The sequence below is a fragment of the Salvia splendens genome, chromosome 12 (genome assembly GCF_004379255.2).
Source record: "Salvia splendens isolate huo1 chromosome 12, SspV2, whole genome shotgun sequence".
NCBI classification, from domain to species: domain Eukaryota; kingdom Viridiplantae; phylum Streptophyta; class Magnoliopsida; order Lamiales; family Lamiaceae; genus Salvia; species Salvia splendens.
In genome coordinates this window covers 14218427-14290515 of record NC_056043.1, presented here as the reverse complement: position 1 = coordinate 14290515, position 72089 = coordinate 14218427, and the positions used below count along the sequence as shown (strand labels likewise).

At 41.5% G+C, this 72089-nt stretch overlaps 1 protein-coding gene and 1 pseudogene across 5 annotated transcripts; one reads left to right on the top strand and one right to left on the bottom strand.

Moving 5' to 3' along the window:
- Positions 1–47889: 47889 nt before the first annotated feature.
- Positions 47890–51620, bottom strand: LOC121758047 (PGR5-like protein 1A, chloroplastic). Of its 5 annotated transcripts, none has more exons than XM_042153483.1 (11): positions 51326–51620; positions 51020–51135; positions 50817–50913; positions 50592–50692; positions 50328–50384; positions 48905–48981; positions 48748–48799; positions 48549–48659; positions 48377–48474; positions 48203–48281; positions 47890–48114 (listed from the first exon to the last, which is right to left on the bottom strand). In XM_042153483.1, exons 1-10 carry the CDS (start codon positions 51483–51485, stop codon positions 48212–48214), a joined length of 939 nt encoding a protein of 312 aa, XP_042009417.1. In that variant the 5' UTR covers positions 51486–51620; the 3' UTR covers positions 47890–48114; positions 48203–48211. The 5 variants fall into 5 exon arrangements, with proteins under 5 accessions (XP_042009417.1, XP_042009415.1, XP_042009418.1 ...); XM_042153481.1 differs by having other exon boundaries at positions 47890–48038; positions 51326–51619; XM_042153484.1 differs by having other exon boundaries at positions 47890–48038; positions 51020–51219; positions 51326–51464.
- A 3025-nt stretch (positions 51621–54645) lies between these two features.
- On the top strand, positions 54646–58708 carry LOC121757588 (annotated as a pseudogene).
- The last annotated feature ends 13381 nt before the right edge of the window (positions 58709–72089 follow it).

Here is a 72089-nt window from a genome sequence, read left to right as displayed (position 1 = left end):
TACACTTGCAATATACACTTTGAGAGTGTGACATAAATCACTTCCCATCTTTGGAAGTTTTCTACATGTGAGTATATGATTTCAAGGTGTTCTACGAGTTAGTAATGAAAGTGCACTAAAAAGCCTTGCTTGATTTGATTGCGTTAATTCATGCTTGATCTATCTATTCCATACTTTGAGGCAATTATGACGTCTAGTCCTTATGCAATTTGTGCGTCTATTTTGTGTCTTTATTGTTTTGTTTGAGGACAAACAAAAATGTAAGTTTGGGTGAGTTGATACGCTCGGATTTTGCACTATTTTAAGGCTCTTATTTGGTCTGTTTTTAATGTCAAAATCACAATTCATGTCCATATTTTGCAATTTTGTCTATTTTGGTATTTTTACGTGTTTTGTGAAAAATGTGCATATTTAAGCCTACAAAGACAACAAAAAGTCAAAGATGGAAATCTGGAGCATTCGAGACGCCCAACGGACTGCTGCAACCCATACAGCGGCCGCTGGGGCCCATCGACCGCTGAGACAGTAGCGGTCCGCTCTGGAGGAAGTTGTGCTAAAACGAAGAACACGCCCAGTGACCGCTGGGAAGTGCGCAGCGACCACTCCAAATGATCCAGAAGCTACGGGACAATTTCCAGCGACCACTGGGATAAATTGAGCGACCGCTATTCGAGAGGCAGAGACTACTGATCAACATTCAGCGACCGCTGGCCAAGGTGCAGCGGCCCGCTGGGAAAACGCAGCGCACGTAATTGATCTACTTTCTCCCTAATATTTACCAAACTTAGCCATTTTTTACCTTATTTGCTGGAGCTTGAAATTTCCTCTGTAAATACCCCCTCGAACCTCTTCATTTAGGATCTTCTTTTTGCCTTATAATTCTAGAGCATAAATTTGAGAGTTGTTCATTATGCAAGAGGTTGAAGAAGGAATCAAGAGAAGATCAAGGCTACAAGGATTCAACCTTTGGGTTTTATTACTTTAGTTCTTATGTTCACTTTGTTTTCCCTTCATTCTATGTTTTTAGCTTATTCAATTATGTGTAACTAAATCCATAAGATTCTAGGGATGTGTTAGTAACGACTTTGGTTATACAATTCCGTTTTCTATTTAATATCCATTTTGTTTTTACTTCGTTTCTTCCCTAAGTTGTTCTATAATACTTCACGTTTGAGTGACAGATTCGGTGATGATTTAATATAACTTGCTACATAGTTGTGAGAGGAGGCTGGCGAGTTAGATCCACTTAGTAGACACTACAATTCGCTTCCCTTAAAACGACACTGTTAATTGAGAGTGAGGACTTTATAAGGGTCTTAGGAGCTTTTAGGAGTTACGGGTCTAGGATTGACAATCCTAGTGTTAGTAATCTACGTTTGTGCCGCATGGGCAAAACTTATGTGACTCGTTCTATCGAAGTATAAAGTGTGCAAGGGTATTGTAGTTGGAATTTGTATAACCATAACTGTGAACGCACATCCCCGGAATTCTCTTATCTCTCATATTTTACCTCTTTAATTATTTGCAATTAGCTGTGTTCTTGCTTTCAAATTGTTTTTAGTTTTCAAAATTCTCAAAACTTTCGATTTTCCGAATAGTGAACGAAGCTTAGTAGAAGGTAGACAGTCTGTGATTGTTTTCCATGTGATCGATATCCGATACTGACCTTTAGCTATACTATTCCTACTCTGTATACTTGCAGGTATTTACAGTGCTAATAAAAAGTGCATCAGTCGGACTGTGTAAATTTTTCATCCGACCCTACCCAATAGAATTCCAGCAAAAACTTATCCTACATGGCACGCCAGAGGCATGACTTGGAAAAACGTCGGCATTTCATAAAACAATGTCGTTTTATGTGTCTTGAATCAAAATGAAAATTAGGCATTACAGTGAATTTCACATTCTTACGCGATTTCAATGCAATTTCACTCTCATCTTTGTGCGATTTCACTCTCATCTGAGGTGGAGAAGTTTCTCAACAATAATCCAGACAATTCGACCTCGTTCTAGTTCTTCCTCGTCGCGATTTCGACATCAATAAAAAATGAAGTTAGATTTTTTGAAAGACATTGTCGAATTATGGGTTGAATTCGGTTTAGGGTTCAATTCAGATTGGGTTGATGCAACTTGATTGTAATTGATTTAGGGTTCAATTCCAATGTGGGATCAAATTGATTTTGGATTCAATTCCAATGTGGGATCAAATTGATTTTGGATTCAATTCGATTGGTGAGTGTAATGCTACTTTTATGTTTAACTTGATTTGTCGAATTGGAATTGTATGTCTATTCAAACCTTGGAATTTGATTTGATTTAGAATGTAATGCTGAATTATGGGTGTAATGCTGAATTAGAGGAATTCGAATCAGAATTGTATGCCTATTCTGTTTGCATATTTGTTGATTTGATTGAGTTTGCATTAATTTTCAGAAACAAGTTGAATAAGTTGAATTTAGGCATGAACACAGATAGATTGCAGATTTCAGCAAAACTTTGTTGAACAAGTTGAATTCGGCATTGAACTTGAATTGATTTGCGTTCGAGTTGAAATGTTTTGCACTAGCCATAAATTTGTTGAGCACAAATAAGTTTACAGATTTGTTGAGTTGAATTGATCTGTTGTCTGCCACTGTCCAACAACTATAATTTGAGCATAAATTTGATTTGATTTGATTTAGGATGTCCACATCATCGTGTACTATTGATGCACTTTTTATTAGCACTAGAAATACCCAATAATATATAGCTATAAATAGTATAGCTAATGGTTAGTACTGATATCGAATACTGGGAAAACAATCACAAATTGTCTACCTTCTACTAAGCTTCTTCTACTCTTTGGAAAACCGAAAGGGTTTTGAAATTTTGAAATTAAAAACTTTTAAAAACAGAATTAAACAACTAATGCGAATAAAACACAGAGATAAACAGATGAGATAAGGGAATTCCAGGGATGTGCTTTCACAGTTATGGTTATACAAATTCCAACTACAACACCCCAGCACAGTTCTTACTTCACTAGAACGAGTCACCTAAGTTTTGCCGGTGCGGTACAAACGTGGATTACTAACACTATGGGCATCAAACGTAGATCCGTAACTCCCTAAAGCTCCTAAGACCCTTGAAAAGTCCCCACTCTCAATTAACAGTGGCGTTTTAAGGGATGCTAATTGTAGTGTCAACTAAGCCTATCTAACTCGCCAACCTCCTCTCACGATTATGTAGCAAGTCTATTAAATCATCACAGAATGTGTCACTCTAACGTGAAGCAATTATCCAGAACTTAGAATAAAAACAAATTAAGAACAAAACGGATATTAAGTAGAAAGGAATTGTATAACCAAAGTCGTTACTAACACATCCCTAGAATTCTATGAATTTAGTTACACATGATAGAATAATCTAAAGACATAGTTTTTAGGGAAATAAAAAAGAACATAAGAACTAAAGCAAATAAAACCCAAAGGTTGAATCGTTGTAGCTTTGATCTTCTCTTGAATCCTTCTTCAAACCCTTAAACTTTGATGTACAAAGAAGAACTCTCAAATATTATGCTCTGGAATTATGTAGCAAAAGAAGATTGTTGTCGAAGAGGTTTGAGTGGGTATATATAACTGTAAATTTCTTCAGCCTTAATTAAGGCAAAAAGTAGCAAAGTATGGTAAATCTTGAGGAGAAAGTAGGTCAAATCTGTGCGCCGCGTTTTCCCAACGGTCGATGTGGGTTGATCTGTAGCCTCTGCCTCTTGAACAGCGGTCGCTGCCCTTGTTTCAGCGGTCGTTGGCAATCATCCTGTAGCTTCTAGATCTCTTGGAGCGGTCGCTACGCACACCTCAGCGGTCGCTGGGTGTGTTCCTCTTTTCAGCACAACTTTCCCGGAGAGGACCGCTACTGGCTCAGCAATCTATGGCCGCCAGCGGTCGCTGGCTATGTTGCAGCGGACCGCTGGATGTCTCGAAAGCTCCAGATTTCTAACTTCGACTTTTAGCTATCTTTTTAGGCTCAAATATCTACATTTCTCACAAAACATGTCCAAGTACCAAAATAGATAAAATATGCAATTAATGGACGTGTAGTGCAACTTTGACACTCAAAATGGACCAAACAAAGGCTTTAAAAAGTGCAAAATCTGAGTGTATCAACTATGAGCCATAGGAGTTGGCCAAGGCTAGAAGTCGTAGTTTGTAATCACGGAATTGAAGCTAAAGTTGTAACAGCGAAGGCGGATGCCAATCTTCAAGGTGGATGCCAATCTTCAACGGCGTTTCTATCGGTGCCATATTTGGAAGGAGGATGAATGCAAGTTCTTCCCCTGTATTGTCATCGAATCAAGAAAACTATATACAAAAATTGAAGATGGAAAGAGACAACATGGATAAATCATTGCAAGTGAGAGTTGCTACGTTCAAAAGAAGTTGAATTTGAATCACCCCAAATGATGGCTGAAAATTTGCGTTGACAAAACCAGAACTTGAAGTATGTCATTTTTTGTTTATGTGTCGCGGTCGGGCTTCTTATCTAGATTATAATAATCTTGAAGTAAGGAACTATAACTGGACTGATACTTATGCAATTTTTTAGTGTAGCCTGAAAATGTAATGTACTGTAATTATGGCTGAAAATTATGCCATGCTATGTCTAGGATATTAAATTGAAGTTCTCATGTATCCTCAAAACATGATTTATTCTGTTGTTTTGGTGTTCACACTCATGGTATTGCAAGCATTGGTTGGTTTTTGCCTTTTTTGCTACATGTTGATTTGGAGTGAAGAAGTTAATTTTGTAATTTGGATTAATTGATTTTAATTACTAATTCACAATATATCAAACAAAAAGATAGCTCTCACTCAAGCATGACTAAACTAAAAACTGTCTTATTCAAAAACCGACATATTATTGAGCATAAATTGGACAGGGCATAGAAACATCATTGTGTTATACCTAAAGAAATGACATTCCCTCACACAAAACCAAACCATCATGAACTACTCATGAAGAAGCATGGAATGATGCAACTCGATTCCAAACACTTCCCACAACTCAATTTAGATTATACCTTTTGCTTATCACTTATGATAATAATTCCAACTCCTTCACCCAAGTTCATCTCTTCTACTATAATGTTAATGAACCAAGTCCAACAAATCTCGTTCTCAACTTTAATTACTATCCAAGCTATATGATATATTAGATTCTTCCCATCAGTTCCCAATGCATAAACCAATATGCCACCTAGGTATATCTTCAAGAAAGCCCCATCCAGTCTAATCAGCCTCCTACATCCCTCCTTGAAACTCTTTCTCAAACCACTAAATCCAATGTACATTGCCTTGAACACAACACCTACCACATATAGCTCAAACCTACCTTCTTTGTCAACTCTACTCAACTCAAGTACATACAGATCAATAGCTTTTCTCTTTAAATGGAATAGCTTCATCTTGTGGCCTCAACAGCATACCTCTGCATTAAATCTCTACCCGAATCTTTACAACTCATATTTGGTTTAAGCTTAAAGTCTTGAAAGTATTTTCTTGCAATCTAGTTGGATGCAACAATTTCATTCCTCATAGCCCTGGGACAAGTGTGAACCCCTTCCTGATTTTTTTTTATTTTAAACCATTCGTCCTCACTCGACTCCCAAATATCCTCCATTCACAAGTACTCTGGCTACCTGCTTCAACTTCCTTCTTACTTGCTTTTAAAATGAATCTGGTATCCATTCAACACTGCATTATTTGTCAGTGCGTCTCTAGCCTGTTGACCATTAATAAATCCCATACCAACACTGAATGTGTAAAAGCTTATGATCCCATTTTGGATAATACATCACTTTACCTTTTTGTTGTCTAGATCGTCTCCCTTCATCTTCAAAATCAGTAAAGTTAGAGCAAATATCACCCACTTCAAAATTTTCATACTCAGACGCATAGTCACTCTTCTTGCCTCCCCACTGACTATCCCCTGGAACATCTCATCAGTTATTACAAAGGGCTTCTTTCTCTCTTTCATCTTCTATTTGCATTGTGTATATTCTTCATCCTCAGACACTAGCTCCTCGGCTTCCATTTCATCATCGGTCTCCTCATCACATGATGGTATATAACTCCCATCACTTTCACTGGCATACTCACCATCTCCCAAAACCTCATTAGCTGATCCAACTTCCTAATGTACATAACCACTAAAATTCATTCTCCACAAAAGCACTCATATTATTATTCTCCACAGAAGCACTAATATTCTCCTCCACATCATCACTCAAACTCTTACTCCCAGCTTCACCTACATTATTATCCACAGAACGAGCCACTGTCTTACTCAGAGCTTCACTTACATTCTTACTAAATGTTTCACTCCCATGCTTCTCTGTAGACATAACCACCCTATTACAGTGGAGGCAACAATGTAGCTTTATCCTCCTCTGCCTTCTTTTGGACTTGATTCATTTGTATCTTAATGATGGACACAGTGGAGGCAACATTGTTTAACCTAATTTCGAGCTTGGTCAGTCTTTCCTCTACAACTCCAATCTTGGCCTCATTGTTCTTTCTATCCTCAAGCAATACCTCCAAGATCTTTTGGATGCCAATCTCATATTTTTCTTCTTTGGTATGCAGCTCCACTCCTCCTTCGTTGTTGATTTTGAATCCTGCCGGAGATTGGACAAAATTGTGATTATTAACATGAGATACATTTGGATATGGGTGATTTCCATAAGAATTATTAAAACTACCACCCCCTGATTAGGGCTATAATTATTATTATAAAGCTTGTTGGGATCACCCCCATTTTGGACATTTTTGACATCTTTGATGTCATTCCCCTCTTTGCTTCTAGCTTCTATTTTTTCAAGTCTTGCTCTGATGAATGTCAATTCGTGAGATGTTTCATTCCCACATGGTCTCTTCATTGCATCTACCTTCTCAGCTTTATGCTTTTAATTGGACCAACCCGACTATTGGTGGCTAATTCTTCTATCACCTCCATAGCGGCAGCGACCGCTGGACATGCAGAACAACTCCAAATGTTCAACTTCGCGTTTTGACTCCCTTTTTAGGCTCAAATATGCACATTTCTCACAATACATGTCAAAATACCAAAATAGATAAAAATATGCAAATAATGGACATGTAATGCAACTTTGACATTCAAAACGGACAAAATAATGGCATTAAAACCGTGCAAAATTCGAGCGTATCAACTTCCCCAAACTTACATTTTTGTTTGTCCTCGAACAAAACATAAAAGACACAAGAATATACGCACAGAATGCACAAGGACTAGACGTCATAATTGCCTCAAAGTATGGAAAAGATAGATCAAGCATGAATTAACACAATCAAATCAAGCAAGAGTTATTAGTGCACTTTCATTACTAACTCGTAGAACACCTTGAAATCATATACTCACATGTGGCAAACTTCCAAAGATGGGAAGTGATTTATCTCTCAGTCTCAAAATGTATATGGCAAAATGTATAAGCACTCAAATTATGCATCATGCAAAGTTTACCATAGGCTTGCTCAAAGTCTAATCTCTCATCTACTAGATGTGATTAAGCATCAAAAGTCCGAAAGGTCTTGATTTTTTGTTATAATATAGGCTCTTTGGTAGGTGATGAATATTTGGCTAAAAACTGACTCAAAATAAAAATATCCCAAGTAGAGTTAAAATGACTCCACTTTTCTAAAAATCTAAAAAACTTTCAACACTTATTTTCTCCTTCAACTCACTTTCCAATCCTTCGATTTTTTTTCTTTCTTTTCTTCACAACCTTTCTTTCTTTTTCTTTTTCCTTTTTTTTCTTTTTTTTTTCTTTTTTTTCATAAGCATCTTTCTAAGATCAAGCACACATTTTGAATCTTTTCTATTTCACAACTTGCATTTTTCTACATTTAAGCACACTACGTTTTACAACTTTATTCCTTATCTCTCCAATTCCTTACAAAAGATAATAAAAACTATACTAACCCAAGGAAGTGTCCCTATTTATTTGGCTTCCAAAGAATAGGCTTAAAGGCTCAAAATTGACTCCAAATGGATAAAATTGAGAGGGTCAAAAATTTTGGGTATAAAAGTAGCTAAGAAAAGATGGCCTAATATCCTCCTAAATCAACTTAAACACTATGTAAACTTAGGCAGACTAGGAGCAAGCTCTAGAAACATATACATGAATGCAGATAAATCACACATGAAAGAAATTAGGCTCAAATCTCACAAGATATAAGCATGATTTAAGGCGAACAAACAATTCACTAATTATGCATCTTTTCACCAAACCATCAAATCAAAATGTCAAGCCATACTTAATCCAAGATAAAAATAACTTAATAGCATTGGCAACTTGGTCTAATGTGTCCCTAAGCATGAGTGTTTCAAAGTTCTTCATGTTAAGTTCATGACATGGATTCACCTTCGGGATTTTAAAACAAAAACTTAAACTGCAATTGGGCAGCGGTCGCTGGGAGTCCTCCAGCTGTCGCTGCGACGAGTCAGAACGATTCCAGAGGGTGGCCAGCGGTGTGCTGCGGACTCTGCAGCGGTTGTTGGCGAGAGTCCAAAACCTGTGAAAATTTTCAATTGACACAAAAATGAAATTAAGCTAAAAAAGTACTTAAAAACCTAAACAAAAATTTAAAAGAAATGGCTGGGTTTCCTCCCAACAAGTACATTCACATTGTGGCCACTTCCTCTTCCAACACCTTGTCCGAGCTATAGTATTTCTTCACATTGTGGCCATTGGCTTGTCCGGAGCTAGCAACTCAACCGTCCCGCTATCATAGATTTTCTTGATCATGTAAGGGCTGGTCCATTTGGACTTCAACTTCCTGGGGAAAAGAGAGAGTCTTGAATTGTGCAACAATACTACATCCCCCAAGGTGAGCTCTCGTGGGCTAATCATCCTATCGTGGTAGGATTTCATCCTTTCCTTGTAAATAGACGAGCTATCATATGCTTCCATTCTAAACTCGTCCATCTCATTGAGGAAGATGCGCCTCTCTTCGCCGGCCTTTTGGAAGTCTTGATTCAACTTCTTTACCGCCCAAAAGGACCTATACTCCAACTCAAAAAGGCAAATGGCATGATTTCTCAAAAACTAATTGATAAGGAGACATACCTATAGAAGATTTGTATGCGGTACGATATACCCACAACGCATCATCCAAACGGAGTGCCCAGTCCTTTCTATTAGTGCTCACTGTTTTCTGTAGAACGGACTTGACCTCCCTATTCGAAAACTCGGTCTGCCCATTGGCTTGGGGGTGATATGGCGAGGTGACCATATGCTTGACTCCATACTTGTCCAATACGTTGTCTAGCCACCTATTGTTCAAGTGAGATCCTACATCGCTTATGAGAGCACGGGCTGTACCAAACCTACTAAAAAAGTTTTTCCTCATAAATACAGTTACAACTTTAGAATCATTAGTTTTGGTATGAATTGCTTCCACCCATCTAGACACATATTCTACTGCAAGTAAAATGTATTGGTACTCCCCTGATTTTGGGAATGGTCCCATAAAATCTATCCCCCATACATCAAATAATTCTACCTCAATCACGGTGTTCATAGGCATCTCCTTCTTCTTGGATATTCCTCCTGTGCGCTGGCATTCGTTGCATTGGAGCACAAAACTGGCGGAGTCACGGTAGATGGTTGGCTAATAGAACCCGTTTTATAGGATTTTGATGGCGGTCCTTTGCACACGAAAGTGTCCTCCAGTTGGCGACGAGTGGCATCTTTCAACTATGGCTGCCCAATCTTCTTGCGGTACACACCTCCTAAGTATAGTATGTATCTGCACATCTTTTGAACAAGTAGGGATCATCCCAAAAATAAGATCTAAAATCTATATAAAATATCTTCCTTTGGTAAAGAGTAAGATCGGGAGGGTGTGCCTTGGCTGCTAAATAATTAACAATGTCGGCATACCATAGGAAAGTGGCCTGAGTGAAGAATAGATGCTCGTCGGGGCAGTCCTCATTGACTTCTCGTGATAGATCTTCTCCCTCTACCAGGTGCTCCAATCTGGATAAGTGATCCTCTACTACATTCTCACACCATTTCCTATCTCTTATCTCCACATCAAATTCTTAAAGCAGCAGGATCCACCGAATGGGTCTTGGTTTTGTTTCTTTCTTTGCAAACAAGTGCCTAATAGTTGTATGGTCAGTGTAAAAAATGGTCTTAGTCCCAATAAGATAAGATCGAAATTTATCAAAAGAATAAACTATAGCACGCATCATCCTTTCTATAGTCGTATAATTAGCTTTTGTAGAATCTAAAGTTCTACTAGCATAATAAATGACTTTAAAATTTTATCTCTCTTTTGCCCTAAGGTGGAACCAACCGCAATGTCGCTTGCATCACACATAATTTCAAATGGTTGGCTCCAATTGGGGGTAATGAGGATGAGAGCACTCACTAATGCCTTCTTCAAATTAAATTTCACATCTTTTTCAAGTAATTTACAAAGAGGCTTAGAGATTTTTGAGAAATCCTTTATGAATCTTCTATAGAACCCTGCATGCCCCAAGAAGCTTCTCACGGCCTTCTCGTTGGATGGGGGCGGTAGTCTCTCAATGGCTGCAATTTTGGCTCTATCAACTTCTATCCCTGCAGAAGACACTTTGTGTCATGACCGCACTTCCTAAGGATAGAAAGCACGGTGGGTCGCGACTAATGGGGAAATTAAGAAACGGGGAAGAAAGGGGAAACAATCAAGGGGTACGATATGTAGATCAAGAGATGAAACTTTATTACCAAATTATAGTCTGAAATAACGAAGCAACAAAGTTCGTAGGAAAAATTGTCCAACAGAATAAAGATAACATCAGAGTTCTAAAACTTGACGTAGCGGAAGCATTTGAGAGTTAGCTACTACTATGTATGAAGACACAATAGCAACCGGAACGTTTATTGAATATGGTCTCCGTCCAATGCTCAACATCCTCCGTCTCCCGTCCACGCTCAACCTGCACATAGGGAAAACATATGCAGGGGCTGAGTACTTGATGCACTCAGTGAACTCATGCCCAAAAATACATTTCATCAATAAAGTTATGTCAAGCCATCATTGAGTGAAACTCGGGTTTTACTTTAAAAAAAATGCCGAGAAACACTAAAATCATTTCCATCGTAAAACATGGCTGCGCAGCCCATCATCATCATCCTCCATCATTATACCATATCTGAACCATCATGTGAAACGAGAATGTGGCTACAAACTCGATCACTGGACCGGCCGACCACAAAGGACGGCTCACGATCCCCATCAGTGCACTAGTCCGAGTAGGGACTCACTCCCTAGTCAGACCCGAATTCGTTAACCATCAAAGTCTAGTAGGACATTATCCTAGTAGACAATCAGATAGGCAATTCAAAACATAAAATACGGCATGACATAACAGTTAAACCACTCTTATCTCACCATTTACATATCATTGCAAATAAAGGAGTTTAAGTAATAAAGCCCACATCAAAAGCTTAGTAATTTCCTTAACAAACTTCTCGATCCTACTTTAACGAGCGTGCGAACCACCTTTTTGAGAAAAAAAAATTAAAGTACACATCAATCTCAAGAAAGAAACCATTTAGAATGCATGCACTCTAATTAAAGTCTTTTATCTCGTTTCTCGGTTTTTATGCATTTTCGATTATTCGGCGGCCGCCCAAGGCGTCGCCGGTCGGCCGCTTACACCAATACTTCCTCCGTTGGCACCTCGTATTTTCCACCACGGTTCGAATTAAATTCCCGAAATTAAACAAGCGCATAATTAAATTATCGCAATTATTTCCATTCGAAATTATATTTATTTCGGACTTGAGATATATTATTCATCCTTGACATTAATCAAGAATTATTTAAGTAATTCCCCACAATTAATTATTGGCCCAAAGATTTATTTAAAAGCCTCAAAGCTTAATTATTTCCCCACCTTATTCCTCCAATTTAATTTAAAAGCCCCAAACAACATAGAGAGGCCCAACTTAAAATAACCTCCAAATAAAAAAATAAAAGGCCCAATCAAAAGTGGCCCAATCCCTTCTCTTTCCCCCATTCTTCACGCCATTTCTTCTTCACTCTACTCATCTCTCTCTCTCTCTCGACAGAAATTGCAGAAACTCCCAAATTCCGTCGCCTTCAACAATCGGTTCCGATTTTCCCCAAATCCCGTCGCCTTCCGTCGCGTCGCTGCTGCTCCAGGCTGCTGTTCGCCGCTGACGTCTCCGCCGCTGTGTCGTCGCTGCTTCTGTCGCGGGGAAGGCGTCGCTGCTGCTGTCGCGGGGAGGCGCCGCTGCTGTCGCCGGACAGAACCGCTGCTGTTGCCTTCCTCCAGCTCCGCCAGCGCCGCCGCCGCAGGGTCCGCCGGCGACTCCGCCTTCCGCCAGCCGCCTCTACCGACCGCCTCCTTCCCCGAAAACACTCCGAACAAGCCCAAAATCACCCCGAAACGTCCCGTAAGATACGTTCTTATTACAAAGTTAAGTTCTTTCGCGTGTTCGATTAAGTTCGGCAAGTGTTCGATTACGTTCGATTGCTATTTGATTAACTTGGTTGAGTTGGTTATGGAAGAATGATGAAATGATGTAGGCAATATATACATGTGCAACAATTCATGCTTTGTGGATAGAAGAGAGATTGTACCTCAAAAACAAAAAGTTGAGCTTGGTGGTGAATGGACAAAAATGGTGAAAAGAAATCCTCCTCTTGTTCTCGGCTTCTCTTTCTCGGCTCTTTCTCACTCTCTCTCTTCCTTTATTTTCTTTTGTGTAGTGTAATGTGAGGGGTTTAGAGAAGAGGTTAAATGAGAAGTGGTGGGTGACTCTTGGTTTGTAGGCATTGATGGTGGAAGGAGGTGAAAGAGTTGGAGGTGGAGAGTTCTTTTCTTGTGGAAACCGTCGGTCACTTTGGTGAAGGAGAGAAGAAGAATTGGGGGGGGGGGTCTTTGGGCTTCTAAATTAATTTAATTCCATGTTGTTGGGCTCAAGTTATGGTAAGCCCATGTTAGGATTATTATTTGGTTGGATTCTAAAATAGTTAAGCCCTTTTTGTAACTAGTTATTTGGACTCTAATTAAATTTGCAAAGTCCAAAACAAAATCATACTTTATATTTTCGTACTTTCCTTCGATAATTAAAATTCACGGGTCTTTATTAAATTTTGTTATCTCGTTCTTCACAACCAAAAGTTAAAGCCCGTTTAACGGCACAACTCATATTTGGTGTTGTTCCAAATATAGTTCCTTCAACCATTCCTCGATTCATGCACGTCGTCTTCCATAAGAAAAAAAATATATATTCATCTCCACGTATTTCATTCGTCTTGCTAAATATAGCAACATCGTCGTCATTCTTTCAACGATACCTTCAACAAATCTCCCAAGGTTCAATAATTAAATAAGTAAGTACGTTCCTTTTCACCTTAAACACATAAAAACATACTATTTCCCAAATCACATTTATCGAGAAGCATAGTATTTGAAATAATTTTTACTAATCACTTCGTGATATATATTAGATGCGTACTTAAAAGTACGGGTGTTACACTTTGTGACCTAGAACTATACATTCCTGCACCAGGAAGTGACATTTCTCCCAATTAAGAATAATGTTAGTTTCTACACATCTCTGCAAAACCTTAGCCAAATTGTCAAGACAATGATCATAAGACTTTCCAAAAATAGAAAAGTCATCCATAAAGACCTCCATCACATTCTCAATCAAATCATGAAAAATGGCCATCATGCATCTTTGGAAAGTACCAGGAGCATTACATAAGTCAAAAGACATTTTCCTATAAACATATATCCCATAAGGGCAAGTAAAGGCAGACTTATGTTGATCCTCAGGAGCAATTGCAATTTGATTATAACTAGAAACAGTAGTAATCATATCTCCCTAATCTATCAAGCATTTGATCAATAAAAGACAGAGGGAAGTGATCTTTCCTAGTGGCTGCATTTAACATCCTATAATCAATGCAAACTCTCCAACTCGTGGCTACTCTCGTAGAAATCATCCCACCATCCTTCCCTGGTACTAGAGTCATCCCCCTTTCTTGGCTACCACTTGTGTAGGACTCACCCATTTACTATCCGATATGGCATAAATAATCCCTGCATCTAGCAACTTGATTACTTCTTTTCTCACTACATCTTGCATGATAGGATTAAGTCTACGTTGGTTTTGCACACGAGGCTTATGCCCTTCCTCAAGTAAAATCCTATGCATGCATGTGGTAAGGCTAATCCTTTTCAAATCACCAATAGACAATCCTATAGCAGACCTATACTTGTTTAGCACAGACAACAACTTTTCACATTCTTTTTCACTCAAGGCAGCTAACACGACAATAGGGTAAATGTTATCTTGTCCTAGAAATGCGTACCTGAGGTGTTCCGGGAGTGGCTTCAATACTACCTGAAGCGCGCGGAAGCTGATAGACATGTGTTCGTGTTCTATTGTTCTAGGTCGAGCCACTAAATCCAATGAATCCACTAGATCACTTGGTCTAGGAACTCAAGAGAATAAGAAGGCTCAGTCATTGGACACACACTTCTCGCGTTCAAAGATCCTTCAACCCGTTATACTATAGACTAGTGTAGAGAAGTAGGGGTCGATCCCATGAAGATGGATACGTAGGAGAGCATCTAAGGAACTTTGGATTAGAAAACGGCTGCTGCCACGCAAATTTGGGCTGAGGTTTAACTACCACTAGACTTAGGCACGAAATTAACCTCTAGACCTAGGAAACTGTAAACATCATGCTGACATCGAACAACCTTGTGGCAACAAAATAACTAACTAGCTTACTAGACCGAGCAAACGACTTCCTAATATCTCTAAACAGAAAGCAGGTAAACAGTGGGGACCATATTCCAGAAACAGAACGTACGAAATTAAAGCTGCAACTAACTAACAAAGCATTTAACTAACAGCGACATGTATCTTAGGAGATGAATCAAACTCGAACATGAAGAAAACAGAGCACATATCTAGATTCAAACAGAATATAGAAATTCAGACGTTTTGCAAACAACCGGAAATAAAACAGATCTACAAATACTAGACGGAATGAAATGAAAGCACGAAAGCTAGGCATAAATCTCGATCACTCTGTTTCAGATCCAACGTCGGATGCTCAATCCACTCCGGATCCAAGCAGTCCGAACCCAACAACAACCAAAATCAGCTTCCATAGTTCCCGATTCAACAAGATCTACTCCGATCAACACCAGATTCCAACAATTTCACCCAAACTCAGCAACCAATACGAAGTTCAAACATCCAACTCAGCAATCAAAACAAACTCTGAATAATAAACATCCATAATCGAAATCGACATAAGCAGAGAAATTACGGAAAACGGAAATTTAATAACCAATAGCAATTCAATCGCAAACAGGGCCGAACTTCGAACGGCGAATCTCGGCGAAATCCATGACAGGAAACTAAAAATGAAAGCATTTAAATTGTATCTTCGCCCTCCTTGAGGACGGTGTTACCTGTCTAGCAAACTATAACCCAGAACTACCCTACGATTCCCTCATGAATACCCAAGTGTGTAGAAGTGAGTGAGCTATGAGCTACGATCTGTTAATGAGTTCTCCACCCAGCCCATTCTCCAGATTGCATGTTTTCTCCCTTATATAGGTGCGGACATAATCTTCTAGAAGCCTTCGTAGAAATCTCCATTCTACCCTTCAGCATCTTGATTTCCTCCATCTTGCAATTTTTCTTCAAATTGCTCACTTATTTGCCAGTTCCTTGGACCATGCAAATGTCCTTCTCTTTTCCTGGATCTGGCGAAAACCTTCTACATACCTGGCTTAAAACATGTGTTAGACCCCACAAACGTGTGAATTTAACCCCTTAACCAATGCATGAAATTAGCCTTATCAAACTGCTCACACTTAATCCATACTTGTCCTCAAGTATGAAAACAAAAAAAAAGAAATAAGGCGAATTTTAATTCATGGTCATCCTTGACTGACTCTATAGACACAAACAAAACAAAACTCCTAGACCTAGAAACACTAACACACTCAAAAAGAGAAAACAAACTCTTAAAGAAAACATAGAGAAAACACAAAGGCATGAACTAGCTTCAACTTTTAAGCAGCCGTCCCCACAAACTTAAGGCCTATCCGATTTGTCTACAATCTCCAAATCCTCCCTTTTCCTTCTTCTACCTAATCGGTCTGTCAGTTCGTCAAGATAGCCTATTGATTTCCCATTTGTTAGATTCACTCGATCACTCATTCCTCACCAGGGATGTGTTAGGATCGAATCACTCTTAAGTCAATGTTACACCACTGATGCGTCGGGTTATGAGAGTTTCTCCTTCTTATAACTCTCCTTTCTTTTTAACTTCCTGGGTCAGGTTACTGTTGCTTCCTGCCCTTAGGTAATTTTTCTCCTTTTTCTATTCCCCCTTTTTATATTTTCCCCTGGACTTTGTCCACTTATACCTCCAAATTCTGTTTATTTTATTCCTCCTTTGGACTTCGTCCAGCTTATACCTCCTTTTCCTAGACTTCATCCAGCTTATACCTCCAGAACCCTTTTTTTTTATCACTCTTCTCCCTAAGCATCAAGTGGTGGCCCATTTTATACAAGTTAGCTCACAATGTATAGGCTTATAACTCACATTTATGGTGCGGCTTCACAACTAGGTCATCTAAGGCATCCTCTATCGTCCTTACTTCATTCAAACCGAATTCAGCTTATTAAGGAAAAAGGCCTCAAAGTTGATATGTATCCTATCTTCAATTGCTCTCACTAAGGGGATTTTGCCTTATTATATTCACTAGCTTATGCGACACACATAAAGAAACTAAACCTAAATCTAAAGACACCTAATCTCATAAGAACACAACTGACTCTCTCCCCCTCCCACTTCACTCAAGCTTGTCCCCAAGCAATCCCAGTGAAGAGGGGAAACAGGGAAGTACAAACAAAACTCAACAAAACATTAAAAAAACTTCAGGAACAACAATCCTGAAAAAGTAAACAAACTTCTCACACTTAGACCGAGCAACGGGCTAAGTGGGAGAAGACACAACAGAAGAACAACAAAAACAAGCCAGAAAAAACACAAACTTCTCACACTTAGACCAAAAATTGGGCTAAGTGGGAGAAGACATAATCACAGGCAAATATATACAGAATACGGCATGCTGGGAAAAAAAACACAGACACAAACAACAAATATATAAACACAAAGCGAAAGAAAGAGAAAAACTAAAAGTAAAGTTACTTGGTCAAGGGGGCTTTATTTCGGGGTTTGGCTCCCACGGGAGCCAACCTGCGGTGGAACGTATGGGCGGGTTACTTTTGCTTTCTTTCTTGCCGGCGAATCCGGCTTCTCCTTCACTTCCTCACTCGGTTGCTTGGTCAATGTCTTCTTCACAGTCAGGGTCTTTGAAGCCGACGGGGCTAGCAGAGGTTTAGACGCGGGTGGGGGATACTTTGGAGATGAACTTCCTGGCCCTGGCTCTGAAAATTTCTCAAAGACTTTGAAAGAAATTACGGGTTAGGGTTTGTGAGGGCTGGCTATCGCGAGAGAAGATTTGGGGATTTTTATGAGAGATGATTTGTTTGTTTTGAAAAAATAAAGCGTAACGGATGAAAGAAGTAAAAATGGGTAAGGGCGCGTACGGTTGTGCAGGCGGTTACAGGCATGATGTAAGCAACCGTTCGCCTTCCCATAAAGTAATATTTGTATTTCGAAACTGTACCACTTCCCTCTCAAACAAAAATCTCTCTGCCCCATGTAAACGATACTCTCTGCGACACCATACTTATGCAAAAACAAAAGAAAATGAAATGCCAGACTCCCAGGTCGAGGATTCAAAAAGTGACAAAACATTTTCCCTGAAAAGTCTGGTGTTTCGAAAATATTTTTGGAAGATTAAAAATTTTTCATTTGTTTGGGATTTTCAATTAGAAAAAAAAATGATTAAACTATTTACACATTTAATTTAGCACTCTCGAGATTCCCTGGTTCAGTGAATAGATATAAAAAAACATCCCAATTTACCTGACCCAGGAATTCATCGAGAGCACTGATTGCTAAACTGATTAGGCGATAATGGAGAGTGCGCGTAGTGGCATTTCCTCCACTACACACAACTCAGAATTATCCCTAAAAACCTTCACCCGTGACCATTAACAAGAAAGGGAATAGAGTTTGAGGCACCCCCCTGGATCTCCACTGCTCCATTCGCTCGGAGGCCAACAATAGTGTACAGCCCAATCCATTTTGATTTTAGCTTTCCTGGTAGCAGCTTGAGTCTGGATTGGAAAAGGAGAACTTTCTGACCAACGTGAAGTTCCTTGACCCGGAGGTTTTTGTCATGCCATAGCTTCGTCTTCTCTTTGTACCACATCGCAGACTCATAAGACTCAAGCCTTAATTCCTCCAGTTCTTGAAGATGCAGTTTCCTCTCTTCTTCAAACGCCTGAGGGTTCATGTTAATTTCCTTGACCGCCCAATATGCCCTGTGTTCCACACCTACAGGCAAATGGCGCATCTTGCCAAACACTAGCCTGTAGGGTGACATCCCAATAGGCGTTTTATAGGCTGTCCTGTAGGCCCATAGTGCGTCGTCAAGCCTCTTACTCCAGTCTTTCCTTGACGGATTCACCGTCTTCTCTAGTATTGCCTTGATCTCTCTATTTGATATTTCCGCCTGCCCATTTGACTGAGGATGATAAGGTGTAGACAGCCTGTGATGGACCCCATATTTTTTCATTAGAGCTTCTATCATTCGGTTTCGGAAGTGTGTTCCTTGATCTGAAATAACATCCCTAGGCACACCATACCTGTTAAAAATGTTAGACTTAAGAAATTTTGCCACCTCACCAGCTTCACAAGAGGTGGTAGCCTTGGCCTCTATCCATTTCGACACGTAATCTACCGCCACAAGGATATACGTGTTCCCATATGAGGATGGAAATGGTCCCATGAAATCCATTCCCCAGACGTCGAAGATTTCGCAGACGATTACTGGGACCTGTGGCATTTCGTCTCTTTTGGAAATTCCCCCTGTCTGCTGACATCTCTCACAATTCTGGCAGAATTCCAAGGCATCCTTGTGTAATGTAGGCCAATAAAGACCACTATCTAACACCTTCCTCGCTGTCTTCCTTGGTCCAAAGTGACCTCCACAAGCTAGGGCATGGCAATGATTAAGCACATCCCTCTGTTCCCATTCTGGAATACACCTCCTAATTAATTGGTCGACTCCCATTCTCCATAAATATGGGTCGTCCCAAAAATAATACTTGGCTTCGCTTTTCAGTTTCATCTTCTGGGCACAAGTGATTGATTGAGAACTTGGTACCTCTCCCGTGACCAAGTAGTTTGCTAGGTCTGCGAACCACGGCTCAGCGCTCAATTGACACTTCCCTTTTTCAGAATCTCCTGGACCTGTTAACGCCATTACCATTTCCCAACAGATGGGTTTAGGAAATGTTCCTATACAGTACAGATGCTCCTCCGGGAATGCATCAGGTATAGCTTCACCCGTCTCTCCTTGGAAAATCCTGCTCAAGTGATCAGCCACTTTGTTTTATGTCCCCTTTTTGTCTCGAACATCCCAATCAGATTCCTGCAAAAGTAACACCCAACGGAATAATCTTGGCTTGGATTCTTTCTTCGCCAACAAGTACTTGATAGCCGCGTGGTCAGTGAAGACTATCACCCTCGACCCCAGCAAGTACGGGCGAAACTTCTCAAGCGAGTATACCACCGCCAGCATTTCCTTTTCCGTGATGTCATAGTTCTTCTGGGCTTAATTAAGTGTTTTCGATGCATAAAATATCACATAGCTTTTCTCATCGATTCTTTGACCTAGTACTGCCCCCACTGCATAATCACTTGCGTCGCACATTATTTCAAACGGTAAATATTGCTTTCCCGCCAGCCTTTCTAACATCTGATCAATGAATGGGAGCGGGAAATGATCTTTCCTAGTTGCTTCATTCAGCTTTCTATAATCGATGCACATCCTCCACCCAGTAACAAGTCGAGTGGGAACCAATTCATTCTTATCGTTCTTGACTACCTGAATCCCTGATTTTTTTGGTACCACGTGAACTGGGCTGACCCACTCACTATCGGGTATGGAATAGATGATGTCTAAGGAAAGCAGCTTCAAAACTTCCTTCAGAACTTCCTCTATCATGTTTGGATTAAGCTTACGCTATAGGTCCCTGTAGGCTTCGCTCCCTCTTCCAATCGGATATGATGCATACAAAGATCCGGACTAATTCCTACCAGATCGGAGAGAGTCCATCCTATGGCTTTCTTGTTTCTTCTGATCACATTCAGCAATTCTTCCTCCTGTTTCTTGGTCAAGTTGTTGTTGATGATAATGGGAAAAGTCTCATTCTCTTCTAGATAAGCATACTTGAGGCCTGGTGGGAGCACCTTCAGTTCTTTCTTCAGGGTATTCGCCTCCTGGGGCAAAGGATTTTTCTCTATTCCATCAGATATCATTTATTTCCTTGACCTAGAAGGAGCCTCCATGCTCGCCACATGGGGTGTCTTCCTTGACTTAGCTACTCCTGGATTTGTACAGAATTCCAAGATTGCTTTAGCTAGCTCCTCATCTGATAATTCACTTGTGTTCATTGCTTCACACCATCCAGCCACTTCTCTGTCGATAGAGTAACTCATCTCTGAATTTTCAATATGTTCCTGCATTAATTCTGTCTCAAGATATTTCTGGACCAGGGGGTTAATAACATCGATAGCATGCAAATTTTCTACATCAAGAGGCTTCTTCATTGCTTCATCGATGCTAAAGGTATATTTTTCCCCATTGTAGTCAAGGCATATAGTTCCATCAAAAACATCAATTGCGGTCTTGGCTGTACGGAGAAAATGTCTCCCTAGAAGTACAACACTAGACTCAGCCGACTCATTGTCACTCATACTAATAACATGGAAATCGGCAGGATACAGAAAATTATGCATCTTGACGATAACATTTTCTAAGACTCCCTCTGGACAGATACACGACCTATCTGCCAATTGAATTACCACTTTTGTATCTACCATCCCTACTCCTACCAGCTTCTTGTAAATGGAACGCGGTAAAACATTTATCGATGCCCCTAAATCACACATGGCATGCTCAATTCTGACATCACCGATTGAAATAGGCAAGGTAAACATACCTGGGTCAGTGCACTTGGAGGGCATTCTCCGCTTCTGAATCACTGTTGATACATTTTCTCCAATCAGAATCTTCCCGCTGGGCGTCTTTCCAGCTATAAACTCCTTAATGAATTTGCTGAAGATAGGTAGCTTTAAAGCTTGTAAGAATGGTAAGTTGATCTCCAATTTTCCGAAGATATCCATAAAATCCACCGGTTCATCCTTCTTCCTCTTAACTTCTCCTCGGTGTGGAAACGGTTTCACTTGTTTCTCTGCACTTGTTGATCCTCTAGCTGCAGGTCTGTCTGACTCCTTCCTCACTACTTCATTTTCCATTTCCGGCTCTGGGTCTAGGAAAAATGGTTCTTCCTTACTTGGTAATGGCCTCCCCAAATCTCCTTCCTGAAGGTCATCTTTTCTCCCGGAACTGCTTCCCTTTAAGTGCCCGAGTCTAGAGGTTGTACCCTTTCCTTCCTTGCTTCCTGCGGGGCTTGTCTCCTCATTCGTCATCATCTCTGGACCTTCACACCCCTTCCTGGATCATAAAGTAATTAGACTGATGTTAGCTCTATCAGGCATCCTTACTGAGGCAGGAATCTAGCCTTCATTCCCTCGCATCTCGCTCAAGGAAGTTGCTATCTGAGACAGTTGCTTTGCCAACATATCCATTGCCACCTTTTGCTCCTGCTGAGCATCCTGAAGCTTGTGGACTACGTCATTGTTCGATTGCAAGTTGTTTTGCATATGCTGTTGAGAACTGACGAGGTCATGCACCATTTCATCCAGATTCCTTGGTGTTTTTGAATTTGGCTGACTGGGCCCTGGGCCTGCACTTGGATTCGAACCACTCGCTTGATTCTGGCGAAGGTTTTCTTGACCTCCTGAACTATTGTTGTACTGATTTCCTGGCCCTTGGTAGTTGGTTTGGAAATTCCTTTGGTGCGGTGGTACATAAGAGTTCCCTTGATGGTTTTGGTTCCTGTTCCCCCAATTCGGATGATCTCCCTGGTTCCGATTATTCCAGTTGCCCTTCCCCTCTTGACTCCTTCCAGACCAGTTACCCTGCCTCTCGGGCAGAGGTGCAAACTGGATACTCTGTTGTGGTGCTGGTTGGCTCTGTTCGTTGCCCGACCATCTAAAATTGGAATGGTTCCTCCAGGGTGCATCTCTTTGTCTCCCTGGATTCCAACTTCCATCGGGATTCCAACTCCCCATCGCATTAGCTTGGGCCTGGTACTCTCCTTCCTGAGGTCCATAATATTGCTGAAGTTGACTATCTCCTAGACCCGGAGGTTTTTCCTTCACTTGTGAGGTTGGTAGTTTGGTCTTCTCGATTGCGTTCAACAGTGCTTTCTCAAGCCTGTCGATCCTTGCCTCTACCTTCTCATCATTTTGCTCCCTCATCACATTCACTGATCCTCTCTTCACAAAATTCCTTGGGTTATCGTATGCCTTCTTGGCATCTAACAATTTCCCCAGGATCTCTCTTGCTTCACTTCCCTTCCTCCTTGTAAAATTTCCCTCGGTCAAGGAGTTCATTAAATCCTTTGACTCAGGTTTTGCTCCTTCATAGAATAGATAATAGGTCTCTGCCTCTATCATCCTGCGATTTGGGCACGCGTCCAACAACCCTTTGAACCTCGACCAATATTGACTCAACGACTCATCGTAGTCCTGCTTGCACTCCACTATTTCTTTCTTCAGAGCATTTGTTTTGTTGGAAGGGAAAAAGTAATCAAGGACCTCCAGTTTGAAATCCCTCCATGTGCAGATACAATCCGGGGGTAACCTTAATAATCACGTGTTGGCTTCCCCCTTCAAGGCAAAAGGAACCGCACGCAGGCGATAGTCCTCCTCTGTTGCATCATTTGGCCTCTTCTGAATGCTACACAATATGCAAAATTCGTTCAAGAACTCGTACGGGCACTCATTCCTACGTCCAGAGAATGTGGGTAGGATACCGAGCACGTTCGTCTTGATCTCAATGGACCTCTGTCGCGGATTCATCACTATGGCTTGAGCTGGCTCTCCATCTAGATGGGCAGTGAGCGAACCGATTTCCGGATCTGGATCGACTATGTTTGCCATGTCCCCTATTTCTTCCTCCTCTGTACTTGTTTCTGAAGACGATTTAGGATCCTCCCTTCCTGACGAGTTCCAATACTCTTCACTTTCCGAACCGAACGGAAACGGATCTCCCGTAGATAATCCCGATCTGGTGGTGACCGTAGATACTGTGTCCTTGACCTGCCAAATAAACTGATCGTAACTATGTCCAAACCGTGAGCCTCTGCTCATAAACTGAAAATAAAGGAAAAGAAAGAAAAATATAAACTATGTACGCCAAAATCCTCTAAACACAATAACAAATTACGCCATCCATCCCCGGCAATGCCGCCATTTGAAGCGCACGAAAGCTGATAGACATGTGTTCGTGTTCTATTGTTCTAGGTAGAGCCACTAAATCCAATAAATCCACTAGATTACTTGGTCTAGGAACTCAAGAGAATATAGAAGGCTCAGTCGTTGGACACACACTTCTCGCGTTCAAAGATCCCTCAACCCGTTATACTATAGACTAGTATAGAGAAGTAGGGGTCGATCCCACGAATATGGATACGTAGGAGAGCATCTAAGAAACTTTGGATTAGAAAACGGCTGCTGCCACGCAAATTTAGGTTGAGGTTTAACTACCACTAGACTTAGGCACGAAATTAACCTCTAGACCTAGGAAACTGTAAACATCATGCTGACATCGAACAACCTTGTGGCAACAAAATAACTAACTAGCTTACTAGACCGAGCAAACGACTTCCTAATATCTCTAAACAGAAAGCAGGTAAACAGTGGAAACCATATTCCAGAAACAGAACGTACGAAATTAAAGCTGCAACTAACTAACAAAGCATTTAACTAACAGCGACATGTATCTTAGGAGCTGAATCAAACTCGAACATGAAGAAAACAGATCACATATCTAGATTCAAACAGAATATAGAAATTCAGACGTTGGAAACTTGCAAACAACCGGAAATAAAACAGATCTACAAATACTAGACGGAATGAAATGAAAGCACGAAAGCTAGGCATAAATCTCGATCACTCTGTTTCAGATCCAACGTCGGATGCTCAATCCACTCCGGATCCAAGCAGTCCGAACCCAACAACAACCAAAATCATCTTCCATAGTTCCCGATTCAACAAGATCTACTCCGATCAACACCAGATTCCAACGATTTCACCCAAACTCAGCAACCAATACGAAGTTCAAACATCCAACTCAGCAATCACGACAAACTCTGAATAATAAACATCCATAATCGAAATTGACATAAGCAGAGAAATTACGGAAAACATAAATTTAATAACCAAAAGCAATCCAATTGCAAACAGGGCCGAACTTTGAATGGCAAAGCTCGGTGAAATCCACGACAGGAAACTAAAAATGAAAGCGTTTAAATGGTATCTTCGCCCTTCTTGAGGACGGTGTTACCCAACTACTGTCTAGCAAACTATAACCCAGAACTACCCTACGATTCCCTCATGAATACCCAAGTTTGTAGAAGTGAGTGAGCTATGAGCTACGATCTGTTAATGAGGTCTCCACCCAGCCCATTCTCCAGATTGCATGTTTTCTCCCTTATATAGGTGCGGACATAATCTTCTAGAAACCTTCGTAGAAATCTCCATTCTACCCTTCAGCATCTTGATTTCCTCCATCTTGCAATTTTTCTTCAAATTGCTCACTTATCTGCCAGTTCTTTGGACCATGCAAAAGTCCTTCTCTTTTCCTGGATCTGGCGAAAACCTTCTACATACATGGCTTAAAACATGTGTTAGACCCCACAAACGTGTGAATTTAACCCCTTAACCAATGCATGAAATTAGCCTTATCACTACCTTAGGTTGTCCTCGTAGTTTTCCCAATGCCTTCTTCCTCTATTCTTCTTCTTCTAGGGTGCGCAATGGCAAGAATGTTTTCCCCTTTTGAGGGATTCTTTCGGGAAGAACCTTGAGTTCTGCAATCATAGCACACACATTAGCATCACAAGTAGATGAATCAGTAGTAGGATTGAAAGAATTTATGAGACAAGATTCTAAAGGGTCCTGAGTTTGATGATATGTGACTTCCACTTCCCCCACACAATCCGCGACTACTTGGATGACGCTACACTCTTGATAACCTTCTGCTCCTTCCTTCCGATGGAATTTCAAAGCGTCACAGATGTTGAAGGTGATACTCTCATTATGCATCCGCAATGTTAGCTCCCCTTCTGTACATCTATCATGACTCCCCGGTGGCTAAAAATAGTCTCTCAAGTATTAAAGGCACCTTCTTGTCCTCCTGCATGTCCAAAACAACAAAGTCGGCTGGAAAAATGAATTCTCCTACTCTTACCAAGACATCTTCTACAATCCCCCTTGTTGTACTTATGTCCGCCATTTGCAAGGTAATCGAAGTGAGACGGATGTTGTCAATGTTGAGCTTCCTGTAGAAAGATAAAGACATTAAATTAATACTTGCTCCAAGATCACACAATGCTTTACCTTCTACATTATTTCCCAAAACACAAGATAAAGTAAAACTCCCTGGATCTTTGTGTTTGGTAGGCAATCCCTTCTGAATTATAGCATTGCATTTCTATGTTAAGCCCAAAGTTACTATTTCCCCACATTCTTTTCTTAGAGACCACATCTTTCAAGAACTTGGCATAGTTAGGCATTTGTTGCAGCGCTTTCGCTAGAGGACCGTTCATGTGAACCTTGCTCATGACCTCCAAGAACTTGGCAAACTGGGCATCTAGCTTTTTGCTCATCAACCGCTGAGGTTACGGGATGGTGGCAGTGTTGGGAAACTGTGGTTCTGGGGACTGACGCTCCGGTGGCGGACCGCTGTGAAGTGGTGCAGCGGCCGCTGGCAACGGCTCTGCATCTGTATCCGAATAAGGCTCGGCTGGCTGGGAAGTTTCTGGTGGGCCGCTGTGAAAGTGTGCAGTGGGCCGCTCGATTTGATCAGTGGCTGGTGTGATGTCAGTCGGCTCCTGTTCTCTTTCTTTCCTTCCCCTGCCTAAATCTGCTGCTTGTGGAGGTTGGTATGTGGTCCCTCTACGAAGCTACATGGCGGGCTGCAAAAATGCGGTTTTTCTTTTGTGACTTGATTCAAGTTATATGGAAGAGATAACTAAACCGGATGGATCAGTTAGCAAATGTCGTTGCCACTTGATCAAGTTGACCTCGCTTTCGCACGCCACCAATGTAATTTATAAACTCCCAATTTTGCACTACTTTAACAGTAAAACGGCAAGTTCATGGTCGATCCCACAGAGAAGCTAGTGTATCAAGTGTGTGAGTAGTGAACAGGGGGTTGGCTGCTGCCACGCTTTACTTTTGGGAGTTTTTAACAACTAATTTTAACTTAGGTAGAAAAGTAACTAACTACTTGCTCAAGGGAACTTTAACTACTGGGTCAAGTAAATCTTAGACTGGAATGAAAATTAACTACTCAGAACAGTAAACACGATGATGAAAATGAAAGCAACTTTGATTAAAACTAAAACTCAGAACAGTACAGCGTGAAATTTAAACTAAGCTAACACTTCGGAACTACGAAAGCAAGTAAACCGAGGGGATCCTCGGCGGGAAACTTAAGAATACGCCGACAGATATCAAGTATTTGGCAGCGCTCCTTCAATCGTCCTTTCTAACTAAGCATTACTTTATCTAAGCTGTCTAGGGAACTGAACTAGAGAGCTAAACTAAACTAAACTAAACTAAAGACGGAAAAGAAAGGATCCCTCCCTTCATGTGGTGGCACATCCTCTATTTATAGGCTCGGCGCGACCTCCAGCTGAGAGTGAGCGACTCATTGATTGCTACGTGCTTTCCTTCTAGAATGACGATGCTTTTCAGTAATAGATTCACGACTCAGCTCCATCCTTGCGTCTCATATATCAACACGTGTCCCCTTCTAGAACGTTGTCCTTGATAACAGAATGATGTGCACCATCCAGCTCATTGCCTCACACGTCCTTCTGGAAGACAGTGGTCCCCTCCTTGACTGCTTGATTACCCCCTTGATCAACTCCCCCGATTTTTGGCCTTTTTTGCCTATTGTACTCGCTTGATCAGTTTGGCCTTGTAGCCTTGGTCAAGCGGCATTCCTGCACATTTAACACTTGCTTTGCGCAATAAAACCGATCAAGTAGCGTACATTTTACCCCTAAACCGATGCATCAAACTGCTCAAACTTAAAACATACTTGTCCCCAAGTATAAAGAAAAAGAAAAGAAAAAGATAAGGCAAATTTCAGGCATGGTTTACTCATTTCAAGAAAGTAAAAGAAGATGAAAAAGAAAACAAGACTCGAAATAAAAACACATATTCACATAGATGCATTAGATCGAATAAATTTCCAACAATCATACCCGAGGTCGAGGTCAATACATTTTCCAGCAGCTTATGTTTCTTCCTTTTCGCTTTTACTTGATCAAGGTGTCAGTTCGTCAAGATTGCTCAATTTTGAAACCACTGTTGGATTCACTCTGTCACTTATTTCTCACCAGAGATGTTAGGACTGTTCACTCAGTATTGCCACAAATTTAATACCTCGAAAGAAGAAAGGGCTCATGAAAGGTCTCAGGATGCGTAGGTGTCGTTCAAGCAAGGATTTATCCTACTGGTCAGGATAGAGATCCTAACTAAGCCTAGACCCTGGTTTCAAAGATTCCTCAACCCACTCCTACTGATCAGTATAGTGGTGGTAAGGGTCGAATCCCACAGAGATGGTGCGTTAAAACTATTGTGGTGATATTCTGGATGGTTTGGTTAGCTACCACGCTCGGGTTGAGTCTCTACCTAGGCAAGAACTTAAAGGTAATCTCCTACTGACTAGAATGGGGAAAGAAGTGTAGAGGTGCAGCTGTGTACGTGGAAATGGGGAGACATTTTTGTAACAGAAAATATTTAGAAGGTACGGGTTTCTATTTTGGGCTAGACAGAATATTCAGAGGGTAGTGGTGGTTATGGTGACTAGGCTGATAGATCTGCAGGGTACAAACTAAAGGTGAAGGACAAAAGGCAAAAAACATCTAAAAAGCAAAAGTGGTCCCCAACTATTGACATGGACATCATCTTCTTTAACAAACATATCCAACATTCAGATAATAATTCTAGATTCAACACGGAAACACAGATTATTAACTCGCGAACACAGATCCACAAATAAGAACACCAAATCTGAAATCAAAACACAGAAACTGCAACTCCGCATACTGGTCAACAGGAAAACGAAACGAACTCAAACTAGACTTCACATGCAGCAATTCACTCACGATCAAACAGTTCCACGTTTAACTAAAGGAATTGTGAAGGAAACAAGGACCAATAATTTCACGCTGAAAACAACCAGAAACACTAGATCTAAGCTAACTAGGCGGAATAGGAAGGAAAAGAAATCAACACAAATAACGAACGGAAATCAACTTCATAGCATAAACACGTTCGGATCTTCAACAAGTACTTCAAAAGCAGGAAATATCTAAAAGCAACAAAGATCCTACGTAAAGAAAGCAAGTAAATTAAACTACGAAAGCGAATAAAAGTGTTTTGCCACTCCGGGCGATGGAATCTCTAACTACGGTCTTGCTGGCTGGAACGGACGATTTGGAACTCCAGGAACATCTAGATTCTTCAAGTGACCATGGCGGTGGCGAGGAACGAGATTCAGGACTGGGCTGAAGGACTGAACTCCGAGAGAATTCTACCTAAGAGTGATGATGATGAATAGTCTCCCCCTTTCTCTCCAAGTGGCTTCCTTTTATAGGGAGGCTTACCCTTGATTTTAGGGTAAAACCTTGCGGTGAGATGACTTCTTTGCCCTTAATTGTGATTGATCAGTCCCAGCTATCCTCCTTCTCCATCTCGAGCCATTTTTGCATGTATACTGGTCAGTACGTAATCGTCCTGACGCCCTTTTCACTTGAAGTATCTGAAACTCTGCCTACTGGCTAGAACGCTTACCCTGCACGCTTAAGCAACTAATTTTGCAGATATAATTCAATTATGCACATCATACTGACCTGTAACCTAGGCCTAGAATACGACTTATCAGCTCAATTGGTTAATTCCTAATGCCTTTAGTCCTCACTACTTGTGCAATTTTCATCTAAATATTAAAATCTGCCTCTCGTAAAGTATATTTTTTTCTTTGTAAAAATAGTAGAAAGTGTTCAACTTTGGCTTATAACTCACAAATAGAGAGGCTTCACAGTAAGTTTAAAAATTGAGCATTTCCATCATACTTGCGTCGTTCAAACTGATCAAGTTTTTGCAATCAAGTTTCTACATGTAAACATACTGATTCTTTTCTCTAACTCTTCCCAAAGTAGTCAAGTCTTCCACTTATCCAATTTCATGCATACTGCCTTATTTATTACTAAATGAAATTTTTAATTTTTTTTTATTTTTTTACATGAATGATTTTTTATTTTCTGGAACTAACCCTCCCCCCTCCCACTGCATATGAACTCGTCCTCGAGGAACTTGATGCAGTGGAAAAAGGGTTAGGTACAGGCAACTGCACAATAGAAAAACAAGGAAAACTTCTCACACTTAGACCAGACACTGGGCTAAGTGTGAGACAGTGCCAACAGTCAAACATGACAAAAACAACAACTAAAAAGAGATAAGACATGCAAACAAACATAACTGAAACAAACATGCATAACTTCTCACACTTAGACCCAACACAGGTATAAGTGTGAGGTGGAGCAGAATATCAGTTATACAAACCAAAAACAAATAAAAATAAAAATGTTTAAACTTGAAATGACTGAGATTGGGGGGGGTTGTACTTAGTGCTTCCTGGGAGGTTGTCCAGGGGATGCTGAGGGTGGCCTGGAGGATGATGGGCGCCGGGTTGGTGGAGAGCTTGTAGAGGGAGGTGGTGGTTGGCTGGCAGGGCTTTGATTGTGGGTGATTCCCAGCAACCTGGCCAGCAGGACCAGTTGAGAATTTGAATTCTCCACCAGCTACATCAATGTCTTCTCCTTCGGCAAGGGTTGCTGAGGTCTCCTCCGGCCTAGTTCTCCTTCTGGGTTGGCTTCTCTGTTGCTCCCGCCGACCGGCTGCATAAAATTGAAAACCCCCTCCTTGCGTCTTCTCCAGTACCTGAGTTCTAACAAAGAAATCAAGGTCAAACATTTCAGGACTGGGGCCAAGGATGAGACGTTCGGCACACTCCATAATCCAGTTTCTCCTCAAATAGGCTTCAAGGAGGTGGCAGACTTTAAGATGGCGGGCAACGCGGGTAGCAATTTAACTTATGGAGTAGGCCAACCAGAATCCCGGATGGACATTCCTCTGCTCTCTCATACTCCACATAAAGTAGAGTTCGGACATGGTAATGATTGACAGCGTATTGGCCTATCCGAGGAGATTACAGGCCAGGTAGATCTGGGCTAGGCGGAGGGCAGGATCAACAATGTGATGACCTCTGGATTCAGAGGCTGTAAAGGTAGGGGTACGTCCATTGCATATGGCCTTCCAGACGGCTTCCTGGTCGAATTCGGGTTTCTTATGAGGGAAACCGATATCACTCCCAACCCAAACCCCATTAGCCACTTGGCTTTCTGTGTAGAGGCCAATCAGAATGGAGAATTCATTGAAGCTCATGAGTTGGTCCTGGCCAAAGACCCTAAAGGAGACACTTCTGTTATTCAGGTCTGAGCTTCCGGTGAATCGGAAGGATGTGAAAAACTCCCTGGCCAGGTCTTCTAGCACGGGGGTCTTATTGACCTCTAGCAACCATTCAAATCTGATGCCGACAATGTAGGCAGTAAACCTCTCTTTTATCTCAATCTTCTCCAAGGACGGCTGGTGTAGCATTTTCCCTGCCTTCAACCTCTTTTGAGAGGTCACCCTTTGGTGAACCTCCTCCTGCCATTTGGGATCATCAAATTTCCACATCTGTTAGAGAATAGCAGAGGTTAAGGCAACATGTTGAGGGGAGTAGATGGTGGAAGGAGATATAGTAGGCCTTCCTTGTTGCCTCCTGGATGTTCGGGTCCACCGCAACTCCTGTTCCTCCGCATCGCTGCCCTCATCTCTCTCTCTTGTCAGTGGGGAGGCGGGTTCGGAAGCATTTGTAATGATGACCCCTCGTTGGCGGGACAGCTTCTCTTTAGAGGGGGAAAAACACTTCCCATCCCCTTCATCTTTCTCTTTCTCCTCTGACGGCTGTCCTCCTTAGCCTCCTTCTCCTTAACGGCATCTTGGCTTTCTGGCTTCTCCGGCTCCACTTCATCAACCAGCCACCGTACTGTGCGGGGTCTCTGCATCACCGTTTCCTCCTCTCCTCGGGTTTTCAAGGTTTCAGCTTCCTCTAGGAGCCGGTCCGTTGTCATACGGCGCGTCTGAAGGCGTGGTGGTTCCCCCTCCTTTTCAGCTTCCCTATAGTCGAACAACGAGTGGAGGTCCCTTTCTTCTTCATCGTTAATTTTGCCGCCCCAGTCAAATGCGGCTCGTGGATCGAAGTAGAGCCGCCACTGCTTATTGGCGACGGGATAGCAAATGGCTGCCTATAATCCTCCCTCCAGCCTTCCTCGTCGAGGCTTCCCGCCGTATTTCACCAGCTGGATAGGGGTAAATGTTGGGGAAGGAGGCGAAGATTGGGCTATAGGAGATGGCGGAGGTTGGATGAGAGATGGTCAAGGTGATGTAGGAGAGCTAGGTAGGATTTTTTTTTTAGAAGGCGAAGCATGCTCTTTAAACTGGGAAATCCCAAGTTTAGCTTTGAGTGTGGCGTAAGCGGCCGCATTGTCCATCTCAGAGGGTATACAGGAGGATTTTATCGAGGCGCCGTAGGGTCTCTTCGTCCACTGCGGGAGGTGGAGCGGCGATGCTGGTTTGTGGTGGAAGTTGAGAGGATGGGCTAGGGTTTTCAACTTGGGCCTGGAACGAGGTTTCCCGGTTGCCACTCTCGACGCCGGTATCTGAGGATGAGGATGAAGTTGGAATTTGCTCAATCAACATTCTTACTGGTACTGGTGATGGAGATAATGATTTATTTTTTTTCAGGCAAGGGTTCGGAACTTGGAGCAGTATGAGAGAATAAATGGAATGCACTGTGGTCGCTTTGGGTGAAAGTGAAATACAGTCCTGAAATCTGCCTATTATACTGATATTACGACTGTTGGGATCTCTGACGTTGAGATCCCTGCGCTGTTCAAATTTTTGCGACTCTTCATGTACAGGTGCGCCCTTTTCAGAGCGCCAGCTGGCTTAGCTTCTCCGATACGCTTCCTCCTTCTCTCCAGGACGTCCTTTCATTGCGACAGTTGGCGCTGCCTGACACCTCTCTAGTGACTGCACACGTCCTATCATCACCTGCCCTGATCAATGCAAGTACTGTACCACCAATTAAATTCGAATTGCACTGATCGAGTGCATAATTAATTCCAGATGAAAACTCAAATAATTCCACTTGATGAGTCTCCTTCTTTACTTCCGACTTTTTATTTTCCAAAGATTTAAAAACTAACACAAGAAAAACTATTTACACTAACTACAAAGGACTTGACCAGGTTCCCCTAGGACGTCAATTGATCAGTTTAATAGATTAAGAATTTAATGTTTGATCAAGCAGACTACCCATGAGTACCTGATCACTCATTTTACCTGCTCACTGGATAAGATTAGGCAGGGTCAGTGGAATTTCTTCCACTTTGTCTGCTTTGGTCTTGTCTCTGTAGGGCTCAACCCGTTGACTTTTTACCACGAATGAGAACGAATTGGGAGGGTCTCCTGGGAGTATGTTTGCCTCCTGTGTGCATTGCCATGATGGTACGAGGGTTAGCCCATTTTGAATTCCGTCTCCTGGGTATCAGTTTGAGTTGACACTGGAATAGCAGCTCTTTCTGTCCCACTTTGAGCTCTTCCATTCTCAAAGCGGGGTCGAGTCTGCGTTGTCGATCAAGGTGGGATGTCACGCCTTCTTCTAACATGGCGGGATGCATGCACATATCTGGGTTAATCTCTCTCACGTCTGTTGTTTTCCACTTGACCACCTCTTGACCCAGCCTCAGTTCTTCCATCAATTTTCCTCCCTGTCCTTGCAGATTTGGTTTGACTGGTTCTTGGTATGTCTGGTTGGACATGCTCTTAAGGGTAACTGACGATGCAGGTAAAGACAGTAGTTGTCTTGTAGGTGCGGGACTTTCCTTCAACATTCTTCTCAATGGGGAGGCTTGGTCAGGTGGTTTTTCGACCCAGCAATGACCCTTGCTGGCTGAGTGATCTCTTTTACTCAGCTGGTCGTGGCGGCTTACAGAAATCCATAATTGCCCTTTTAATGGCTTGATCATCCATTTTCCCAGTCATCGTTGTGTCGAACCATTCAGCTGCTTTCTTCTTAAGCTGTTCATCTTCAATGGAATCAGTGGATGGTCTTTTGAAGAGTTCATTTCCTAGATACCTTTGCTCCCAAGGTCTGATAGTATCTACCGATTGTATGCTCTCACTGTCCCGTGGCTTTCTCACAGCTTTATCAATGTCGAATGTAAGATGTTCTCCATTAAAATCTAGATTCATCGTCCCATGGCGAACGTCTATGACTGTACTGGCTGTAGATAGGAATGGCCTTCCCAAAAGGACTCTAATAGACTCCTCCTCTCCTGGCTCTGTCATCTTTATGACGAAGAAGTCGGCGGGGTACCTGAATTTATTTACCTTGACGATTTCATCTTCCAGAACTCCCTCTGGGTGAATGTAAGACCCGTCTGCTAGTTGTATCACCATACCGGTTTTGACAAGCTTAGCTTCGCCTAGCTTTTTGTATATAGAATACGACATGATATTGATGGAAGCCCCAAGGTGGCACATTGCGTGCTCCATTCGAACGTCTCTGATGGAAATTAGGAGTGTGAACACCCCTGGGTCAGTCTTCTTCGGTGGAAGATCACTTGGTTGGATCACCACGGCTACATTTTCTACTTCGACCGTCCTTCCTTTCTCAGTGACTTGATCAAGGGCACTGGACTCATGGCCTTCTTCATGATTGAGTCCGTCTGTGGGTGCTGGAGAACTCGCGGATGGGCTTTGATAAACTCTTCCTGATTTTAGAGATACTGCATTGATATTCTCTCGCCCAGTAGGTGGCTTTACTGTAGCTCGAATTTTTCCTTCATTCCCCCTCAGCTCGCCCAGTGACATGGCGACCTGAGATAACTGCTTTGTAAGCATATCTAGTGCAACCCTCTATTCTCTCTGGGCTTCTTGTATTTCTCACATTGCATCATGGGGCTGATATGGGATCATCATATCTCCTGGACCTTCATTTTGTTGTTTGCTATATCTCTGATTAAAACGACCTCCTCCATGGCCTTGTTGATGGTAGCCGAAAGGTCCATATTGCTCTTGCTGGTTCTGAGGGAAATGATTTTGTTGGCTCCCTTGGAAGTACTGTGGGTTCCCTTGGGGTTGTTGGTTTCCTCTCGGGTGTGGCGGGACATAATTTACCACTTGATTATTTGGTTGTCTTCCCTGATTGCTTGACTGAGGGCCTTGGTGTTGGTACCCCAAGTTTCCTTCCTATTGTCGACTTGACCAGTTAGGTTGTCCTCCACTTGACCAGTTGCCCTGCTGCCCCGCGGACCAGCACCCCGCCTTGTATCCTGTTACCTCCTTCCTGTGGCCTTTCCTGAACGCGTGCAGGCTAATTGGGCTACCCTTCGGTGAGTTGTAAATACTGTTGCGATGGTTGCGGTGGTTGTTTTTGATTTGGATCACTCTATCTGAAGTTAGGATGGTCTCTCCACGGCGCATCTCTCTGTTTTCCCTGGATCCAGTTGCCATTCGCATTCCAGTGGCTGACGGCATTCACTTGGGCTTGCGGCTCCGCCTCAGGGGGAAAATCGCAATGGTAATAGTGATGCTCATCCGGCGGTGGTGGAGGCGCATACTGCTGCTCTTTGGGTGCAGGTGGCGGAGGTGCTCTGGATTTTTCTACTGCCTCAAGCAGCTTCTTCTCCATCTGCTCAAATCGAGCCTCCAACTTTTCGTCATTGAGCGCCTCGACTGCGTGCACCGCACCCCTTCTGTACTGGCCACAGGATGTCTTGTAAGACCGGTTAGCCTCGATCAGCCTCTCCAGGATGTTTTTGACTTGGCTGAATGGGGTCTTTGAGAAATCCCCTTGGCCTGCTAGGTTGAGATCATTCTTGCTATTAACTGTCAGTCCACCGTAGAAGATCGAGTATATCTCCCGCTCCCCCAACTTGTGGTTAGGGCATGCTTGAAGCAGCCCTTGGAATCTATCCCAGTACTGGCCGAGGGGCTCGTCGTACTCCTGTCTGGCTTCTGTAATCTCCCGCTTGAGGGCACTCGTTTTTTACGCTGGAAAGAAGCGATCGAGGAATATCATTCGGAACTCGGCCCATGTTTTGATGGCTTTCTTTTGGCATACTTCTGGCAGTCTTGACAGCCATACTCCAGCTTCACCCTTCAAAACGAAAGGGATGGCTTTCAGCCTATAATCTTCAGACGTAGATCCAGCCGGTACGGGCTGGATATCTCAGTATCGGCAAAATTCCTCCTAGAAGGCGTACGGGCATTCTTTTGAAAGGCCATAAAAATGGGACAAAATGGCAAGTACTCCTGACTTGATCACGATGGTCCGCATCCCAGGAGTAACGGCAATGGCATGTGTGGGCTCCTTCTCGTCATGAGCGTGCAGAGAGCCAATTCCTGAGTCGTTGTCGACGAGGGCCATCTCTTCTTTTGCTTGTTCAAGTGGTGGTGGTCTAGGTTGCGCGTTCTGCTCTCCTTCTTCTTCGCTAATCAGTTAATCAGCAGCTACTGCTGCTGCTAGTGCGGCTCTGTAACGAGTGGTAACTACGCTGGCTTCCTGGACTCTCCAATGAGCGTTAGTGCCTCTGTATATAAGAGGGTGATTCCAGTGGTTGCTGCGGTGGTACCTTCTCATCAACCAGCCACCGTACTGTGCGGGGTCTCTGCATCACCGTTTCCTCTTCTCCTCGAGTTTTCAAGGTTTCAGCTTCCTCTAGGAGCCGGTCCGTTGTCATACGGCGCGTCTGAAGGCGTGGTGGTTCCTCCTCCTTTTCAGCTTCCCTATAGTCGAACAACGAGTGGAGGTCCCTTTCTACTTCATCGTTGATTTCTCCGCCTCAGTCAAATGCGGCTCGTGGATCGAAGTAGAGCCGCCACAGCTTATTGGCGACGGGATAGCAAATGGCTGCCTATAATCCTCCCTCCAGCCTTCCTCGTCGAGGCTTTCCGCCGTATTTCACCAGCTGGATAGGGGTAAATGTTGGGGAAGGAGGCGAAGATTGGGCTATAGGAGATGGCGGAGGTTGGATGAGAGATGGTCAAGGTGATGTAGGAGAGCTAGGTAGGATTTTTTTTTAGAAGGCAAAGCATGCTCTTTAAACTGGGAAATCCCAAGTTTAGCTTTGAGTGTGGCGTAAGCGGCCGCATTGTCCATCTCAGAGGGTATACTCCGGAGGATTTTATCGAGGCGCCGTAGGGTCTCTTCGTCCACTGCGGGAGGTGGAACGGCGATGCTGGTTTGTGGTGGAAGTTGAGAGGATGGGCTAGGGTTTTCAACTTGGGCCTGGAACGAGGTTTCCTGGTTGCCACTCTCGACGCCGGCATCTGAGGATGAGGATGAAGTTGGAATTTGCTCAATCAACATTCTTACTGGTACTGGTGATGGAGATAATGATTTATTTTTTTTCAGGCAAGGGTTCGGAACTTGGAGCAGTATGAGAGAATAAATGGAATGCACTGTGGTCGCTTTGGGTGAAAGTGAAATACAGTCCTGAAATCTGCCTATTATACTGATATTACGACTGTTGGGATCTCTGACGTTGAGATCCCTGCGCTGTTCAAATTTTTGCGACTCTTCATGTACAGGTGCGCCCTTTTCAGAGCGCCAGCTGGCTTAGCTTCTCCGATACGCTTCCTCCTTCTCTCCAGGACGTCCTTTCATTGCGACAGTTGGCGCTGCCTGACACCTCTCTAGTGACTGCACACGTCCTATCATCACCTGCCCTGATCAATGCAAGTACTGTACCACCAATTAAATTCGAATTGCACTGATCGAGTGCACAATTAATTCCAGATGAAAACTCAAATAATTCCACTTGATGAGTCTCCTTCTTTACTTCCGACTTTTTATTTTCCTAAGATTTAAAAACTAACACAAGAAAAACTATTTACACTAACTACAAAGGACTTGACCAGGTTCCCCTAGGACGTCACTTGATCAGTTTAATAGATTAAGAATTTAATGCTTGATCAAGCAGACTACCCATGAGTACCTGATCACTCCTTTTACCTGCTCACTGGATAAGATTAGGCAGGGTCAGTGGAATTTCTTCCACTGTGTCTGTTTTGGTCTTGTCTCTGTAGGGCTCAACCCGTTGACTTTTTACCACGAATGAGAACGAATTGGGGGGGTCTCCTGGGAGTATGTTTGCCTCCTGTGTGCATTGCCATGATGGTACGAGGGTTCGCCCATTTTGAATTCCGTCTCCTGGGTATCAGTTTGAGTTGACACTAGAATAGTAGCTCTTTCTGTCCCACTTTGAGCTCTTCCATTCTCAAAGCGGGGTCGAGTCTGCGTTGTCGATCAAGGTGGGATGTCACGCCTTCTTCTAACATGGCGGGATGCATGCACATATCTGGGTTAATCTCTCTCACGTCTGTTGTTTTCCACTTGACCACCTCCTGACCCAGCCTCAGTTCTTCCATCAATTTTCCTCCCTGTCCTTGCAGATTTGGTTTGACTGGTTCTTGGTACGTCTGGTTGGACATGCTCTTAAGGGTAACTGACGATGCAGGTAAAGACAGTAGTTGTCTTGTAGGTGCGGGACTTTCCTTCAACATTCTTCTCAATGGGGAGGCTTGGTCAGGTGGTTTTTCGACCCAGCAATGACCCTTGCTGGCTGAGTGATCTCTTTTACTCAGCTGGTCGTGGCGGCTTACAGAAATCCATAATTGCCCTTTTAATGGCTTGATCATCCATTTTCCCAGTCATCGTTGTGTCGAACCATTCAGCTGCTTTCTTCTTAAGCTGTTCATCTTCAATGGAATCAGTGGATGGTCTTTTGAAGAGTTCATTTCCTAGATACCTTTGCTCCCAAGGTCTGATAGTATCTACCGATTGTATGCTCTCACTGTCCCGTGGCTTTCTCACAGCTTTATCAATGTCGAATGTAAGATGTTCTCCATTAAAATCTAGATTCATCGTCCCATGGCGAACGTCTATGACTGTACTGGCGGTAGATAGGAATGGCCTTCCCAAAAGGACTCTAATAGACTCCTCCTCTCCTGGCTCTGTCATCTTTATGACGAAGAAGTCGGCGGGGTACCTGAATTTATTTACCTTGACGATTTCATCTTCCAGAACTCCCTCTGGGTGAATGTAAGACCCGTCTGCTAGTTGTATCACCATACCGGTTTTGACAAGCTTAGCTTCGCCAAGCTTTTTATATATAGAATACGACATGATATTGATGGAAGCCCCAAGGTGGCACATTGCGTGCTCCATTCGAACGTCTCTGATGGAAATTAGGAGTGTGAACACCCCTGGGTCAGTCTTCTTCGGTGGAAGATCACTTGGTTGGATCACCACGGCTATATTTTCTACTTCGACGTCCTTCCTTTCTCAGTGACTTGATCAAGGGCACTAGACTCTCCTTCTTTTGTGACTTTATCAAAGGCACTGGACTCATGGCCTTCTTCATGATTGAGTCCGTCTGTGGGTGCTGGAGAACTCGCGGATGGGCTTTGATAAACTCTTCCTGATTTTAGAGATACTGCATTGATACTCTCTCGCCCAGTAGGTGGCTTTACTGTAGCTCGAATTTTTCCTTCATTCCCCCTCAGCTCGCCCAGTGACATGGCGACCTGAGATAACTGCTTTGTAAGCATATCTAGTGCCGCCCTCTATTCTCTCTGGGCTTCTTGTATTTCTCACATTGCATCATGGGGCTGATATAGGATCATCATATCTCCTGGACCTTCATTTTGTTGTTTGCTATATCTCTGATTAAAACGACCTCCTCCATGGCCTTGTTGATGGTAGCCGAAAGGTCCATATTGCTCTTGCTGGTTCTGAGGGAAATGATATTGTTGGCTCCCTTGGAAGTACTGTGGGTTCCCTTGGGGTTGTTGGTTTCCTCTCGGGTGTGGCGGGACATAATTTACCACTTGATTATTTGGTTGTCTTCCCTGATTGCTTGTCTGAGGGCCATGGTGTTGGTACCCCAAGTTTCCTTCCTATTGTCGACTTGACCAGTTAGGTTGTCCTCCACTTGACCAGTTGCCCTGTTGCCCCGCGGACCAGCTCCCCGCCTTGTATCCTGTTACCTCCTTCCTGTGGCCTTTCCTGAACGCGTGCAGGCTAATTGGGCTGCCCTTCGGTGAGTTGTAAATACTGTTGCGATGGTTGCGGTGGTTGTTTTTGATTTGGATCACTCTATCTGAAGTTAGGATGGTCTCTCCACGGCGCATCTCTCTGTTTTCCCTGGATCCCGTTGCCATTCGCATTCCAGTGGCTGACGGCATTCACTTGGGCTTGCGGCTCCGCCTCAGGGGGAAACTCGCAATAGTAATAGTGATGCTCATCCGGCGGTGGTGGAGGCGCATACTGCTGCTCTTTGGGTGCAGGTGGCGGAGGTGCTCTGGATTTCTCTACTGCCTCAAGTAGCTTCTTCTCCATCTGCTCAAATCGAGCCTCCAACTTTTCGTCATTGAGCGCCTCGACTGCGTGCACCGCACCCCTTCTGTACTGGCCACGGGATGTCTTGTACGACCGGTTAGCCTCGATCAGTCTCTCCAGGATGTTTTTGACTTGGCTGAATGGGGTCTTTGAGAAATCCCCTTGGCCTGCTAGGTTGAGATCATTCTTGCTATTGACTGTCAGTCCACCGTAGAAGATCAAGTAGATCTCCCGCTCCACCAACTTGTGGTTAGGGCATGCTTGAAGCAGCCCTTGGAATCTATCCCAGTACTGGCCGAGGGGCTCGTCGTACTCCTGTCTGGCTTCTGTAATCTCCCGCTTGAGGGCACTCGTTTTTTACGCTGGAAAGAAGCGATCGAGGAATATCATTCGGAACTCGGCCCATGTTTTGATGGCTTTCTTTTGGCATACTTCTGGCAGTCTTGACAGCCATACTCCAACTTCACCCTTCAAAACGAAAGGGATGGCTTTCAGCCTATAATCTTCAGACGTAGATCCAGCCGGTACGGGCTGGATATCTCAGTATCGGCAAAATTCCTCCAAGAAGGCGTACGGGCATTCTTTTGAAAGGCCATAAAAATGGGACAAAATGGCAAGTACTCCTGACTTGATCACGATGGTCCGCATCCCAGGAGTAACGGCAATGGCATGTGTGGGCTCCTTCTCGTCATGAGCGTGCAGAGAGCCAATTCCTTAGTCGTTGTCGACGAGGGCCATCTCTTCTTTTGCTTGTTCAAGTGGTGGTGGTCTAGGTTGCGCGTTCTGCTCTCCTTCTTCTTCGCTAATCAGTTGATCAGCAGCTACTGCTGCTGCTAGTGCGGCTCTGTAACGAGTGGTAACTACGCTGGCTTCCTGGACTCTCCAATGAGCGTTAGTGCCTCTGTATATAAGAGGGTGATTCCAGTGGTTGCTGCGGTGGTACCTTCTCATCAACAGAAGAAAAAAAAATGAGAAAAGAAAGAAACAAAATTATATATACCTATGCGCTACACACAAACATAAAATAACACCATGCTTCCCCGGCAACGGCGCCATTTTAGCGGGCTGCGAAAATACGGTTTTTCTTTTGTGACTTGATTCAAGTTATATGGAAGAGATAATTGAACCGGATGGATCAGTTAGCAAATGCCGTTGCCACTTGATCAAGTTGACCTCGCTTTCGCACGCCACCAATGTAATTTATAAACTCCCAATTTTGCACTACTTTAACAGTAAAGCGGCAAGTTCAGGGTCGATCCCACAGAGAAGCTAGTGTATCAAGTGTGTGAGTAGTGAACAGGGGGTTGGCTGCTGCCACGCTTTACTTTTGGGAGTTTTTAACTACTGATTTTAACTTAGGCAGAAAAGTAACTAACTACTTGCTCAAGTAAATCTTAGACTGGAATGAAAATTAACTACTCAGAACAGTAAACACGATGATGAAAACGAAATCAACGTTGATTAAAACTAAAACTCAGAACAGTACAGAGTGAAATTTAAACTAAGCTAACACTCTGAAACTACGAAAGCAAGTAAACCGAGGAGATCCTCGGCGGGAAACTTAAGAATACGCCGACATATATCAAGTATTCTGCAGCGCTCCTTCAATCGCCTTTTCTAACTAAGCATTACTTTATCTAAGCTATCTAGGGATCTGAACTAGAGAGCTAAACTAAACTAAACTAAACTAAAGACGGAAAGTAAAGGATCCCTCCCTTCATGTGGTGGCACATCCTCTATTTATAGGCTCGGCGGGACTTCCAGCTGGATAACGATCTTGGCAGGGAATATTCGCTCATGCTGAGAGTGAGCGACTCATTGATTTCTACGTGATTTTCTTCTAGAATGATGACGCTTTTCAGTAACAGATTCATGACTCAGCTCCGTCCTTGCTTCTCATATATCAGCACGTGTCCCCTTCTAGAACGTTGTCCTTGATAAAAGAATGATGCGCACCGTCTAGCTCATTGCCTAACATGTCCTTCTGGAAGCCAATGGTCCCCTCCTTGACTGCTTGAATACCCCCCTTGATCAACTCCCTCGATTATTTCCCTTTTTCGCCTATTGTACTCGCTTGATCAGTTTGGCCTTGTTGCCTTGGTCAAGCGGCATTCCTGCACATTTAACACTTGATTTGCGCAATAAAACCGATCAAGTAGCGTACATTTTACCCCTAAACCGGTGAATGAAATGGGTCTTATCACTGCACGGCACGACACTTCCTCTTTGGATTAATCTCTAGCAAGCTAGGAAGCTTCCCTGGAGTGTTCTTGCTCCCTATTGCAGTGGCCAGAACGCCTATATTAAATTCCAACTCCCCCACTTGTGCGGCAAGACTTGCCAATCCTTGCTCTAACAAGCCGGTGTTTCTTTCTAAATTGATCAACCTCTGATTAGTTACCTTCCTGTTTTCCTAAACCTCGACGATGCAGATTTCTAACAGTTCCTTCCATATGGAGTTGGGTTTCTCCTCCATCCCTGTACATGTTTCAGAATTTTCATTAGTGTAATAGTCTTGTGCATTATATCAATAATCAAAGCAGTCTGGGTCATAGTATGATCCCCCTTGGTCGGGGCTATAACACTCTTCATAATACCCTCCTTGCTGCTCATTATTGTAACCGTATGGGCACTCCATTCCTGTGAAGGGATCCATTAAAACAAAAAGAAAATAAAAATAAAAATGAAAATGAAAGCAGTAAAATCCAAAGTAGTAAAATTATTCATTTGAAGATATCAATCACAAAGTGAATGTAATCCCCGGCAACGGCGCCAAAACTTGATGCACTTTTTATTAGCACTATAAATACCTACAAGTATACAGAGTATGAATAGTATAGCTAAAGGTTAGTGTCGGATATCGATCACGGGGAAAACAGACACAGACTGTCTATCCTCTACTAAAGCTCAATTACTATTTGGAAAACCGAAATATTTGAGAAATTTTGAAAATAAAAAACAATTTGAAAGCAATAAACAACTAATTGCAAATAAATCACGGAGATAAAATATAGAGATAAGGGAATTCCAGGGATGTGCGTTCACAATTATGGTTACACAAATTCCAACTACAATACCCTAGCACAGTTCTTACTTTGATAGAACGAGTCACCTAGTTTATGCTCATGCGATGCAAACATTGTTTACAAACATTAGGGTTGTCAATCCTAAATACGTAACTCCTAAAAACTCCTAAGACCCTTGAAAAGTCCTCACTCTCAATTAACAGTGTCGTTTTAAAGGAAGCTAATTGTAGTGTCTATTAAGTGAATCTAACTCGGCAACCTCCTCTCACGGTTATGTAGCAACTTATATTAAATCATCACAGAATGAGTCACTCAAACGTGAAGCATTATCCATTAACTTAAGAAAGAAACAAAGTAAGAACAAAACATATATTAAATAGAAAAAGAAATTGTATAACTAAAGTCGTTACTAACACATCCCTATAATCCTATGAATTTAGTTACACATGATAGAATAATCTAAACACATAGATTGTAGGGAAAACAATAAAAACATAAGAACTAAAGAAAATAAAACTCAAACGTTGAGTCCTTGTAGCCTTGATGTAAACTTGATTCATTTTTCAACCCCTTGCACAATGAAGTACTCTAGCTTTTAATCTCTGGAAATATTTTGCAAAGAGGATCATTTTTTATGACGCATTGGGAGGTATTTATAAGGAGAAAGTAGCCCCTCTTCAATTAAGGAAAAGGGTTGCAAAACATGGTAAGTCTTGGAGATAAAGAAGGGCAAATCTGCTCGCCGCTTTTTCCCAGCGGGCCGCCGCACCTTGGCCAGCGGTCGCTGTGGGTTGATCTGAGGCTTCTGACTCTTGGGCAGCGGTCGCTGCACTTGTTTCAGCGGTCGCTAGCTATCATCCCGTAACTTTCTGGACTCTTTGTAGCGGTTGCCACGCACTTCCCAGCGGTTGCTGAGCGTGTCTTGTTCTTCACGCACAACTTTCTCGGAGCGGGCTGCTACTGACTTAGCAGTCGTTGGGTGCCCGCGGTCGCTGTCGGTGTTGCAACGACCGCTGGACATGCAGAACAGCCCCTAATTTCCAACTTCGCTTTTGACTTCCTTTTTAGGCTCAAATATGCACATTTCTCACAAAACATGTAAAAATACCAAAATAGATAAAATATGCAAATAATGGATATGTAATGCAACTTTGATATTCAAAACGGACCAAATAATGGCCTTAAAACCGTGCAAAATACGAGCGTATCACTTTGAAATGTGCGAGAGCTTCATATAGAGGCTCATCGGATCCTTGCATGAATTGAAAGATCTCACACTTAAGCTTTAGGATGGTGTCAGGCGGGTAGTACTTGTCGAGAAAAAATACCACTAGATCCTTCCAATTGGTGGTTTTATCTGCAGGTAGACAATCACACCATTCTTTAGCAGCATCAGTTAAGGAAAAGGGAAAAAGTCTTACCCTCACAATATCATCATCAACACCGTTGGTCTTGGTTGTATTAGCTATTTCCACGAACTTGGTGAGATGTCGATTTCTGTCCTCAGTGTCTCATCCTGCGAAGGCATTTTGTTCAACTCTATTGATCAAGGGTATCCCCAACTTGAAGTTGTTGGCCTCTATCAGCGGACCTACAGGAATATCCACAATGTTACCATGACTAAACATATTCATAACTGGAACTACCTCCCTTGCACGTTTTTCTTTTTCAGCCTTTGCCTGAGCTCTCTCTGCTCGCATCTCTTCCACCTCCTTTCGGAGAGCGACGATAAGATCATGGTTGGTAGGTTCCCCCATCTTGTTTCCACCACAATTTGTTTATCAAAACGTGCAAGTATGCACAGCCTGCAGAAACTACTAAAAGAAGAATAAAAACGAAAATAAAATAAACTAAAATAAAATACAAAATGAAAGCAGTAAAATCCAAATTAGCAAAATAATCATTTTGAAGATATCAATCACAAAAGTGAATGTAGTTCCCGGCAACCGCGCCAAAAACTTGTGCACTTTTTACTAGCACTATAAATACCAACAAGTATACATAGTAGGAATAGTATAGATAAAGGTCAGTACCGGATATCGATCACGGGGAAAATAATCACAGGCTGTCTACCTTCTACTAAGCTTCGTTCATTATTTGGAAAACAGAAAGTTTTGAGAATTTTGAAAACTAAAAACAATTTGAAAGAAAGAAAACAACTAATTGCAAATAATTAAAGAGGTAAAATATGGGAGATAAAAGAATTCTAGGGATGTGCGTTCACAGTTATGGCTATACAAATTCCAACTACTATACCCTAGCACAGTTTATAATTCGATAGAACGAGTCACTTAAGTTTTGCTCATGCGGCACATGCATAGATTACTAACACTAGGGTTGTCAATCCTAGATCCGTAACTCCTAAAAGCTCCTAAGACCCTTATAAAGTCCTCACTCTCAATTAACAGTGTCATTTTAAGGGAAGCTAATTGTAGTGTGTACTAAGTGGATCTAACTCGCCAGCCTCCTCTCACGATTATGTAGCAAGTTATATTAAATCATCACCGAATGTGTCACTCAAACGTGAAGTATTATAGAACAACTTAGGGAAGAAACGAAGTAAAAACAAAACGGATATTAAATAGAAAACGGAATTGTATAACCAAAGTCGTTACTAACACATCCCTAAAATCCTATAAATTTAGTTACACATGATTGAATAAGCTAAAACATAGAATGAAGGGAAAACAAAATGAACATAAGAACTAAAGTAATAAAACCCAAAGGTTGAATCATTGTAGCCTTGATCTTCTCTTGATTCTTTCTTTAACCTCTTGAATAATGAAGAACTCTCAAATTTATGCTCTAGAATGATAAGGCAAAAAGAAGATCCTTAATGAAGAGGTTTGATGGGGTATTTATAGAGGAAATTTCGAGCTCCAGCAAATAAGGTATAAAGTGGGTAAGTTTGGTAAATCTTGGGGAGAAAGTAGGTCAATTCTGTGCGCTGCGTTTTCCCAGCGGGCCGCTACAACTTGGCCAGCGGTCGCTGCATGTTGATCTGTAGTCTCTGTCTATCGAACAGCGGTCGCTACACTTCATCCCAGCGGTCGCTGGAATTGTCCCGTAGCTTCTGGATCATTTGGAGCGGTCGCTACACACTTCCCAGCGGTCATTGGGCGTGTTCTTCGTTTCAGCACAACTTCCTCTGGAGCGCTACTGGCTCAGCGGTTGTTGGGCTCCAGCGGCCGCTGTATAGGTTGCAGCGGTCCGTTGGGCGTCTCGAATGCTCCAGATTTCCAACTTCAACTTTTTGCTATCTTTTTAGGCTCAAATATGCACATTTCTCACAAAACACGTCCAAATACCAAATTAGACAAAATATGCAAAATGTGGACATGAATTGTGATTTTGACATTAAAAACAGGCCAAATAAGGGCCTTAAAACAGTGCAAAATCCGAACGTATCACCGGCAAAGTTCATGACTTTTCATGCAACATTTAAAATTCACGAAAAAAAACCAAACTATTGTGAAAGTTCATGACTTTAAAGGCAATTTATCCTTTTTTTTATCTAAAATACCCTTAAACTCTAAATGGCTAATTTGGTCAAATGACTTATATCCTTCCACTCTCTCCTCTTCCCTCCAGTCCAAATCCCCTCCATCGTCTGTTTCTCTATTTATAATGTGTCTTATATCCACCTCCTCTTCCGGCCCCTCTCTTATCTCATCTTGTTGTATAAGAGGAATTCCATAAAAAATATACTAATCAAGAATATATATTTATAACTCCTATTATTTTTTTAAGGGGTGGAGAAAGTATGTGAAAGTGAGACCTACATTTCATCAACTTTGTATAATATTTTATTTTTTAAAATCTATTCGGAATCAAAGTGGGATCTATATTACTGGATGGAGGGAGTACTATTTTTACAGTAGTTTGGAGGATTGGAACGTTACTGGAACTCTAAGGTCTAAAGTTTGAGATTCGAATTGCAAATTGCAATCATGTATCAATTTGAACATTAGTACATCATTTCATACTATGAGTACATAAGTCTTTGATTACATTTTTAGCTGGTTTATTGTTTCAGTTATCATATAGTTTATCTGAGCATTGTTTGTCATATTTCAATGTGCATGAATTTATGACAAAGAGTGAATCCAGGAAGGCCTCATCTCAATTGGCGAAGAAGGTAAGGAGTGCTTAGTGGTGCAATGCAACGTCAGATCTTTGGATATATTGTTGGAAAGTAGCCTTGCTGAATTTGGGGTGGTCAATACTTTGTCACAATAACCTTGACACTTATGATTTTAGCTATTTCATGCTCGGGGTAATTTAATTATTTCGGCCATTTTTCAACTTATAGGTATAATGTAATGCTCCACTAAGTATCATACTCCATGTATGGGGTTCAGAGCAAGCTAGAATCAATACTTTGTTATATTATAGAAGGGATTTATCTTTTATATTTTAAAATTATCTGAAAAATCATTAATTTTGATCAAATTTTAATATGTTCCACAACTTTGAAAATTAGCCGCAAAAACTATGTAGGTCAATATTTTTCACAAATTTTCCATAGCAAAAATATTACTAATTTCCTATTTATAATATATTGTTGATTTGCCAACACATGTTTCGATTGATGATGTAATTGAATTATTTGCTAAGTGTGCTAAAAAAATGGTAAAATTCATGGATGGTGCAATTTAGATAAAATTTCACGAAATTAGACCCATGGGAAAGCCGAGAAAAATATTAAAATTCATGGTTTTAAAGGCTAATTTCTAAATTGTGGGACATGCAAAATTCATAATTTTTCCGGCAGTTTGCCTTAAAAATAAATATTATGATTGAATCCATACCATCTCCAAAGATTCATCAAGAAAATTTTAATGAATTGAAAGTGAGATAACTCAAATTTTCAATCTATCTTAATAAATTACTCTATGAATTAGTCGATACTGCTTTTTTCTATTTAGAGTAAAGCCATGCATTTCCAAGATATATATTTTTTCCAGTCTGCCAAATGACAATGGATAGTGCAATAAAATAGTTTAAGAAACGTGATATCTTAATACAACACCCGAGAAGCCTGTGTAATATAATCACTTCACATCAACAATATAATCACCCGACAACATCCTGCACCAGTTTGTTCAAACATAAGCAGACCACATGACTGATCAGGTATGTATATGGAATTGGTTTTTCTTCAATTCTGTTTTTTCCAACTTGTTATTTAATCAATCTTTGGAAGATGAACAAACTTGATGAACTGAACAGCAAAGTAGTTTCAAGGTTGGTACCTTATCAAGTCATGCCTCGCTTCCCTCAGGCAACGTAATCAAACGTGTCTTGGAGTCGTACACCAGTGCACTTCCACAACTGATAACAAACAATGCAGCGATGTTAACAATTGGGGAAAGAAGGAAACATTTTGCAGGATAAACAAGGCGATATCTTAAATATATCAAGCGTACTTGGAGCATTTGACGTTGTTCGTGGAGCCTCCGCTAGAAATCGATAGTATGGAACCGAAAAATGAATTGTTCTCAGTTCCACAGTTCGGACAGACTCCCTGAAATATGAATTTCAACAGCTCAATGTAATTTTCTCTTCCTTATCTGATTTAAACATTTGAGATAATCTTACCACTAAGATCAAAACATCTTTCACAACAGCATTTGTGAGTGTGAACGATAGCCATAATATGAGGGGCAGAGCTGCAAACCACGTGAAGATAAAACTGAAAGGCTCCGGAAGCTGAAACAAAATTTGAATCGATTCACCTAATGAGCATTTTGGAAGAATTGGTAGTAGCTGACATTTAAGAGGAATGACATTTGATCACCTCTAAGAGATAGGTGATCTCGAAGCCAGTTATATCGTCCAGAAAGAAAAACCTGCAGAAAAAAGAGGATTGAGTAAAGCCTGCTATGCTCACAGTATGAGACTGAAAGAAAATATGCTTGATTGAAGTCCGTCTGCCTAAGTGTGGTGTCACTTACAGTCCTAATGCAACAACTGCGGCTGGAACATTCAGAAGGAACATCTTTAGGTAGTCCACAGAAAGATCGCTATAGACCTGCATTTGAATGAAAACTGAATACTGGAAACATAATTTCTAACTCAAGCGACATTATGACTAAGAACAATATCAATGTGCAAACCAGCTCTGCCATAAAATTTTCTAAATACTGTTTACATATATGGTTCCCGCTTTCCCATCTTCGGCTCGCTTTACTCTTCCAGAATACAGCCTTGAACGCATAGTGTTAACAGGCACCACAAGGTATCGGACTTAAATGAGAAACACTTGGATGCTTATAGTAGATTGAGAACTTAACTTTGGACATAAAGGTGGCGTTCAGTTCATTAGATTAGATAATAGTTAGATACAATATGGGATAAGTCAAAATAAGGTTTTGTCTAGTATTAATTTACTCATAGGGATAGTGGTGAATGTCAGATAGTTAATCACGAGATACAATGTAGTTTTGGCATTGTGGTCTATGGAGATGGGCCATGATACATTGTCCGGGCCAGGTTATTGATAAAAAGGCAACCGAACAAGAGATCAGATTAGACATGGCCTTTAGTCACAAGTAAACATGGCAACCAAAATGTGTAAAATTATAGTACACGTAAACATGGCAACCGAACGGCCCCAAAGTGGAATGTTAGAGAAGTTTTTACGTGTATTATAATTTTACACATTTGATCTCCATAGTACTGCTCTATTTTTGGATTTCCATCAACTGGTATCATTTATTTCTACTGCCCATAGCATATAACTGATAGATTTCACAGTTGAAAGCTATACAAATCCGCTCATGCGCAGCATAAATACATTCAAACAAACCAAAAATGAATATTTATGTTTTACTAGTTTATAGCCAACTATGTACTGAAAAACTTGACCACCAAAGAGGGTTACTCTTATTCTTCCTGGAGGTCAGTGGAGGGGCACAAAATTGGTTCCCGGTTGTATTTGTAATTTTTTCTTGTAGATAAGAATGGATTCGAAGAAATCTGAAGAGCAAACCTACTAATATAACATGATTTCTTTTTCTTTTGGTTTTCTAGAGACCAATTTAGAAAATGAGATATGGGCAAAAGATTGTAAAGCAGACCATTTCAGTCTAGTTTAGAACTTAGAACCCTAATCAAGAAATCAGATTTCAGTTTTGTTACATAGACTAGATTGGGCTCTCCAACTTCGCAGCATGAATTTTCTGCTCAACATAAATTTGATAATGTTGAGTGCAAAATGAAAATTAACATTTGATGTCCTATTTTAGCTTTAAACAGAATGTTATCCCATCAGATGCTGAGAAATAGAAAATTTGTATGTCCTACAGAGATTTGAAAAACACAGATACTTAAGACATCAAATGGACCTGAGCATGCTTAAGGGGAAATAGAACTAACCTTCCTACTCCGGAGGCTGCATCGAGGACCTTCAACCACAATTTCACTCCCATCAGCCTACAAGATACAAGATGCTAAGGAACTGAAAATCAATAAATGGTTCATCCATGAATATCCCCAAAACACAGGCTAGTACTGTAGCACATATAAGAACATAGAGCGACAACAAAATAGTAATTGGTACAGATTTTGTGAAAAAATAATTTTCTATTAAAAATAGATTGCTCTCACATGATCAAAATTACATTGTAACAGTGAAAGTACCTTAAGTTTCTGTTTCAGTTCATCAAACTCCTTGTCGGACAACAGTGGGGTTCCGGATACATAGGCCATTGAAGCTTCCAAAAACCTCTGCTCATCAGCACCTGCATGCGCAAGGCGGAAGAAGAAAAGGTAAGGCATTTCATGAGTAAAGAGGCACCAATTCTGATAAGTTTACCCAATTTAAAGTCACAAAAGACAATCAAAGATGATAAATATAGTAATTACTTAGCATCACAACGCTGCTTCCTTCCCACATTAGTTCTTCCTTGAGATTATCAAATTCTTCATTTGACATTATAGATTTCCCCTCATAATAGAACGCCTGCAACAAGCACAACAGTTGGTATTATACTAACCAACAAACATAACAATGTAAAACAAAATCGAGGCAGACAAAAATAGACAAAATGAAGATTCAGTGTCAGTACCTGAAGTGCTTGAAGAAATTCCTGTTCCATCTCCCCTACAGTTTTTTTCTGCTTCTTATCCAGGCTGCAATACTGCAAGACGTTGCTATCAACAACTTCATCATTTTCAACCTGACCTGATGGCGAAGAACGAGATGATGAAAGTTGAATGCGTCACATGGATTCCGTTCCCGCACCCTAAATTACAAATCCTCTTTGGCCTTGAAATTGGCAACAGCAGTAGAATTGGGGATTCCAAAGAAGAAACAGTGGAGCCTAATTTAGAATTGTGATGTTGAATTCAGAGAAACAGAAGCCCTAACTAACCTGATGGATCGGCGGTGGATCTGCCTCTGAGCAGCAAATTGCGTGTAATCGACAACTTTCGAGTGGGCGAGGAAGAAGAAGTGGGGATATAAGAAGGCTTTGCGAAGTGAGAAGTTAGAAATATGGGTTTGGGTGCGAGGAAACCAAGTCCGGTGGCCATCTGCGGTGTGATGCGGCTTCGCTCATTTTGAGAATGGAGGAAGTTGGAAATATAACGGTTATGGTGGATGTGATCGGATAACGAAATATGTGGAGGGAAATTTAAGGCCACGCTGACAAAAATATTTTAGCTTCTTACACCACCTCTAGAGATGCACTAAATCCGACTTTGGGTGTAAAAAAGTTCTCAAATCCATTTTTAGGTATTATAATGATACAACACCAAATTTAGAGAAAATACAAAAGTAGCTATTGCCACATTTTTGAGATATTGCATATCAATCCTTATTATTTTGAGATGTTGAATAAGCTAATAACACTTAGGCTGCGTTTGCTACACAGAATTGGGTGTGGAATTGGTATTGAAGCCTTCAATTCCAAATCCAGTGTTTGGTATTATAAAAATTCATGGATTTAGAATCGAATTCCAATTCCACAATTTGAATTCCATATCAAAAGTAGTGGAATTCTAAATATTCACGCGCACACACACACACGTCACACACTTCACACACTTCACACACTACACACATTTCACATATTTCACACACTACACACACTTCACACACTACACACACTTCACACACTACACACACTTCACACACTACACAATTTCACACATTTCACACACTACACACATTTCACACACTAAACACACTGCAAATATTTCACACAGTACACGCATTTCACACACTTCACACACTGCACACAACTCACACACTACTTAATTTTTCACATGTTTCACACACTACACAATTTCATATATTTCACAAACTACACACACTTCACAATTTCACACACTACACGCATTTCACATATTTCACACACTGCACACACTACCCACATTTCACACACACTACGCACATTTCACACACTTCCACATTTCACACGTTTCGCACACTACACACATTTCACACACTACACATAATACACATGTCACACACTACACAATTTCACACATTTCACACACTACACACACTTCACACAATACACACATTTCACACACTACACACACTACACATATTTCACACATTTCACACACATCACACATTACACACACTACATACACTTCACACATTTCACACACTACACACATTTCACACACTTCACACACCACAGATTTGAACTGGGTGTAGTGTGTGAAGTGTGTAAAATGTGTGTAGTGTGTTAAATATGTGTAGTGTGTGTAGTATGTCAAATATGTGTAGTGTGTGTAGTGTGTGAAGTGTGTGAAATGTGTGTAGTGTGTTAAATATGTGTAGTGTGTGTAGTATGTCAAATATGTGTAGTGTGTGAAGTGTGTGTAGTGTGTGAAATATGTGAAATGTGCGTAGTGTGTGAAGTTTGTGAAGTGTGAAATATTTGATGAAATGTGTGAAGTGTGTGAAATGTGTGAAGTGTGTGCACTATGTGTATATTTATCAAGCATGTCAATTTAATTTCATATCAATTCTCATTTTACCAAACATAGGATTTGGATATAATTCAATTCCTTCGTATTCAATTCCATAGAATTTCAATTCCAATTCCAATTCCTTCGTATTCAATTCCATAGAATTTCAATTCCAATTACAATTCCAATTCCAATTCCAATTCCAATTCCATTCCAATTCCGTGTACCAAACGGAGCCTTATTATTAATTTTTTTACACATAAGTAGGCTCTATTTTTGAGTGATAATATTTTAATTATTTTTATAAAATTTTTTTATTCTTTATCAATTCTACATTAAAACATGTGTCCGTGCAAAGTGAAACGAATAAAGTTATAATTTAATATATAAACTGAAATGCAAAGTGAAACGAATAAAGTTATAATTTAATATATAAATTGAAATGTTGCCCTATAGAAGCTATAAAATAATGTAAACTATGCTTAGAATCAAATTCAAAATATTCCCTTACCACTCAAACTCAAAGTCATCAGAAAAAACAAAAAAAAAACTCTGAACTTCAATCTCTTAAACTACAAAGATAAAGTAAATCTCTTTTATAGTAAATCACATAATCCTATATAAATCAAATTACAAAATTCAATGGGTTTGTTTTTTATATTTTCATTCTAATATTCCTGCACATTGTTAGAATCATGATCGATCAAAGGTTTTGACCAAGTCATAAATCTGATGCATTTAATTTTATAAAATTAAATGATATAGTATCATCTACATTTAGTTATATTTTATTTTTTTGTCAGGTTAACATTTCTTCTAAAAGTACAAGGAGAATAATGTTTATATGTCTTAAAAGACTAGTGATATCGTAATTTATGAAATTAAAAATGATAATTCAAATTAACTCTAAACTACTTTTTATTAATTTAATTCTAGACTTATGAAATTATTGACATTTAATGCTATTAATTTAGATTTAATACTTTTATTTTACATTGTCTTATTTGTTTCTCATGCATTAAATTGTAATAAGTTTTTTGTCTAATATATATCTAATGATATTATATATATTTGCTATAGTACTGGTGGGGCTGATCCAACTAGTTGAATCGTGAACCGATAGCTTCGTCGGTTTACTTATCGAGTTTTTTTATAACATTGTTTTACTCACTTGCGTCACTTCAAGGTTCCTATCCTCTATGCTAAACTAATGTCATGAAATCGAAATATAATCTTTTCATTTATTTATTTAATTTGAAATTTTATATTTTAAATCATGATAATGATTTGCGTATAATAATTTGGTTCTATTGATATTGAAATTAGATACTCAGAAAAATTGGAGTATAATTTGTGCGTATTAGATATAAAGATTTATAAAATGTATGTTCATAACAGTATCTCATAAATAATGTATAGACGTTATATATAAAATTAAATATTTTAATGTTATTATTTTTTTAATGTTAATTAGCACTGGCATAATTTTATTTTTATTCCGTCACTGATTGCAGTGATAGATTTTAAACATATTCAGATCTACCTGTAAATATTTAGATTTTAGATTTGTAGAATATTTATACTAAAACAAAATTAGTTAAAATCGGTATTTTAGGTAAAGCTGACTACAATTGTTTTATTTTTACGTTCGTGGTTGGAAACTTAGAACTTAGAATTTGATTAGGAAAATGGTTGTGTATATTTTTCTCTGTACATGGTTAGATTTCTTGTACTAGATCCGTAGATAGAATGTCTATAATACAGATTTATGTATACGTTGGTCGTCAACGTAAGTTTAATAAATTTAGTCAATTTTGCAATTTTTTGGATGAATTTATCCATATTCGAAATGGCAGTCAATTTTTCCTTATTATATAGAGTATCGCCTTGGCTAAATCTTATAATAGTCGAAGTGAAATTGGATTAATTATCACAACACCATTGTCAGAACAATTATTTACAATTGCAGGTTTCTTAACTAAAGCCTACAGTTAAAACTTGAGAATCCATTAGTAATTTTTACCCAAAAAAACATGAGAATCCAATTTACATTCAAGCAAAACAAATAGCAGTCCAAATCGTTGAAACAAATAGCACTCCAAATGCTATTATTGCTTCAATTATACACATCATCTATCTTCTTCTATCCCTATTTAAAAGAATTAATTAGTGAAGTTTGATTATTTATTGAAATAGAGCATTGAAATAAGAGAAAATTGTCATTTAAAATGGGAGGGGCGAGTACCTTTTTTCCCCGAAATAGCGTGCGTTATGTAATCATATTTGTAGAAATAAGCAATAACGCGCATTTATTATTTTTGCGTAAATTTGCATAATCATAAAAGTCATACCCGCGTATTTGACATTTATATAATCTATCTAAGGAAAATAACTTATTACATCAAGCAAAAATGCGAAATGAGATCTTCTAAACAACCTAAATGATTAATTAATCATTTCCTATCATAGTATTTAAAACCAAATTTCGGCAATTTACCATCAATATTCTTGGTCTCAAATTTTAGTAGCTAGTATATAAAGCAACACACGACAAACAAAGAAAAAAAACACATTTAGCAATGACGTTTGGTTGGTTTGTAGCTCTGATTTGCGTAGTTTATTTGTAACCAACTTATAAACGCCAACCAAAACACCTTACAAACATACATCGTCCATGTCGAGTCACTACAACTCGACGGTCTCGACTCATTTTTCTCGACCGATGTGGCGTCGCGCGTCTTGCACCATTAACGCAACGTGCTCATGGGTTTCGCTGCGAAGCTATCGGCCGAGGACTTAGAAGCGCTTCGCGGCATCAAAGGGTTCATCTCCGCTCCGGCCGAGCGAGTGTATGAGCTCCACACCACCCACTCGCCCAATTTCTTAGGCCTCAACCAAAATGTAGGATTTTGGAATCGCTCCAACTGCGGGAAAGGCATTATAATCGGGTTGCTCGATACTGGGATCACCCCGGGCCACCCCTCGTTCCACGACAAGGGGTCCCGCCCCCGCCCGCGAAATGGAAGGGCAAGTGCGAGTTTGGCCCCAAGGGAGGATGCAACAACAAGCTGATCGGGGCGAGGAGCCTCAGCAGTGACGCGCCGACTGACGAGCAAGCCAACGGCACGCACACCTCTGGCACGGCCGGAGGGAATTTGGTGCTTGGCGCTACCATTTTCGGCAACGCCCTACGGCACAGCGGCCGGCATTGCACCCCTGGCACATGTTGCCATGTACAGGGTGTGCAGCCTTGCTGGGTGCGCCGAGGGAGACATCATTGCGGGAATCGAGGCCGCAATTGAGGACGGCGTCGATGTCCTGTCGCTGTCGCTGGGAGGGGGTCCTTCCTTTTCTACAGCGACAGCATCGCTCTCGGCGCGCGTTCATGGCCATGGAGAAGGGGATCTCCGTGGTCTGCTTGGCCGGGAACAGCGGCCCGGACCCGCGCACCCTGTTGAACGAGGCCGGTGGATCCTCACCGTCGGCGCCGCGGCGATGGACCGAAAACTGACCGCCACCGTCGTCCTCGGCAACGGCGAGGAATTAACCGGAGAATCGGCGCACGGCTTCGCTCCCGCAATGGAACACAAAATCGTTTACGAGGAACCAGCATTTTGCGAGGAAGATCAATTGACGAATCTCAATGTGAAAGGAAAGATAGCGGTGTGTGAATTAGGGAATATTACAGGAACCGGTAAAGGGGCGGCGGTGAAGAAGGCCGGCGGCGTGGGCATGATACTCATAAATTCAATAGCTCAAGGCAACACAAGTTCCGCAGAAGCGCATGTTCTACCCACATCACACATTAGCTACTCAGACGCAACCGAATTGAAAACATATCTAAAATCCACCAAAATCCCCAAAGCCAAAATTATACACAAAGGAACCTTAATAAGCGACCGTACAATCGAAGCCCCCAGTGGTGACATATTTCTCTTCAAGAGGGCCCGACATTTCAAGCCCGGGAATCCTGAAACCCGACATCACGAGGCCTGGGAACAACTTCCTCGCGGCCTGGTACACGGCCATCGACAACGCTACGTCCAACTTCAACATGATCTCGGGGACCTCAATGTCGTGCCCGCATCTCAGTGGGGTGGTGGCGCTCCTGAAGAACGCGCACCCAGACTGGTCCCCAGCGGCCATAAAGTCTGCCATCATGACCACCGCGGACCAGGTGAACCACGAGGGGAAGCCAATCAACGACCAGAGGCTTCTCCCCGCGGACGTGTTTGCCACGGGGGCAGGGCATGTCAACCCCACCAATGCCAATGATCCCGACCTTATCTACGACCTCAAGCCAGAGGACTACATCCCCTACTTGTGCGGCTTGAATCTAAGCAACGCGCAAGTGGGGACCGTGGTGCATCGAAGAGTGGATTGCAAGAAGGAGACGAGCATTCGAGAGGCGCAGCTGAACTACTCGTCGTTCTCGATCAGGCTTCGATTGACGCTGCAGAATTATGCAAGAACTGTGACCAACGTTTGTGAAGCGAACTCTGAGTACAAAGTTAGCGTGGCTGCTCCGGCTGGTGTTGATAAAAAAATAGTTTAAGGAGAGATTAAATGGAGCTCGGGCAAGCGTTCAGTTAGAAGAACAGTTGCAGTTATGTTTGGATGATTCTGATAGAAATCCATGAGTTACATCTTAAAACCAATTAGTGATAAGAGGAGAGGCACATGAGACTTATATAGTGGATTAAGTTCTTTGTGTACACCGATGTGGGATATTATTATATTCATTTTTATGTTTCAATTACCAACACCCTCCATCAAACCCTTCAAGGTGAATCTTGGAGGGGTTGGACTTTTTTATGATCGATTGGACAATCGGCCCAATTTTTTTTCAATCGGTTGGACCACTTGCCCAAATTTTCAGTCCAGTTATACTGCTGGGTCAGTCATTTTTTTCGGTTTTAGCCCAGATATACTGCTGGGTCAGTTAAATATAACCCACAGTCGGTGATGTGACATAGCATAGCTTAGTCTCTTGTACTATATATATGTGGCCTGTGTTGAGTAATAATATACACCAAATACACTACTATTTTCTCTACTATGTCTATTTACTTTTCCGCTTATATCTATATTTTACTGTTCTACATGGTATCAGAGCGGATTCGAATCCGTATCTAGAAAATTAGGGTTTCCAAAACAAAAAAAAAGGAACTAAATTAGGGTTTCTGCCGCTGCCCACTCTACTATCCCCATTCTGCTCTTCCGTCACTACTCTACTCTACTCGAAATTATGTTTTGTTCTACTCTACTGGGCTATTATGCCCAAACTAAGGTTTACGGTGTTGCTGCTCTACTCTGCCCAAATTTGGGTTTCTACCACTACTATATTGCACAACTGTTCTTCTCTGCCCAAACTAGGGTTTTTACGTTGCTGTATTCTGCGCTATTATTTGCATGTTGTTCAACTCCTGCTCTGTTGCTCTGCGCGGTATTATCTACCTGCGCTCTTACTTGCTTTTTATCTACCTGCGCTCTTGTCAGCAGTTATTATTCTACTCCTCCTCCTACAGTTGTCCTCCTGCTACAGTTGCTACTCTGGTACAACTGTCACTACTACGCTGCATCTACTACTTCTGCTCTACAGTTGCTACTCTGCTACAACTGTCACTGCCCTGCATCTGCTACTTCTGCTACAGTTGCAACAACTGCCCTACAGCTGCTACTCTGCTACAGCTGATACCACTACCTGCATCTGCTACAGTTGCAACTACTGTCCATCTGCTACTCTGCTACAGCTGACACTAACTACCATGCATCTTCTACTCTGCTATAGTTGCTACTACTGCTCTGCATCTGCTACTGCTGCCCTATAGCTGCTACTCTGCTACAGCTACTACTACTCTGCCTTGCATCTCTACTTATGCAACAGCTGCAACTACTACTACCCTATAGTTTCGGCTACTACTATTGCTGTCGATGTTTGAGGAAAAATATTTTTGAGAACTTTGTACCAAGCTGGCCAATATAGATGTTCCACCTTGAGGGGAAGTGTTAAGAATATTAGTATTCTGTCCCACATCGGTGACGGTTCCGGTTTGAAAAATCATGAACCTGAACCGGACCGCGACCCGAATTGCGACGGTTCCGGTTCGAGAAAATTGCCACGGTTCCGGTTTGCCGGTTAACCGCCAGAACCGGAACCGTTGGGTATCTCTAAGTACAATAAGTACTCAGCCCTGCATATGTTTTCCCTATGTGCAGGTTGAGCGGGATGTTGCAGCGGATGTTGAGTGAGCTTTAGGAATTCACAGATGTGTCGTGTCTTCATACATGGGCGTCGTCCTATGACTCTCTTTTGATACTTGTTTTTCCCTTGCCGTGTTTGAAATTATTTCCTAGAAGTCTTCCGCACTATTTAATACTGTTTTATGACATTGAGTATCTTGAGACTAAATCTGTTGCTTAACTTTTTAATAAGCTAAAATATTTCTTTTGAAGTTAATTGGGTTTTCATATTAAATGTCGTCCTTTATTGTTGTCTGTCATTGCGCCCCCCTTTCTTCCCCGCTCCTTAGTCCCTCCCCTCGTCACGTTTTCCCCGTCTTCAATATCCTTAGGCGGTCGTGACAAAGTGGTATCAGAGCTTCGTTCTTTCGCTCTGGTCCGAGAGTCTTCTTTTACCTTAAGTATAGATTAGTGAACCTTAGACTAGAAGTATCACGAAGGCTCAACATCCAAAGCATCACGCTCAACCAAAGAAAGTGAGGTATGTTTTAAGTTGTTGAAAGAATGTGAGATCGATGTACAAAATTGATGATGATATGATGAGGATGTTTTGGCAAGTGTACGCATATGAATAAACGTTATGTGTGAAAATGATACTGTGATGATATGGTTATGTGGAACATGAGCATGATTGACATGATGATCTTAACACGTGTTATATGTGTGAAAATGATATTATGATAGTGTGATTATGTGGAATATGAGCATGATTGGCAAGATAATCTAAGCACGTGTTGTATGTGTGAATATGATATTGTTATGGTATGATTATGTGGAACACAAGCATGAATGACATGATGTCCTAAGTATGTGTTATGTGTGTGAAAGTGTTACGACGTAATCATGTGAACATAGGATGACAGAGTGTTTTACATGAAGGATGAAAGTTGATGAGTTGTTTTGAGCATGTGGAATTTTTTTTTGAGAAAAAAATGAGTAATTTAAAAATGTTGTTTCAAACATATATGTGAAGTGCATGAGTGTTTTGTTTGGAGTGCAAATGTGTTATGAGTTTTGAAAGATTTGCATGGTGTTTGATATGTAGAAAAAAAAGAAGGAAAAAGATTTTGAGGTTGATGTTTTACAATATTAATGACTAGATGTTCTAGTGGAGTTTGATTGAGGAAAAAAATATTTATGTTGTGGAAAGTTGTTGGAAATTTTGGAAAAAAAATGTCAGAACCTTAAACGAAAGCATGTTAGTTCTGTTCTTTTGGGAAAATTTAGATCTAGAAGTGAATGAGAAATATGACGTAGTTATGTATGGCGATATATGTTTATGCATGTTAAATTATTTGGTATGTGAATCATGTTTTAAGTAATGATTTATGAACGTTAAAGTGTGAGGTATTTTATGAAAGTGTTGATAGAAGAAAGTATGATGCTATGAACTTTGTATGCAAACATAGAATGCCCAAGATGTCTGTTTGATCGAACGATGTCGAACTTAGTTGTTACAACTGCAATATCGCTTTTCTGAGTGATAAGATAAATGAAAATATGTGGTGCGAATGCGAACTCCATTGGATAATTACAAATCCACTATCGTTTCCTGAACGATAAGAATAAAGAGAACACGAAGAGACATTACGTACAATGATGACTTCAAGAGGAGATGCTAAATGACTTAATCCTACAACGGGGAGAGATCATACATGTGATCTAATATGTAAACTCATTCTTATGTCAAAAGTGGCGATGCGACGAAAATGACTGTTATAGCACTTTGAGAGCGCGAGTATAAGTACGATGTTTTAAGAGAAGGGTTTTTATGACGTGTGATAAGTCGTATTCTAGGCCTAGGTTACGGATCAGTATGATGTTCGTAATTGAATTATATCTGCAAAACTAGTTGCTTAAGCGTGCAGGGTAAGTATTCTAGCCAGTAGGCAGAGTTTCAGACACTTCAAGTGAAAAGGGCGTCAGGACGATTACGTACTGACCAGTATACATGCAATAATGGCTCGAGATGGAGAAGGAGGATAGCTGGGACTGCTCAATCACAATTAAGGGCAAAGAAGTCATTTCACCGCAAGGTCTTACCCTAAAAATCAAGGGTAAGCCTCCCTATAAAAGGAAGCCACTTGGAGAGAAAAAGGTAGCTTGGGGGGAATTCATCATCATCACTCTTAGGTAGAATTCTCTCGGAGTTCAGTCCTTCAGCCCAGTCCTGAATCTCGTTCCTCGCCACTGCCATGGTCACTTGAAGATCTAGATGTTCCCGGAGTTCCAGATCGTCCGTTCCAGCCAGCAGAACCGTAGTTAGAGATATCATCGCCCGGAGTGGCAAAACACTTTTATTCGCTTTCGTAGTTTAATTTACTTACTTTCCTTATGTTGGATCTTTGTTTGCTTTTGGATATTTTCTGTTTTTGAAGTACTTGTGGAAGATCCGAACGTGTTTATGATATGAAGTTGATTTCCGTTTCAGTTATGGTGTTGATTTCTTTTCCTTCCTATTCCGCCTAGTTAGCTTAGATCTAAGGTTCCTTGGTGTTTAAGTGCTGAAACTTTCCTTTCTTTGTTTCCGTCAAAATTCCTTTAGTTAAATGTGGAACTATTGATCGTGAGTGAATCGCTGCATGTGAAGTCTTGTTTGAGTTCATTTTCGTTTTCCTGCTGACCAGTACGCGGAGTTGCATTTTCTGTGTTTTGATTTCAGATTTGGTGTTCTTATTTGTGGATCTGTGTTCGCGAATTGATAAACTGTGTTTCCGTGTTGAATCTGGAATTATTTTCTGATTTTAGTTTGTGTTGTTGAAGAAGACGATGTCCATGTCTAATGTTGGGGACCACTTTGCTTTTTAGATGCTTTTTGCTTTTTGTCCTTTACTTTTAGTTATAACCTGCAGATCTGTCAGCCTAGTCACCATGACTACCACTACCCTCTGAATATTCTGTCTAGCCTAAAATAGAATCTCGTACCTTCCAAATATTTTCTGTTATAAAAATGTCCCCCTATTTCCACGTACACAGCTGCACCCCTACACTTCTTTCCCCATTCCAGTCAGTAGGAAATTACCTTTAAGTTCTTGCCTAGGTAGAGACTCAACCCGAGCGTGGTAGCTAACCAAACCATCACCACAATAGTTTTAACGCACCATCTCTGTGGGATTCGACCCTTACCACCACTATACTGATCAGTAGAAGTGGGTTGAGGAATTTTTTAAACCAGGGTCTAGGCTTAGTTAGGATCTCTATCCTGACCAGTAGGATATATCCTTGCTTGAACGACACCTAAGCGCCCTGAGGTCCTTTCAAATGGCGCCGTTGCCGGGGATGGATGGCGTTACTAGTTACTTTTGTGTGTGATACTTTGGCATATATATTGTGCATAATCTTCTTTTTCTTTTCTTTTCATTTCAGTTTATGAGAAGCAGTTCGGCTCCTGACCAGGGGAGACCGAAGATACTTCAGCGAGGATCTATACTCGTAACCACTCGTTCTGGCCTGTCGACCACCTTGTCTGACCTAGGCACGAGTAGTGACGAAGAGAAGGGTACCATAGAGGGACCGATACCAGAAGAGATACCACTGTTGGAAGGCAACCCAAGGGATATGGCCAACCAGGGAGATGAGGACCCGGAGATAGGGACGCTGAACGAGCATACTGAAGGAGAGCCCCCGCAAGCCATAGTCGTTACTCCAGGGCAAACCGCCTGCAATGTGAAGCCTCATGTGATCGCGATCCTGCCTACGTACTGCGGGAAGAGCTACGAAGGGCCGTATGAGTTTCTTCATGAGTTTTGCAAAATTTGTAGGGCGCAGAGGAGACCAGCAGGAGCAACTGAGGATGATTATAGGCTGAAGGCTTTGCCATTTGTGCTCAAGGGGGAAGCTAACACCTGGTTCATGCGCCTGCCCCCCAACTCTATTGAGACTTGGGCCGATTTCAAGTCAGCATTTCTGGGCGAGTTTTTTCCGTCATCCAAGACAAGCGCGCTGAAGAGGGAAATAACTAATGTGAAGCAAGGGTATGATGAGCCCTTGAGTGATTATTGGGCAAGATACATGGGTCTTTTGGAATCATGTCCCAACCATCGCATGGCGGACATTGAAGTACATCATACTTTCTACGAAGGTATGAACGCGGTAACCAAGGACCTGGCAAATTCATCGTCAAGAGGAAGCTTCACGCAATTGCGGGTTAGCGAAGCAAAGAGAGTCCTAAGGAAGCTGCTGAATGCAAAAAAAGAGTATGACCATTCAAGGGAAGGATACAATCGAGAGCGGGCTGTTGTTGCCTCGGTTACTGATCAGGAAAATACACTGGAGCAGAAAATGGATTTGAAAATGGATGAGCTGAAGAAGTCACTTCTGAGTGCGATCGAGAAGAGCACTCCACCACCTTCCCCAGCTGGGAATTACAAGGGTGCAGAGCAGGGAAATCAAGGACCGAACTATGATCAGCCTAATGATTTCGGGAATATGGAGCAGGTTAATGCTGCGGGGTACTTTAATTCTAGTGGGCATTAGATTCAAGGTAGGCAACGGGATGCACCATGGAGGGATCATCCGAACTTCCGATGGGGTGACGGAAGCCAAAATAAGAACCAAGGTCAGAACCAGTATAACCCTCATCCGAACCAAAACCCTAACCGTAGACCAGTAAACCCAGACTACCAGCCCAACTGGTCAGGAAGAAACCAACATTCCCAAAACCAAAACCCACAAAACCCGAACCCTGTCTATGTGCCGCCCCACCAGAGAAACTTCCAAAACTTCCAAAATCAGCCAAACCCGGGACCCCAAAACCATCAGAACCAAAATCAATTCCAAGGCCAGCACCAGAATCAATATCCTCAAGATCAGTACACCCCTCCTGCCCAGTATAACCAATACCCGCCTAATCAAGGCCAGCAAAATTCCCAGAACTATCAACACCAAGGGCCAAGTCACTTCCAAAACTCGAACAGGTCAAGGAGATCCGTTGAGGACATGATGGGTGAAATGCTAGCGTCACAACAGAGCATCAAAAGAGAATTGCAATCCCATAATGAGGTCGTGCAGGGGATGCAAAACGCCCAGAAGGAACATAAGGCGAACATGGATATGATGAATAGACAGTTAGCTCAACTGGCCAGTTCGGTGGGTGATTTGAAGGGAAATGCAGGGAAACTCCCATCTACAGTCCAATTGCCCGAAAAAGCAAATGTGAGTAAGGTTACGTTGAGGTCAGGAACCACTTATGACGCGCCTCAACCGAAACAACCTAGTGGAGAATCCAATGGAACGAAGATAAGAGGTGATACCATTTCAGCGGAAGAATTAGGGAGAACTATGCCTCGGATGAAAGATCCATTCTTCTTGGATGATACACCAAGTGTACGAGGTGAACCCGACACCCTACTGACCAGGAAGGAACCTCCTCAAGAGGTAGAGCCCAGAATGGAGGCCCAGACCCAGGAACTACCCAAGAGAAACTCCAAGAAGGTTGCTGAAGAACCAGTAGAGGAGAAAAAAGGGGAGAAGTTTGATAAGTCGTATTCTAGGCCTAGGTTACAGGTCAGTATGATGTGCATAATTGAATTATATCTGCAAAACTAGTTGCTTAAGCGTGCAGGGTAAGCGTTCTAGCCAGTAGGCAGAGTTTCAGACACTTCAAGTGAAAAGGGCGTCAGGACGATTACGTACTGACCAGTATACATGCAAAAATGGCTCGAGATGGAGAAGGAGGATAGCTGGGACTGCTCAATCACAATTAAGGGCTAAGAAGTCATTTCACCGCAAGGTCTTACCCTAAAAATCAAGGGTAAGCCTCCCTATAAAAGGAAGCCACTTGGAGAGAAAAAGGTAGCTTGGGGGGAATTCATCATCATCACTCTTAGGTAGAATTCTCTCGGAGTTCAGTCCTTCAGCCCAGTCCTGAATCTCGTTCCTCGCCACTGCCATGGTCACTTGAAGATCTAGATGTTCCCGGAGTTCCAGATCGTCCGTTCCAGCCAGCAGAACCGTAGTTAGAGATATCATCGCCCGGAGTGGCAGAACACTTTATTCGCTTTCGTAGTTTAATTTACTTGCTTTCCTTACGTTGGATCTTTGTTTGCTTTTGGATATTTTCTGTTTTTGAAGTACTTGTGGAAGATCCGAACGTGTTTATGATATGAAGTTGATTTCCGTTTCAGTTATTGGGTTGATTTCTTTTCCTTCCTATTCCGCCTAGTTAGCTTAGATCTAAGGTTCCTTGGTGTTTAAGTGCTGAAACTTTCCTTTCTTTGTTTCCGTCAAAATTCCTTTAGTTAAATGTGGAACTATTGATCGTGAGTGAATCGCTGCATGTAAAGTCTTGTTTGAGTTCGTTTTCGTTTTCCTGCTGACCAGTACGCGGAGTTGCATTTTCTGTGTTTTGATTTCAGATTTGGTGTTCTTATTTGTGGATCTGTGTTCACGAATTGATAAACTGTGTTTCCGTGTTGAATCTGGAATTATTTTCTGATTTTAGTTTGTGTTGTTGAAGAAGATGATGTCCATGTCTAATGTTGGGGACCACTTTGCTTTTTAGATGCTTTTTGCTTTTTGTCCTTTACTTTTAGTTATAACCTGCAGATCTGTCAGCCTAGTCACCATGACTACCACTACCCTCTGAATATTCTGTCTAGCCCAAAATAGAATCTCGTACCTTCCAAATATTTTCTGTTATAAAAATGTCCCCCTATTTCCAAGTACACAGCTGCACCCCTACACTTCTTTCCCCATTCCAGTCAGTAGGAAATTACCTTTAAGTTCTTGCCTAGGTAGAGACTCAACCCGAGCGTGGTAGCTAACCAAACCATCACCACAATAGTTTTAACGCACCATCTCTGTGGGATTCGACCCTTACCACCACTATACTGATCAGTAGAAGTGGGTTGAGGAATTTTTTAAACCAGGGTCTAGGCTTAGTTAGGATCTCTATCCTGACCAGTAGGATATATCCTTGCTTGAACGACACCTAAGCGCCCTGAGGTCCTTTCAACGTGCGAAGGATATTATGAAGATATAGATTCCGACTATCATTATTAGTGGAAATGACACGAAGAATCTCAGCGTGGAATCCATAGTTCTTAGAGTGATGTTACCAGTTTCGGCTTGCGAAAGATGAATGAGGGGGTGCGACTTTAATAGCTAGAACAAACTATTCTAATCAACAGTTCTTACTTGGGTTCTAAGTTCTTTTCGATACGTATTGAATAACCGTGAGCCCTTATCTATTTAAACCCCTTGGTTGACCCATGCTTTGCAAGTAATGCATATTATTTCTTTTTCTCCATTGAGTCATAACTCACTTTCAGTTCTTGGAAAGTGATGTTGCCTTCATAACTTTGGACACTTGGATTGATTGTAGTCTTCTTGACTTATTATTTACACGAACAATATTTGACTTTGTGAGTATTTGCTATTTAACTTCATTCCTAAGGCTGCTTGCAGTTATGTCCTTCAATATAATCATGTTTCGCAGACATGTTTTCTATGGGATATTCATCTTCGAACTTTTGTTCAGCTTTTCATTTTGTAACCATGTCTGTGTCAAGTTCTTTCTTACAGAGTGAAATTCTTTTTGGTTCAGTTCCACTATATGTATCATTTCCATAATAGAACCTTTCTTTCTACAAAACGAAGTTAAGGCCTACATTTTGTACCTTGCCTTAACAAACTTAATCCACTTGATTTTTTTAAAAGCCCCTTTGACTTTGGTTGCCTTTCACAAACCTATGAACCCATTGATGTGATTCTATCATTCCATATTATGATTTTCGTTGAACCATGATCAGTACCGCTTTGTGACAACTGCCTACATTTCTCAATCCTCATGCAACTGATCATTTTTTTTCTCCTCAACCCTTTAAGTCATTATCCATTGATGTGTTGACCTTTCAAATTTGGTCGAACAACTGAATTATCTTGTTTGGTAGCCTACTATGAGAATTGACACTAATTCGATTCCATCCCATACTCATGACCTATCTTATGTTCTTTCAAGCTCCGTGGGGATGATCATAACCAATTGTTACAATTCGAAATCGGTTCATATCCAAGTTAAGACCGTTTGATTAAAGTTTGCGTTCTTGATACATATTCTGAGTTCTTGATGCAACTTTTGCAAGGAGAGGCAAATTTCTTTTTGAGCCCCTGGCGACGAGCCAACTATCTTGTATGGAATTTCCTTGAACCGATGAACCTCCATAATCTCTGTTTTACAAGCAACCACGATGATAAGAAAAGGGCGTCCGGCGTATCTTGTATACTTGAACGAAAGGAAAAGAAGGATTTGAAGGTGGAAGACGTGGCCGTAGTGCGAGAATTTCCCGACGTGTTTCCTGAAACTTTGCCTGGACCGCCACCCAATAGGCAAGTGGAGTTTACCATCGATTTGGAGCCTGGATCTGCGCTAGTATCGAAAGCACCATACCGAATGGCCCCTAAGGAGGAGTTGGCATAATTGAAGATTCAGTTACAGGAACTACTCGATTTGGGATTCATCCGACCTAGTGTATCACCATGGGGAGCGCCTGTGTTGTTCGTAAAGAAAAATGATGGAACGATGAGGATGTGCATCGACTATCGTGAGCTCAACAAGTTGACCTTGAAGAATAAGTACCCACTGCCAAGGATTGATGATTTGTTTGACCAACTTCGAGGAGCGGGCGTATTTTCAAAAATGGACTTGAGGTCGGGGTATCATCAACTAAAGGTCCGACGGGAGGATGTGCCTATGACTGCTTTTCGCACTCGTTATGGTCATTATGAATTCGTTGTGATGCCATTTGGACTGACCAACGCCCTGGCAGTTTTCACGGACTTGATGAACCGAGTTTTCCACGAGTATCTCGATAAGTTTATCTCAGTCTTCATCGACGATGTGTTGGTATACTCGAAGAACGAGGAGGAGCATGGATGGCACCTGCAAACTGTGTTGGAAACGTTACGAAAAGAGAAGCTTTATGCCAAGTTTAATAAGTGTGAGTTTTGGTGGACTCGAGTGAACTTTCTTGGTCATATCGTGACGGCAAATGGAATTCAAGTGGACCCAGCGAAGGTTGAGGCTGTGAAAAATTGGAAGTCGCCGAAAATGCCAAGTGAAATCCGTAGTTTCTTGGGATTGGCGGGATACTACCGACGTTTCATCGAGGGATTCTCTAAGATTACGAGACCGATGACACAACTGTTAAAGAAAGGAATCAAGGTGGTTTGGACGGCAGAATGCGAGACGAGTTTTCAACTGTTGAAGGAGAAATTGACTACAGCACCTGTCCTAGCGGTACCAGAACCCGACAAGAACTTCGCCGTCTATACTGACGCGTCGAAAGTAGTACTTGGATGCATGTTGATGCAAGATGGGAAAGTGATAGCGTATGCTTCCCGGAAATTGAGACTGAATGAGCTTAACTTTCCGACTCATAATTTAGAGCTGGCATCACAAGAGTCTCAAGTACTTCTTCGAGCAGAAGGAGTTGAACATGCGACAACGGCGTTGGCTAGAGATCGTGAAGGATTATGATTGTGGTATTAACTATCATCCGGGCAAGGCGAACGTAGTGGCCGATGCCTTGAGTAGTGAGAACCAACCTCAATTGGCTCCGTTGCTAACTCGGGAGGAAACTTTGATCCATGAGTTCGATAGGATGCAGTTAGAGGTAGTAAAATCGCCCGAGACCGTAGGAAGAAGAATAGCGACGCTAGTGATTGAGCCAGACTTAAGAAACAAGATCATAGAAGCTCAGCGACGTGATGAGAAATTAGAAGAAACATGTGTGAAAGTGAGAATCGAGAAACATGACCATTTTCGTGAAGAGGCGGACAATGCTTTGACGTTCGATGGACGATTATGTGTGCCGAACGACGAGGCACTGAAATATGAGATTTTGAGTGAAGCACATGACACACCTTACACTACTCACCCTGGAAGCATAAAGATGTATCGAGATTTGAGGCAACGCTTTTGGTGGAATGGAATAAAAGGAGACGTAGCATCGTTCGTGGAATGATGTCTAGTTTGTCAACAAGTGAAGGTCTTACACCAAAGGCCATATGGGAAATTGCAACCGCTTGAAATTCTCGAATGGAAGTGGGAGCATATAGCCATGGACTTCGTGATGAGCTTACCAAGGTCACAGAAGGGGAACACTGCGATTTGGGTGGTCGTCGATCGACTCACTAAAAGCTCGCACTTCTTACCGATTACAACCACCTATGGATCGGACATGTTAGCTAAGCTCTACATGAGTGAGATTGTATGTTTGCATGGCGAGCCAAAGACCATTGTATCCGATCGCGATACGAAGTCCTCGTCGAAGTTTTGGATGAGTTTGCAACGGGAGCTAGACACGAAATTGAACTTTAGCACTGCTTACCACCCGCAATCGGACGGGCAGTCGGAGAGTGAAGGGGTTGGCAGCGGAAGCGTGCGATATTTACCGATCATAGAAACTTGATCTATTTAGCAGATTATTTAGACAAATTCTATTCGCGTAATTATCACATGTATCATGCTCATAACTTGAATTAAAAACATGCTTTAGCACATAAAATCCCTAAAGCATGCTTACTACGGAATTAGCCAATTTACCTCGTAGATTCAATCAAGAATCGATGATAGCTTGCTCCTTCTCCACGTGAAGATCTTCAATACAAGACCTCGGATCTTCTGACTGGTGTCCCGGACTATACGCCGATATTTGTGTGGGCAAATCTCACCAACGTACTAGGATTCGAATAATGGAAGACAGAAACTGCTCACGGAGAGAGCACAAATTTCGAGCTCTCTCTTTCTAGAGGGGGACGAAAATTTTGTATATTAAAAAGTGTATCTTCTATTTCCTTTATTCTCCTATTTATATAAGTCACATATTGGGCCCAGTCAGGGATCTAAGGAAGAATTTGGAACATGCCTCACCCAATTAGCTTTTTACTAATTAAATTGAACCCACAATTTAATATAAACTTATATTGGAATATTACGATCAGCCACTACAGAAGTAATATTGCACTGCCTTCCAAATCCGAAATTACAAGTATTCCGGGTTTCCTTTAGTTGCATTTGATTTATTTCCCGCGCTTAAGATAGAAACATCCATTAATTAATTAATGTCTGCTATAGACTTAATTAATTAACATATTTTGAATTGCAAGAGTAGACTTAGCAAGAAACTCTTATTTATTAGTCATAGAGTAATCAAACTCCAACTAGCTATGTTCCAAATAATAAAACCTCGTTTCGAGCTCATATTGTGGATGTTATCAAACGAGACTCTCCTCGCGCACGTTTCAACATAATAGCAATCCTAGCATCGCTAGATAATGATCACCACTACCCAATATACCTGGATCGTTGGGTTACGAAAAACCCGCACCTTTGGTAAGTCAAAGTAGTGGATACTCAATGTCGTGTGCTCAATGCTAACGTACATTGATTAAGCAATTAATTATCAAGACCTCGTCTTTCAGTAGATAGCATAAAGACTCGTCTTGCTGTTAGATCCATTCAGTGCTATAGCACACCAACGTCATCTTATTTCAATAAGACTTAGAAATAATCGGACTGACATTGCAACCTTTCGCGATAGGTAGTCTAGCCCTATCTAGGTTGTGAAATTCTTATTTTTCTTTGTTTAGAACTGACTGTGTTACCTTAAACTGGACGACGCCCACAACCGGTCTATTAAAACAAAGACTTAGACTTTGTTACGTTTGCTTATACATTTAAATATGCAATAAACAACCATTAAATGTAATACATAACAACATTATGACAAAAATAATATTTTGCATTTATTGGAAAATAACCATTAGAGTTTTACAGTATGCAATCACTCGAAAGGTGATTTCTAGTATACAAAACCCTAACAATCTCCCACTTATACTCAAAACAGCTTTCGAGTATACACCATGGTAGTGCACACGTCTAAATTTCTTCCACTTATACTGAAAGCGAGTTGAGGTCTTGAATGAGTTGAACTCCCATCCCTTCAACGTGGCATTCGAACGGTTTCACCGCCAAAGCCTTTGTAAAAGGATCTGCCAGGTTGTTCTCTGACGCAATCTTGACCACTTTTATGTCTCCTCTCTGCACTATATCTCTAATGATATGATACTTCCGCTCTATGTGTTTGCTCGCTTTGTGAGCCCTTGGTTCTTTCGAGTTTGCCACAGCACCAGAATTGTCACAATAAATGGTGATGCTCTTGGGCAGATTCGAAACCACACCTAAATCCATAAGGAAGTTCTTGAACCATACCGCCTCTTTTACAGCCTCCGAAGCGGCCACATACTCGGCTTCCATGGTCGAGTCCGCGATGCATTTCTGCTTCACACTCTTCCAAATTACGGCTCCACCTCCTAATGTGAACACATATCCTGAAGTAGATTTTCCCGAGTCCTGATCAGCTTGAAAGTCTGAGTCAGTATATCCCAAAGGACAGAGCTCGGCTGCATTGTAAACTAGAGCATAGTCCTTAGTCCATTTAAGGTACTTGAGTATGTTCTTTACTGCAGTCCAATGTCATTGGCCCGGATTCGACTGATATCTTGCCACCATGCCAACAGCAAAGCAAATATCAGGTTTAGTACAAAGCATAGCATACATGAGACTTCCAACTGCCGAAGCATATGGAATCCTTCTCATTTCCTGTATCTCAGACTGCGTTTTAGGGCACATCTCTTGAGATAAATGGATGCATGTCTAAAAGGTAAGAAACCTTTCTTGGCATCCTGCATGCTAAAATGACTAAGTACTGTTTCGATGTAAGATTCTTGAGATAAGAACAACATCTTCTTCTCTCGATTCCGAAGAACCTTGATCCCGAGGATGTGTCCCGCGTCTCCCATATCCTTTATCTCGAACTGGTTCGACAACCATGTTCGAACTGATGACAACATCTTTTTATTGTTTCCAATTAGAAGAATGTCATCTACATATAAAACTAAAACACTACATTCCCCTTATCAACTTTCTTATACACACAGCGTTCACTTGTGCACTTTTCGAATCCA

Bases quoted from the DNA above. Each gene is read 5' to 3' on its own strand.
- LOC121758047 (XM_042153482.1), bottom strand. From the start codon at position 51,485: ATGGCCACCGGACTTGGTTTCCTCGCACCCAAACCCATATTTCTAACT. The intron at 50,385-50,591 runs GTACTTTCACTG...TGTATCTTGTAG, and splicing joins AACTGAAACAGAAACTTAAG to GCTGATGGGAGTGAAATTGT. The intron at 48,660-48,747 runs GTGATCAAATGT...ATTTTGTTTCAG, and splicing joins AGATCACCTATCTCTTAGAG to CTTCCGGAGCCTTTCAGTTT.